The sequence below is a fragment of the Lepeophtheirus salmonis genome, chromosome 6, assembly GCF_016086655.4.
Source record: "Lepeophtheirus salmonis chromosome 6, UVic_Lsal_1.4, whole genome shotgun sequence".
Taxonomy (NCBI): domain Eukaryota; kingdom Metazoa; phylum Arthropoda; class Copepoda; order Siphonostomatoida; family Caligidae; genus Lepeophtheirus; species Lepeophtheirus salmonis.
This window is the reverse complement of record NC_052136.2, coordinates 18,572,525-18,644,613: the sequence shown is the minus strand read 5'-3', so window position 1 is coordinate 18,644,613 and position 72,089 is coordinate 18,572,525. Positions and strand designations below refer to the sequence as shown.

The 72,089-nt window shown below is 33.0% G+C and overlaps 6 protein-coding genes across 10 annotated transcripts; 4 read left to right on the top strand and 2 right to left on the bottom strand.

Annotated features, from left to right (window-relative positions):
* Window positions 1-25,987: 25,987 nt before the first annotated feature.
* Window positions 25,988-36,840, top strand: LOC121120770 (nostrin). The gene is made up of 5 exons (XM_040715628.2): window positions 25,988-26,434; window positions 26,616-27,378; window positions 33,768-33,975; window positions 34,035-34,433; window positions 35,507-36,840. The coding sequence occupies exons 1-5, from the start codon at window positions 26,311-26,313 to the stop codon at window positions 36,089-36,091; spliced, it is 2,079 nt and encodes a 692-aa protein (XP_040571562.1). The 5' UTR covers window positions 25,988-26,310; the 3' UTR covers window positions 36,092-36,840.
* Window positions 36,841-36,864: 24 nt separating this feature from the next.
* On the top strand, window positions 36,865-41,135 carry LOC121120769 (SET and MYND domain-containing protein 4). Its single transcript, XM_040715627.2, has one exon. It carries the CDS (start codon window positions 38,541-38,543, stop codon window positions 40,914-40,916), a length of 2,376 nt encoding a protein of 791 aa, XP_040571561.1. The 5' UTR covers window positions 36,865-38,540; the 3' UTR covers window positions 40,917-41,135.
* A 1,713-nt stretch (window positions 41,136-42,848) lies between these two features.
* Window positions 42,849-44,375, bottom strand: LOC121119683 (uncharacterized). The gene is made up of 2 exons (XM_040714417.2): window positions 43,784-44,375; window positions 42,849-43,666 (listed from the first exon to the last, which is right to left on the bottom strand). Exons 1-2 carry the CDS (start codon window positions 44,174-44,176, stop codon window positions 43,115-43,117), a joined length of 945 nt encoding a protein of 314 aa, XP_040570351.1. The 5' UTR covers window positions 44,177-44,375; the 3' UTR covers window positions 42,849-43,114.
* Window positions 44,376-44,654: 279 nt separating this feature from the next.
* LOC121119684 (longitudinals lacking protein-like) lies at window positions 44,655-46,097 on the top strand. Of its 2 annotated transcripts, none has more exons than XM_040714419.2 (2): window positions 44,655-44,826; window positions 45,147-46,097. In XM_040714419.2, exon 2 carries the CDS (start codon window positions 45,188-45,190, stop codon window positions 45,572-45,574), a length of 387 nt encoding a protein of 128 aa, XP_040570353.1. In that variant the 5' UTR covers window positions 44,655-44,826; window positions 45,147-45,187; the 3' UTR covers window positions 45,575-46,097. The 2 variants fall into 2 exon arrangements, with proteins under 2 accessions (XP_040570353.1, XP_040570354.1); XM_040714420.2 differs by lacking the exon at window positions 44,655-44,826 and adding an exon at window positions 45,021-45,039.
* A 2,185-nt stretch (window positions 46,098-48,282) lies between these two features.
* LOC121119984 (uncharacterized transporter YutK) lies at window positions 48,283-50,771 on the bottom strand. Of its 4 annotated transcripts, none has more exons than XM_071889281.1 (4): window positions 50,652-50,771; window positions 49,795-50,580; window positions 49,483-49,740; window positions 48,283-49,419 (listed from the first exon to the last, which is right to left on the bottom strand). In XM_071889281.1, exons 2-4 carry the CDS (start codon window positions 50,539-50,541, stop codon window positions 48,490-48,492), a joined length of 1,935 nt encoding a protein of 644 aa, XP_071745382.1. In that variant the 5' UTR covers window positions 50,542-50,580; window positions 50,652-50,771; the 3' UTR covers window positions 48,283-48,489. The 4 variants fall into 4 exon arrangements, with proteins under 4 accessions (XP_071745382.1, XP_040570774.1, XP_040570773.1 ...); XM_040714840.2 differs by lacking the exon at window positions 50,652-50,771 and having other exon boundaries at window positions 48,283-48,780; window positions 48,834-49,419; window positions 49,795-50,644; XM_040714839.2 differs by lacking the exon at window positions 50,652-50,771 and having other exon boundaries at window positions 48,283-48,780; window positions 48,868-49,419; window positions 49,795-50,643.
* Window positions 50,772-67,265: 16,494 nt separating this feature from the next.
* LOC121120762 (chymotrypsinogen A-like) lies at window positions 67,266-68,572 on the top strand. Its single transcript, XM_040715621.2, has 4 exons — window positions 67,266-67,378; window positions 67,472-67,740; window positions 67,791-68,016; window positions 68,087-68,572. Exons 1-4 carry the CDS (start codon window positions 67,306-67,308, stop codon window positions 68,461-68,463), a joined length of 945 nt encoding a protein of 314 aa, XP_040571555.1. The 5' UTR covers window positions 67,266-67,305; the 3' UTR covers window positions 68,464-68,572.
* The last annotated feature ends 3,517 nt before the right edge of the window (window positions 68,573-72,089 follow it).

Sequence of the window (72,089 nt, the reverse complement as noted above, 5' to 3'; positions counted from 1 at the left end):
TCATGTTGACAGTCCTTCACCAAGGATTCAGCAATTTTGGACTTGCAGTAGTTATGTAGCAAAGGTTTGAGTGAGCTAATGCAAGTGTTTTAGTGAAAATAGACAAAATCGAGTGTCAAGCTGACATTATTTTATTTTAAAAAGTAACCTTTCAATAGATTCAAACAATAGCAGACACATAGAGGCTTAATGTGTTAAAATTTGAGATGGGACATGGGAGAAGTGTGTCGAGTGAGATGGAGACTATATTGATAAACATAATAAAACATTCTCAAAAACTCTTTGAGGAGTCAGAAACTTTTCAGACCACTCTCGTACTAGCTTAAATGAAGGTTACTAAGATAAAATTCGCTGAAATTAATGTTGCGTATATATTTTGGTAGAATACATATAATTGTGAGCCTCCCAGGGTGAAGTTCAAGATCATCTCTAAGTTATTTTCTCTGTATAATAATAATATCCATGTACTTTGTATATTAGGGTGTACCATAAAATCAAAAATAATTTTTCAAAAAGACCCAGTCCCATTTATTTTTTCTATTTGATGTTAGCTACTCAAACATTTAAAAAAAATCTCTAAGACAACGATAACAGGTGCCATCAAGAGCTTAAAGGTAAAACACCGTATAATGATTTATGCTTGTTAAAATCATCGAAAGCTAACGGAAACAAATACAAAACAATATCAAAAGCTGCCTTAAAGAAACTGAGTCCTAATTTATGGCATTTAAATTATTTGCCCATGACACAACATTCTTCTAATTTAAAATGTAATACGTAGTACCTCACTCTCTTCAAAATATACTCAGACTTATTGGAATACTTTTATGATGAATAAAAACCTATTATTCATCCATTCTGAAAGATAAACCCAACATCATCACTTTATACAGAGAAATGGGAACCGTGGAAATATGTAACACATTTTACGGAATTACTTGGAGATACTTTAAGTTAGGTAAATCAAAGTTTTACACAACAGAAATACATCTACTTACACGATTATAATCATTACTTTAATTGTAATCTCCATTTGAATGTAAGTTTTCCGGTTCACCTTGCAATCAAGCACAATCGAATTGACTTGAAGGTCTCGTCCCTCGCCCCTGTTATCGTTGTTTTAGAGATGTTTTATTAAATATATGAGTAGTGGAGATGAAATAGGAAAAAAAATTGGGAGTTTGCATTTCAATGTATGTGGGGGGGAATTATATTATATTATAATTCTTGGGACACCCTAGTGTATATATTATCTTCAAAAATTTGTAATTAAATATATAATTCCAGAGTATTATGAACGAGTCTTCACATTCCAATTTCTAAATACAAAGGTTATATAAAAAATGTGCCGGAAGGGAAAATTATGATTATTCACTCCAGTTGTTGTCCCATTCAAATATTATTAACGTGATATGTATATAGTCATTAATTGATTGATTAACATGGCTCACTTTTTTAAAGATGTAGTGTATTTTCCTATAGGCTATTTTTATTAATTTTCATAAGTTGACTCTTGCATGACTAAAAGCAGCTGACTCTACGTACTATGAACTCAAAAGACGAATTACATAGGATTTGAATTGTTATATTAATTTATATCAATCAAGGGACTACGTTATCATTTGTGTCATTTTATACTCTGTCATTGATACTTATTTTGATAAAATGATCTATTCAATGTGTGTAATATTTAATAACTATTCTCTTAATAATCATTTACAGTTGGCAACAGGTAAAGTACAGAAAACTAGCTACCACATGTTTCTTCAAATTTTTCCTTAATCAACGTTCTGAAGACTGATTACAAAATGATTTATTTACACACCTGCAATATTTAATTAATACGACCACATTGTTAATTCTTAAATAAAAATAAGTGTATATGATTTATATCATAAAGTGCTATATACAGTGCACCCATGAGTTGTTGTCATATATTTATGCAGACAAAACTTTAAGCTCTCCATCATTGATATTGATCTCTTGACCATCTTCTTCATACCTCGTGACATTGTATTTTTATAATTTCTTGCTGCTTACATGACTGACCGTATTTTGCTAACAATGCTTCTATTATGAACCTTTCTGGTTGACTTGATGCCGTTGACACTAACCAATCATCCTACGTAATTGTGCAGTTCCATTGTTTATGTACAATCTTCAACCGCTCTGTTAATTATTGGCCATATAGACAGACATAGGTAGAAGCAGTGCTCTGAATTTTCAATTACCAAGGCACATAAAGTGGATTATTTATTTTCTACTGCTGATTTTTTTAGTGTAGAGCAATGATTCCCAACCTGTGGATCGCGACACCAATGCAAAGGGCTTGGTAATTGATTTAGAACCAAATTTGAATCTTAGATATAACACGGTGAAAAACATATTAAGACAATTTTATAAATTTATACTATGAAACTAAACATAACTTAAAAGTAATTCTATGTAAAATCAATAAAAAAAAAAGATTTTTCACAGCACCATCTTCATTTTTTTTTAAATTTGGCATATATTTTAATATTATGTACTTAAAAACTTTTCAAAATTTCAACTTTTTTTTGTTCTCCGATTCAGGATTTAGAGGCTTTTAAAGTTTTGGCCTCGACGCTACCTACCCTATTTTTAAATCGCTGTATTTGAATGTTTTTGAAGATCTACGTTTAAAACCATTAATTCGATGATTATTTTATCTATTTGCTGTTTTTATTTTATAAAGCAACAAAATGAGTTTTTACAAATAAGGTCGTGATGTTAATATTTTGATCTAAAAAAAAATAAACATGTCCATTTTCAATTTCATACAAATTTGTATATGTTAATTTCTAATAAATCATAAACATATAGGGGAAGTTTTTAGAGATGCATTTGATGAAACTTAATTACTACATGGTAAGAACCAAGCCTATATATCAAAAATACTCGCGAATAACAATTTTCAACACATTTTTATCGGTAGTAATAACCAAATTTTAAAAAAATCAAAGTTGTTGCGATTTTTTCGAGTGATTGATCTGGCTTGGAATATCCCTTAAGTGACTCAACACAATTTTTAAGCCAGTGTTGAACATATTTGGTTTCTGATTTGTTTTGTTAGCGCCACTGTTTTTGTTCCTCTCATCAATATTGCCTAATTTATCAATTTTGGACTGTATTAGAGAAATTTGAGAGCATTTGGTCGATTTTATTTAACTTGTTGTCTAGATTTTTGCGAGTGAAGTAAGAATATGGGGTCAATCTGGTACGAAGTCAAAAAGGTTCTCTTTAGAGGGCATTATTGACTCAAAAGCATCAATAATTCTGTATTATGTTTTATAGGAGTCTTATGAATTCATTCTCAAACATCATGGCGACAGTGTAATTTTCTTCTCCGCTGAAAAGCTTATGAAATTTATAGTTACTTCACGAATAAATCATCCATAATTACAATATATGGCAGTTTTTTGTACATAAAAATGGCATATAACATATTTTAAGAATGGGTATCGTTTCCTGATTATTTGTTCTAAAATGGCTTGCTATATTTGAAAGGTTAGGAACTACTTGTTTCGAGTGAGGATATACCCATTTTATATCAAAACCATTTCTTTCCATAAGAAGTAAATGGGTTTCTCAGTATTGTTTTAGAATCCCTGGTAAAATCTTAGATCCCCTATCTATTGCAGCGCCCCCTACCAATTGATGAACCGCCGTCCAACTTCTGAGCTTTTATCATCTTCAATGTGCCCCTTATTGTTTTTGAGGTCATTGACCCAGGTAAATAAAAAGAATGGAGTTGGTGGGAGATACCCTCCCATTTGTTCCGTCTCACATTCAAATCGAGAATAATAATTTTCATGGGACTATTCCTAGAACCCAAATGATATTCCTCCATTTTTGTACACCCCATCTCACTAAAAAAAATCACTTTACCATTTGAGTTGGCCATTAAAAGTCAAAGGCTCGTTCCAGCCCATGTGCTGTAAGAGGGGAACTATGGTTCTTTTCCACGAGTCCGACATTGGAAGCTCTGAATCATATCTTTTTTCGATGAGAAGCCCTTGATACATGAGTCCCTTCACTTTTGTCTTTTCATATGGAATCTATGTAAGTAATTAAGGATTTTTCTCATCCCAAAAAAAAAAAACCATACACACGCATTCGTATCATTAAATGCTTAAATAATTACTTTCTTTGGACCTTATATTTTTTTCCCACAATGTCTTACAACTTTTTTTCGTCTTATAATAAAACAAGTATATAGGAACAAAAGACTAGAGGAAATAAATTAACACAAATCTCACTCTGAGCCTAGTAAAGATATATATATAAGAAGAAATTACTTCGATGTTGATCTGTGTGCATTAAGGACTTACAATTATAACTCCCAAACAGCTTCTTTGTGTTCCTCTCCGTCATTCATGAGGACAGACAGCCACATGATCACAGATGAAAATTATGAGTATTTCGAGCATGTTAAAAGAAAATACGAAAATCAACATGGTAACCCTGGCAATTTGAAGAATGTTTTGGAGGCTACAATCGGCTGTGACTAGGGAGGAAAGGAGAAGGAAATGAACAAGGAAATTTGGGGGAATTACTTTGATGTCGATCCTCAATTCTACTCTGACTTGTACATGGATATACAATTGTAACTCCGGTAAAAATCCTCAAGGTTACTCTACGTCTTTTATGAGCACACAAAAATGTTACATCAGATTTTGAATTTAATTGAATGAAGTTCACTACTCAGGAGTCAAATAATAATGACAACAGCCAAGGGAAAGAAAATTCATTCTTCAGGTTACTAATTCCCCAAAAACAAACAGTTTACATGATTTACATCACTAGGAATTATATAATCTGCTACTAAGAAAAACATATAATAAATGATTTATTCTTATTTATTCTTTAGTATAGTGCGGTCCTTGGTCAGCTTAAACATGAGCCTCGTTGGATTTGTCTTAATAGACATCTTCAGACAGTCCGACGTGAGGAGAATCTAGTTTACCGGAACCATAAACGATGTACAAAATTAGGGTACACTGATAGGTTTGCCTGTACGGCATACTTTCTCTTTCTATCTCAAAATTAGATACAGCGAAAGCAGAAAGTTGAAATTCAATTATCGAAGCCTTTTAATAATATAGATATAACTTTGCTAAATGAAGCGACACTAAAACTATATTACTGAGAAGGAGTCGATCCATGAACTGAGGATGAGACCGGAGGATATCACATCTCATTATGTAAAGTACTACGGCTCCGACAGTGCAAGATCCCATGGGAATGGTGCTGGGAGAGGAGTGAAGGGAGGGTGCACAGCGCGCCGTAGTTTAATAAATATATTTGCAGTTGAATAGATAACGTCTGTTATTATATATGACCAGGAGTAATAAGCTACAGACTATTTCAACGATGTGATCTCCTCCTAGTCCCTCTTTTCCCTCCGGTGTATACACGATAAGAGAAAAACTCATAACCAGTGGCTCCATCTTAGATGTATAAGGTGTAGAAAAAAGAAATCTATTATTATGAATGGATTTTTTCCCCATTAAAATCTCCTTGCCAAGCAAAACATTGCTTACATGACGTTCATACTCGACGATTCCTTTTATTTTATCCACATTTTCGACCATTTTCCACATTATTTGACATCAAAAATGCAGGATAAGAATGCTACAAAAGCAAAACTGCTTGTGATTGCTTATTACAGTATCAGGATCATAAACACTTTTCACACTGACATACGTGTTTGCCTTTATGGACGAAAAAAAATGTCTCTTTGCTGGTGCCCATCTTTGACCTGTGCTCAAAGCATAACGAAACTGTTAAAAAAAAATTTTTTTAATATAAATGATTGTCGTTCTAACAACATCGAGCTTAAACCAATCAAACTTATACAATGTGAGATATACATTACTAAAGCCATATATTGGAAAAATAATGGATTTATTTTTACTACACCTATTATTAGGTTGGAGAAAAAGTAATTTCGTATTTCTGCCCCTTTTTTTTAACTAAGTATATCTTTTTCAACATTGGTCACATTGAATGCTACGATATAGTCTTGTAAAAGTGTGACTATATACTGCAAACACTTTTCTGAAGTATTGTACTTGGTCTGTTCAGTCAGGAATTATCGTTTGTCGAGTAGGGAGGTCCCAAAGGAAGAAGTTCACCATATTTTACATTTTTACTACCTGTAAGGAAAACAAAGGTCGAAAGCGACCAAGAATATTTGCAATGTATACGAAGCCGATACTCATTCGGTTCGTGTAACACAACAGGGGTTTGATTGATTTTTATTGTTGCTCAATTATGTCGTCTACTGTGAACAACTCGACTGTTTGAAGCAGGAGATCGAACAGAAGCGACCAGTATTGCTGAATAGGAGACAACAAGACATCATGAAGAGAACGCAAGGCTGCACATATTTTATTACCCACCAGAAGCTCCAGAAGCTTGGATGGAAAGTTGTTATGATTCCACCCTACAGTCTAGACCTTGCACCAAGTGACTACCGCCTGTTTCTCTCTATGGCCCACACGCTTGGTGTAGAATTTTGGTCTCAAAAGTAGCCTGTGAAAATTGGTTGTCCAAGTTTTTTGACAATAGGGACAAGGGATTCTACGAGAAGGGTATTAGGAAGTTGAATTTTCGTTGGCAACCAGTTATCAAACAGAACGGGGCTTATATCTTCCAATAAAACATATAAATAAAGTGGTAAATACGAAATTACATTTTCTCTAACCTACACCAACAGGGCTAGCAAAACCACTGTTTAGATGCTCTATTATCAATAATTAAAGAATGAGGATAACAGCTTTGGAAAATAAAAAACACTCTAAAAAATCTCTCACGCGTCATAGTAATATTTTATACAGCTCTGGACATATAATAATACTAATAGAGTAACTTTCATCGAGAGCTGACTAAAAAGTGGGGTTTTCTTCTCCCTTATTCACTCTGCTTAATCACTCCAACTTATTACCTATAGTTACGACTATTAAGAATTTTCACCCTTCCTTTTTTTCCATCTATTTTTGCTTCATTAAAAAAAATGAATTCTTTGGATTTTCTTTACTTTTATTTTTAACAGACAAACAATTTATTTTTACCTTCATACTCTATTTTCATTTGAGGGTAGGTATAGCTTGCCTTGAATATTAATTTTGGAAGGTAACGACAGAAGAAGAAGAAGCATGGAACAGGAAGTAAAAACGAAAAAGTGGATGCACACATTTCTTGATTTTCCCCCTCTCCATCTGTGTCTTTTATTTAGTACGTAATACATGTTAGGTACAATTTTTAAAAACGATGATCTAATGTATGCGTTGCGTCAACATAAAAAACCATGAACAAAAGTTAAGTAATGGAGAAAATCCCAATACCTATTTTTTTACACCATATAAATCATAAATAAGGTAGAAACAACAAAACCAAGGGTTCATTGATTGATTTAGTGGTGAATTCATATAGAAGTAAGAAGTTCTGAGGGTTTTCCCCTTTATTTTGAAAATAAAATTAACACTTAGTTAGGTTTTTTAGATTTAGAGGGATCCAAACAGTTTTTCGGCTAATCTTCAGTTCCCTGGCAATGAAATAAGTGCTCACATGCCGATTCAACTTGACAACTTCCATGATTTTGTCCACAATTTCGACGTCCATATTACCGGAACGGAAGCATTTGAACTACTACTTTGCTGTTGCATTCGAAAATTGTATTGGGTCCATAAACAGGACAATTTTTTGCCCGCCTGCTCCGCCTTTTCACCTTGGCCGTAGTGAAACAGAAGGATGTATCGATTTTTTTTATTTTCATTTTGAAACGCTGTAACTCACAACTGATTTCATCAAACACAAAACTGCAGATGATCTTTTTTAAGTGTACGCTTAACCTTTAAGCATACTTTAAGCTTTTTTTATGCAATGTATTAATCGTGAAATATATATCACTAAAAACATCTATCAAAAAACTTCATAATATCATAAAAAACACAGTGAAAAGACATCTAGCGAAAAACGTTCAGAACTTTTTACTTAATCTAATATTATATAAAACACGGTAAAGACATATTAAGATGGTTGTATAAATTCATACTATGAATAACCTAAGTCACACAACACAAAATATGAGCTGGTATTGAATATGCTTGGTTGCACAACTGCTGTTTTTCACCATAGCAGTACTGAAAAATTAGCTGTTTTTGTATTAGATTAGCCAAATTTGACAGCATCTGTTAGATTTTTCTTATATATTTTTTTAATAAAGTAAGAACATCGTGTCAATAGTGGTCAAGGATCCTGGTAAGAAGTCAAACAGGTTTACATTAAAGGCCATTCTTGAATCAAAAGATTCAACAATTCAGTATGAATTGAACTTGAAACATCATGGCGACTGGGCGAATTTCTTCTCTGATGAAGAATTTACGGAATGTATATTTACTTAACGAATAAGTAATCTATCATTCATAATCACAATATAAGGCAGTTTTTTTAACAAAAAAAAAAGGCAGTCTATATATATAGATATAAGACATTTCAATAATTGGTGTCGTTTCTTGATTACTTCTTTTAAATTGCGTTACTATATTTGAAAGGTGGGAAATCACTGATCTAAACATTTGTAAGACGAGAAAAAAAGTAAAACGGTGTGTTGATTTTATTTCTTACCCAACTTTATTAAAATGTTCACAAAAATCAAATATATAACATAACTTTGGTGTTCACCTTCAGTCCCTACTTGAAATTGGAGGGTAGCATAGGGTGACCCTCACTGCTAACAACGCCAAACACAATAACCTGCTGTGGGTACTTTATATTCATAATCCTAAGGAGTTTGTAAGTGTTTTTTGACAACCACCTATTGTTCTATTGTATATACAACATTTTTCATAGGTATATTGGAGACATATTCGATGCTTTATATTCAAATTTGTGTAGGATTAAAGCTACCCAATAATGCTATCTATAGAGCATTTTTGCATACGTCATAAATTGCATCATAATTGAAGGAAACGCCGTTTTGAGGCCTCAATGTCTATATTTTTACTGCATAAATTTGGGCAAATTTCCAATTAATCTTGAGTAAACTTGATTAAATGGCTTTAAGAATAATAAAGACTTAACACCTGCGTTGAATAATACTTGACACCAATGTTAAACAGTGATATAATCAAAGTAATACGTATAAAATGCCAAGATTTGTACACTTAATAATTATTTTTGAATCGATTAAGAATACAAAAAGTTGGATAATTAGAGAAAAATAGCTTATTATTTCATTAAGGTAGTGAATAGTTATCAACAATACGGAAATAAGATAGTAATAAGATGTACTAACATATTTTTAATACATTAAAGGGTCAAATATGTAATAAAACTGAGCAACACAAAGAAAAACTTTTTTACTAAGTACGGTTTAAATCCTTTTATTTACCAATCCCATTTATAGAGTAACTAGATCAATAGTTTGGGTAATTTCAATAAAAAAGGGGATTCATTGTTATAAAACTTTGTTATTTAGACCTCCCAAAATGGGCGATATCAACAATGCTGACGTCCCGTGAAAATGTTCTATAGTATGACATGTAGTTTGATTTGAAAGACCTATATTGGGCCGAATATGGCCCTTAAAATTAAATCAACTTCTGATTATTTTATTGTGAGGTTAAATTCTAGCTAATTTACCGAGTGGCCCATTGAAATCTGAACACTTACTAGTCCAATAATAAATAAAGGTTGAATGACTAAAATTAATTCATATTTTGAAATATTAAATCAGAACAATTAGTTTTTTTTTAAGCTTGAGCTCTCCAGCTTACGTACAAGTCGAGAAAATGACACTGAACGTGATAGAATAATTCCATTCGCGCACTCCAATCAGTTGGGCGTCTCCAGTACCACCGTCTACGACGTCATCAAGTCCGAAACGTGAGAGAGGAAGAAGTGCTCTATCAAAGAGGCCAAACTAGACCCGGAGGAGTTATAGAAAAAAGCCAAGGGTAATCCCGTCAAGTCCATGAGAGCCAATGCAAGAGATTTCAGGGTTTCACACCAGTCTGTCCAGAGAGCCTTCAAAAAAGTGGGTGGTAAAAGCCTTGTGAGTGTGGAGATGCCACTTTTGACACTAGCAATTAGAGAAACCAATCTCTTCCGTTGCAAGATTCTTTTGAATGAGTATTTTGAGTTATTTTGAACTCTTTTTTCACACTTTTGGCCCCTACAGCCCTGATGCTAACCCCTTTGACATACATCTTTTAAGTACATGTCAAATGGAAGGCCTGTTGTGTACATCATCTAAATACCTAGGGTCTGAAACCCATTGCCTCCAGCACTGGGACACCATGATAGAGGACTACATCTGTAGCGGGTGACAGGCCTTTTGCCACCGCTGGAAGCCATCATTGCCAGTAAAGGCGGCTGCATTAACGATTAAGAGAGCTCAGATTTTAATGTACCACTCGGTAAGTAGAATTTACTACACATACAAAGAGTGAATTAGAATCCTTTGTTGATGGAAATTGATGATAATTCGTACATAAATACAAATTTTATTCATACTCAATATTGAGAAAAATATTTGTAGCTTGTTTTTGTCTTGATGGAGTACATATGATTTGCCTACTCTAAAAATAACTTTGGTCACTTAGAAAAAGAGAACGCGTTAAATATAATTTACTATATGAACTCCATTTCCTCAAAAACAGAAGCAATAATAAGAACGCTTCAGGTCCAAAATGTACATTGTACACACTTGAGGATCTCTCTCAGAATCCCGTTTTCGGAGGATTTATCTTCGTTTTAAACCTACAGAAAATTCCGGGGTATTCCTGTATTTAATTATTTCATAATATAGGCTACATTTAATTAAATATAATTAATTAAATTAAACGTTAAATACATAGTGAAGAATCTAGTTCGGTTTGACTGCTGAAAAATATAAATATCTACAAGAAATCAACCCAAAAAGACTCGCACATTATTAGGGTTGTGAATCCTAAGCATATTTAGTGTGCAACTTTTCTTGTTGTTATTGGGAATATATGCAGAGTTTTTCATTTGTTTTTAATTTTTTTAAGTTGTTATGAATATTCATATTTTTTTCTTGAGGGGCAAACATTTAAATATAAAGTAAAAACTAATGGGTGTGTTCATAAAAGACTAAGAGTAAAACAAAGGATTTGTTGGAGAGTTACAAGTCGAAGTCCCTGTTGGGATATAATTGAGGATATACATTTGAATAATTCCCGCGTATATCTGAGTGGGAACACAAGACGTGCAGTCAAATGACCAAATTACAAAAAAACGTGATATTTATGGAGTCAAGGGAAGACAACTCAATGTGTAATATGCTAAAATACTATATTCAGCTAATTTGTTATTTAATATGTCATCCGTTTCCAGCGTTCCAGGCGTTTAACAGCCTCAAACCCCGGTGAACAGATTGGCAGCTCTTGACGATGAAGGGTGTGTACATGGTGTATCATGCTGTCATGATGGCAGCTCAGAGTGAATCCGGATTTGGATGAGAAGTGCGGCAGACATTCTTCTCCAAGACACCCCAAACTAGAAGATCCAAGGGGTTAAGGTCATGGCTGGAGGAGGTTTATATGGAGGCAGTCTGGAAGTCAGTCATATTGTTGCTGCTTAACTTTTGGTTCTTCATGGACCTTTCAACACAATTCCCATCCTAAATGAACTTCTTAATGTTGTAGGCAGTCTGAATATAGATCCCAACGATCTTTGCAGCCATCTTGGCACCGGCATGGAGGACATCACAAACGCGTTGTCATTTTTTTCGTTGCTTCTACATTTTTACACAAAGAGATATGTGATGATTTTTTTTTTTCAATTTTTTTTTTTTCAGCTTTCGTTAGGCTTGCATAATGAAACTTTGTTATTAAAAGTAACGAGGATAAATTCGTAATTAATTGTTTCTTCAGGTTTTGGGCCCCATCTCTGTATGTCTTTGCGAGATACGGAGAGAGATTTGTGTCTATTCATATCCTTTTAAAGCTGTTCACAACTAATCCAATCAAACATCATGACAAGCATGTTGCTTTTCTCCAAAAAATAAAATTCATTTTTTTTTGTAATTACCATATCATTTTTTGGTTTCTTTAACTTTTACATAAAATTTCTCTTTGAGGATTTTTGTACCTAAGGAAATCCCCGAATTTAATTATTTCTTAATATAAACTTCATTTCATTTCTTATAATTGAAGAATCATTAAGTTTAATACTGGTAAAAATAAAATATGGACAAAGAATCAACTAAAAACTTACGCTTTATCTATGCACCCCATAAATGATGTTCAAACTGTTCCATAATGGCACAAACGGTCCATGGTTGGAATATTAAAGGTATTAGCCAAAATTAGCTTACTAATTAGTTTGTTTTTGAAGCAGTTTGAGAAGTGACATTTCAGATTTCTTATATTTTTATACAATGAGTTACATGATTTCTAGTGATGTGCAAATTAACTTTTAGTTGCCAGGTCAGGTTGTGTATTTTACAACTATACAGACACTACAGTGTACATGAGAAAAATGCATCATACATTAAAACTTCAATAACTTCCAATCAAATTAACAAAGGGCTACGAAAAAAAACATTGTTTGAAAGAGCAGTCCTGAGTCCTTCTTTTTTATGTCATACAACTTCTTGTAAACAAAGTCAGTTTTGTGATGTCGTCAAAGAAACCTAGATTGCTTGATTTGCTCCACGGAGGAGTTCCTCTTTGTGAGGTGGTCAAGATGTTTGTTGTCAACATATCCTCTGTTTTGATGATCAGAAAGGCGTTTGAGGCTGATAGTAGCTATGTACATAAACCTGGGAGTGGGGGCCACTACATTAAGCGATTGGAGGAGTTTATGAGATTCTTGAGAGACGGTATTGAGGCAAATCCTCAAACCTCGATGCACAAGCTTCCAAAAAGGACAACGTTAATGAAGGGGCAAGGAGGAATGCCGTGAAAGACATGAGCCTCAAGAGCTACGTCCACCAAAAACGCCAGCTCATAACAGCAACGGTAAAGCCCACCAGATTGACCAAGGGCAAAAAAAAATAATAAATTGTAGGAAGGACAACAATTCTAGAATTGGACATTGTGGTCTCCTTCCTCACCAGATTTGAACCCACTTGACCATGGTATTTAGGGCGCCATTGAGGCCAAGGCCTGTGTATCCCCCACAGATATACTGTTGAGCTGAAGTGGGAGTGGATTGATATGTCTGATGAATATTTCATCAGAGTGTGCAAGGCCTTCCAACAGAGGCTGCAATTGAAGCTAAAGGGGGACATTTTTGATTGTATAGAACAAAGATGTTTTTTTATAGTTAATAAAGTTCAAGGCTCTAACCTCAATAAATTCTGAACTTTGATGATTTTGTTAATATTTTCCACTCTAATTCATCTTTTCTTTCGCAGGGTGTAGTTCTGCCAAATATAATCTCGTTCGTTACATACGATTTCAGTTTCTTTTTTTGCGAGTATGATTGAATTACAGAATTCAAAAAGTGGGAACTCTGGGCTCTAAAAAACAAAGCCCCTCACTATTAATTGAGAATTATAAAATGAAAATTTTAGAGTATTTTATTATTTATTCATGGGATCCCGTTATTTAGATGATTTGTTTCCCAGGATCCGGCACAAAAAAATGTCCAAAAAAGAGAAACTCTAGTTGACACATCACTCAATCATCAGAGTGCATCTTTCTTTCTTTTCTTCTTCAAGGTGCCAATCTGAAAATAAAAACCTGATTTACAATAACAAAAGTAACCTTATCTGACACCCACAAACTTGTTTCCCCCTCTTTGTATATGAAATAATCCAGAAGTAGCAACATCTAATGTTGTGATGGTCCAAATAGGAGATGAATTAATTAACAATCATTCATACTTAGCCTCAAGATGGTGCAAAGATTATGCTCCTATTAAACAAACTACATTAAGAGAACATTAAATAAACAAACTAACCAAATACCGGATGGAACTTACACAATTAGAAAGAAAAACAAAAGTAGCTTACATTTAACACAACTCTTTATTTCTATTTTTCTGATACATAGCCAATGTCAAGTTGATTTATTCTTTTCAGCCACTACACCACACAGATGGCGAAAATCCTCCGCAAAAAGAGTTGCAAGTATTGCAAATGAGATTCGGGTTCATGGCAGCCCACTCCTCGTCGACAGCGGTCTTCATGGTTTCTGTTAGAATTGGAGTATCTTACATATCTGGCCATATAATCACCTATTGGCAACCCTGATTATATATATGTGTTTTACCTCCAAAAAGGAAGGTGGGTTTTTTTCCGTTCTTAATTATTATATTATTCATTCGTCTTTTATTATTGTCCAGTGTTTCATTATAGAGAAAGTAATACAATCCATTAATTTCATTATCCTTGGTTAATGGGAGAGGCCTAATCCTCACAGCTTCAAGGTTTGGGTGAAGGTTGCTAAAGGCCCTCCTTTCAATTGTCAGCCAGCAAGAAAAGTCGAAGAGATTGACATCCAGACTGTATGGTGGCCACATTCTTTTGTCCCAGAAAGCAATGTTGTTAATTAAGGAGGTCCAAGTAATTTTTGCAGGATGGGGGGGGCATCTTGCTGAAAGACGACAATGCTGTCAGGGAACTTCGCCTGGGTCCGGGGGAGTAGGTTGGCCTTGAAAATGTCGATGTACATGGCTGCCGTAAGACTGTAACCCTCCGAGAACCAGATCAGAGGCGCCACAGTCCCGTTGAAGGCAACAATGCTTAGTGCTATGACTTATGCTGGGTCTTTGGGGGGGTGGGTGTCACCGTTCAAAGGTCCTAATTGATTTCCTTGAAGCTGACATAACGGTCATTACATTGATTGTAGAAGGAATCAACGTCGAAAGTATTCTCGTCTGAGAAGAGGATAACTCTGCCTGGCTCCCCACTTTACATATATGTAGAATCGAGCGTGTCTAGCTAAGGGTTAGCCAGATAGTGCTCAAGAGATTTAAATACTCCTTGCCTCATCAGTCATAACGTCATATAAGTAGTTTTTTTTTATAATAAAGCTGTTATTATTATTATTGAAAAGAGAACATCTATGTATTGAGTAACTACATGTGAGTATGCTCATGAAAACGGTGAGTAACACTGATGACTTCTTGGGTCAGAGGCGTTCGCAGGATTATATATTGGGAAGGGCTTGGTTTTTGGAATTTTATAGAAAAAAATCCAAAAATTAAAATTTCTGCAAAAACTTTCAAAAATCTATGACTATTAACAAAAAATTGAGTTTTTTGAAAAAAAAAAAATTTAAAAATCCAAAGTTATTAACAGAATATTAAATTTTTTGAAATTTTTTTCGAAAAATCCACAACTATTCACTAAAAATTAAAATATTAATTTTTTGGGAATAAAAGCTCAATATTTTCATAGAAGTAATTGAGTCAGTTAAAGGCATTGTATTTAAATTCTTGGGATATGTGAAGAAAACAAATATGTTTAAAATCTTTATTTGGTTTAAGAAGCTTATATTGTCCCCAATATGACCTCTTTCAATACAGTCTATTAATTTATCATTATTTTGTTTTGAGGGTCAACTTTGTAGCACCTATAAAGGGCTCAAAAGATTAATTTGTTGATACAAATTGACAATTAATCGTCGCAGAATACTAATGTTATCCATGATCATTCTAGAGAAAAAATATTATAGCCTGCATTTGTGCTGACGGGCCATTAAGAAAATCTTATTGTTCAAGGAGTTGTTTTATTTTACTCAAGAGTGGCGCGCCACTGTCGATTGTTTTGTAAACAAACTAATACAAGCAAACAACGCTCATTTGTGTTGTGTCAGTACTTTTTTATTCGGTTCAGTCCAGTCTTAAGACCGGTCTTTCGAACTGTCCGAACTAGAACTGACTAAGAAAAAGAGTGACGTCAATAAGGAGAAAACTTCATCACTTTACGGATTTATATAGAGGACTGAATTGGACGGAAATGAAGTATTCAGTCTTAAATAAAGACTGACATCAATAACACGCAAAATGGCGGAGAAATCCGGAGCCTATTACACAAGCAACTAAAAAAAAATGTTCATAATAGTATATTCAAAAGTTCAATAATTTATCAGATAAACCGATTATTTTCTATGATTAGGCTATTTTTTAACTGATTTTTAATATTGTACCGATATTCTGGACAATAATTTTGGATATGGAACATTGTAAGTCATTGGACAACGCGCCCAGAAGGAATTGTTATCTTGAACTCAGTGTAGGTAGGTTGGATACTCGGTCGTGCCTTCATGGACGTGTTTTGATTTGAAAATCTGTAAAATGTTGAAAAAAATAAAATTTTGATGTTGTTTCATTAAAATTTACGATTTGAATCCAGTTACAGGATTTTTATATTATTCCATAATATAGATATAACATATATTTTGCAACAATATTTTTACAATATTTCTTTAAATTGTCTCAAGGTATGAGTATTTTAGTTCCAAACATAAATAAATATTATCTTTTGGTACCGTGTATTGCGCGCATTTATGTTTCTCTTCATTTTTACTACTCAAATCTCGTTTTTTAATACTAAGTTTCTAATATATTGTTATCAAATACATTTTCGTTGTTGTTTCATGCCAAATAAGACACCTTATTTTACCTATTTATTATTTTGGACTACGAAAACTGTCTATTAAACTCATAAAAATACGACGTTTTATTTATCATTCCTTAATGTCTAGTTTTGACTTGTTTTTATTTAATCATATTTTATAGGTTTGATATTTTTCATTTCTTTATGAATATTTCATTTCTATTTTTTGATAACCTTTCCAAAAGAAACTATAAATGAATAGTTGCAACTAATTATGAAATGCAATTTCAATTCTGCTCTGATATAGTCTCGCTTGTCTACAAATTTGAGTTGAAGAATTGGTTACTTCTTTTACTGCACGTTCACAACTTTGAATGTGGCAGGTTATTTTGATTAGACAAAGCAGTGAAGAGACAAAACTAAACACTCGACTTTGAGGAATGACACCCGTGATAAAAGACTTAGTGGCTTTGTTCCAATCTTGTATATTAATCATTGAAGTAGTATCCCAATTGAGATTAAATGAACAGTATGGCCGTATGCTCATATCTTCCTTCATACATATTCTATTAGATCACAGCTTAATAAGTTAAAATTTCAGTTGAATAAATTAATGTTCAAAAAGTCAAGAAAATAAACTCAGCTCTCAGATCCAATACTTCATGGTCATGAATTTATATCTTTAATATTTATAAAAAAACATCGTAAAAGAATAATATCATTATTTGACTAAACCTCAATTATTAGTTCATACAACACTTGACTTATATTTATTTTACGCTACATGCTAGGCATTTGCAAGGATTAGGGGAATTTATGGACCCATGTTGAACAAAAAGTAATCCTAAGCATATATTTTTAGAATAAGATGAGCTTATTGTATTTTGAAATTTAGGATTTAAATGATCCTAAATTTTAATGGGCATTTACTTATCACATGCATGAATGATAGAGCCGTAGTATTAAAGTTCGGATGTTGAATCGAGTCCTTTTTTCATTTACTCGGTCTCGTTTCCGACTAGGAACCATGTGGACTTGGATTTGCCTTGTACTCAGAACCATAAGAACTCAGAATTACAATCATTTGGCCTTTGGGTTCAGAGTTGTTTTAAAACTGATATTTTGTACAAAATGTATGCTTGCCTTTTCATAATAAAATAAAAATATAATTATTTTATTATCTTAAATATTACATTCATGACACTGATAGCTTAGTAGTAAGTTATACGATATAACTATTAATACTATAAAATAACTTTTTAGTAATTATTTCTAATTCCTACGGAATTCACTCTCTTGGGCTCTGCACGAATTATTTGGAATGGAGGAATAATGATTGGTTTTTGGATTTCTTAAAAAAAAAAAAAACCAAAAACTTAAAATTTCTGAAAAAAATTACCAATGTCCACATTTGTTCTACAAAAATAAAGATTTTAGGGAAAAAATTTAATTTTTTGGAAAGAAATTTGAACTTTTAAATTTTTCCTAAGTACTTTCAAAAATCTACAAAAATTTCAAAAATCCATTCCTGTTTACAACCCTGGATCAGGAGTGCTAACCATTAACGATAAATGATTGACTTCGTTTACAGTATGTATGAATTTTTAAAAGACTGAATTAATTTGAGCCTTTAAAGAAGTTCAGTTCGTTCCTGTCACATAGACAACTTCGGCATGGATAGGTTCCAAAGAGGAAAAAAACTCTAATCGGTCTTGCAAAAAATACAATCTCTTTTAAAATTTGATCATGACCGATTTTATAGATGAATGTGCATTTTATGTGGGTTTTCAAATTGTCGATAGCAGTACAATGACGTCACATGATGTTATAAATGTACATTGTATTTTTATTTTTTTACCAGTTATGGACGGGTTTTTTTTTTTTTCCGCCATTCTCGGTGTTCTGAATGTTGATTGGCTGAATTCAAATCATATCTTTTCATTAAGCTTTTCACAGTTTCAAATAGTAAATCATTATTCAATCATTTTTCCCATAGTTGGAAAGCATTGGGATTATTCTCTATTTCTTTTTGGAAGTAAGATTGAGAGATAAAATGATAGTAACAATGAGTAGTCTCGAAAAAATATCTTAAGATCGAACTGGGTTAGAAAAAATCGGTCTCAGACCGATTCTCAACACTAAAATTCCCCGAATCATCATCATGCTCAGATATGTGAAAATTGTCTAAATCCTAATGATTGTAAATAAAAAAGAAAAGTATATGTTGGCTACTTTGAAAGACGACATGTTTACTGACAAAGATGACTATGATATAATATTGCTCCTTACTTGCTTTTTAGTTTTCAATGTAGGAAAAAATCTATATTAATAAAGCAAGTTTTGTCTGCATGTATGTATGGTTTGCGTATAGTGATTTTTGAGTATATTTTAGGACTGTGTCAAATACTTGATCTAAGAAAAATGTAGGAGTTGAGAACTCATTTTTAAGAACGAGCATGTCTAGATAAATCTCATATTAAAAAAGAAAAAAAAAGGAAGTATATTATAAAAAGGAAAAAAATTGAATGTACCTTTAGATGAGGTTTATCTCGTACAATTTTAATTCATTTCGTAAGCCGTAATTAGTTTTCTTGAGAAGAAAATATGAAATAATCGATCTACAACGTGTGAATATACTCCCATATATTCCGAACCTGATTGAATATTCCTGTGTTCTTTAAAGACAGCGAGTAACCATGAAGATTTGTTGCAAAGTTATAATTGTAAGTACTTTTGGGACTCAAAGTAGAATGGGGGATCGAAATCGGAGTAATTCTTGACAATATGTATGTTTATTTCCTTCTCCCCTCTTCCCTTGTAAAAGCTGATTGTAGCTGATCTCATCAAGAACATGAGCTGAAATTGTCCGAGTTATTATGTTGATTTGCGGTTTCTTTTTTTTTTAACATGCCAATCATACAACCCCCCATACCCCCGCCCCAACCAAGTCTCCTCTACATTTAAAATAGCATTAGTGCGGGAACGTTATATAATTTTAATATTTAAATTAAAATATATGTAAATAACTATAGCTTTTTTAATTTTTTGGAAAAAAATCTCAAACATCCTTCGTCATTCACAAAAAAAATATATTTTTTTTTTTAAATTTAAATTTCAAAAAAATAAAAAATTTAAATAACAAATGTTTGGAACAAAATTAAAAAAAAAGCTATAGTTATTCACCTAAAATTAAATTTTTTGAAAAAAAATTATAAAATTAAATTTCAAATATTAAATGCTTTGGAAAAAAATTTCAAATATGAAATATCAATTTTTTAAACTGCTGCATTATTTGCCTGAATGATGAAAAAGCGAAAATTTCTTAAATTGGGGGGGTGCCGCCCTACAGACGTACCTGACCTCCTCAAAAAAGAAAAACTTCGTTGCTTCATATATTTTCCATGCAGGTTGCTAAAATATACTTAATTTTATCCTCACGAAGATTTCAACAATTTTCATATCCCTAATCATGGCTTTATTTATGTGCCTTGAAGATAACATTTTTAAAGATCAAAGTTGATATTAATTATCATGTGGATTGATCTTTTCAAAAATGATTATTTTGGCGTTAAAAAAACCTGGCAATGCACGCAAAAGTATGTAGTAAGTTTAGATGATCTTCATTGCAATCATGGAAATAAAGGAAATGTCAGTTGACTTTGAAAGGTAGGCTGCATTAAAACACTACTTTTATATATACAGGGTGAGGAATCAAAAATTAGAAAAAAATTATAAGCCGTTTTCACTTCTCCATGTTTTTATATTTTGCCATTTTTTTGGCAAACTTTTGAAGCAAAAGTTGGTAATTCAACATATTCGATACGTCCCCCTCAATTCTGAATGGTGGCTTCAATACGGGTACGAACAGAAGCACAGCAGGCCTTGATGAAGTCCGAGGACAAGGTCACTCCTCCGTGATCACGGCCTTCAGGGCATCGACATTTGCTTGAGAAGTCTTGTCTACCTTGCCCTTCAAGACACTCCAAACAATGAAGTCCAGGGGGCTTATATCGGGTGAGGACGAATTCCAGAAATCTGGAGGCCAGAAGGCAGCCATGCTCTCCCTCCAGAAATGCTCCACCTTTTTGAACGTAAGTGCCAGGCGCCGTCTTGGGTAAACACATAATTATGTCTGGGGAACGTGCTCTTAAACCATGGGAAGGCATAGTATCTGAGGACCTTGTAGTAGACGTCTGTGTTGACTTTCTCGTCGTTAGCCTTGAAGAAGTTGTTAGGTATCTTGCTGCCGTCGGACGCCACGACGCCTAGGACCATGATCTGAGCTGGATGTTTCGTCCTGAAGGGTCCCTTGAACTGAGGTCTTGATTCAGCCAAAAAGCGATCATTTCTCCTGTTGAGAGCAGCGTCCACTTGTCGACTTGTTTACCCTCTGCTGTTTTAATTGTTGCTTGGATATTTTTGATCTCACAAAAACAAAACAAACATCAAATTGTCGCTTTTGGTTAGTTCTTTTATATGCCGTCCAGTACAAAATTGTCAAACTTTTATAACTGAGCCTAGGAGGTCTCAAAGAGGATTCTGATTTTTGAGTCCTCACCCTGTACATAGGTATGACATTTTGACCACAATCTATGTCTTCTGAAATATACAATAGAATAAAAGTAATTTAAGTATCCATTACAGGATTCCCATGATATTTAACAATGGAAAAAACGAGGTCTTGGTAATTAATGTACATATTTATTTGTGTTGAAATGCAGTCCAAGATCGATTTTTTTTTTCAGTTCGGTCTTAAGCGATTTTTTTGCTAAATCTAAATCTATTGAACAGAATTTCAAATATTAATTTTCTTGGAAGATAATTTAAAAAAATTTCAATTCAAAAATTCATGTCTATTTACAAAAATAATTTTTTTGCTTTTCTACATAATTTGCCCGAACTAACTTCTTTTTTTTTTAATAAATCTTCACAAAAAAAAAACTATTTTCGGCTAGAAATTTCTCATCCTGACGAAAAAAAATCTAGTAAAATGCAAAAATTCATGAATGGAGGGGGTACAGCCCCTCCAGCCCACCACTTGTGGACACTTCTGCATTGATTGTATGTTGCAGGCCTACTTCAAAAAAAGAAACAGAAAATAGAAGGCCAAAATCAATTATTTTCAACTATGGAAATAATTATTCATTAATGATTTATTATTGTTCACAGCTTGATAACAAGACATCATCTGAATTAAAGTAGTCAAGCTCAAAACATATATGATTGGGCAGCAAAACTTGGAAGGTAAATTAATGTTAGTTTTATCATCAATATAGGAAGGTTTAGTGATTATTCTTTGACATTATGGTTTAGCCATCTTTTGTGCATAAACAAACTATAATAAACATTATAAAAATCCTAACGGTCCAAGACCGGTCTAGGATTTTCAGACCGAAGTCCAACACTAATATTTATATTTTACGGAAAAAAATAATATTTTATCGCATTCTTATAGATTTCCAACCAAACATTGCCTTTAATAAATGTACTTTTATTCTAGGAAAAACATCTGTTGTTTGGGATTTAAAACGTCCGTCCATTGCCATTTAATGTGTGTTTCGTTCAAGAAAGAGAAAATGTTGTTGATATCGCCCTGTTGCTGTTTCTTAATGTTCATCGTGACAAAGTTTTATTTTTTATGTGTTGTTTTTAAAGCATTATTTTAAAGCTACAGTTTGGGAAATTACCGTACACTCTAATTAATCATTATTGTTCTATAATAGACGAACATAACACGTCACATTCTACACGGTGTTACCTATATTGTATCTTGCAGCCTTTCCTACAAAAAGGAAATCAATTGATAGTACAAATTATTATGACCTATATTGTATCTGACAACCTTTCCTACAAAAAACAGGGAGCAAAGACTCCAAAACAGTTCTTAACAGTTGACCGATTAAATTACATTATTATTCGTTTAATAGCACAGAACTATTCACAGCGTAACAAGAACTAATCATATTTCAACCAATCAAACACGTTCAGAACACAAGTAAGGGAATTAAGTAGATTAACCCAGGTATTTGGCCATTTTTTAACAATATAAGCATTGAAATGATATGCTCCATCTTGAAACTGAAGCTGGCCCATATATTTTTGCTGAGAGCAAGATCCAGCCTCTTCAGCTCACTCATGACGCTGGCCTTTAAGGCCTTTGCAAAATGGGGGCACAGGCCTTGCCTTCTAATTCCCCCTAGTATTAAATGTTCAAGTTGTTCATGTAGAGGGAGTTAAGGGGAGCCAAGTCTAGAGATCCAAAAGTGATAGGACAGCAAATCTTGGACAATTTTGGGGTTGTACACTGGCACAGAGCTCGGTAAGAACAACGACAGGCGCATGTATGTATCCTTGTTAATCTACGGACAACAGTGTTCTTGAGGAGGTTCCAAGACAATATCAAGCAATAACCCATGTTAAAGTCACCTAGGTAAACCTCAGGGCAGCATATACAGCTGCTGCATAGTGTAAATATTTTTTGGCTTTTAGACTAGTCCTCCTTGGTCAACCTTTGCATTGGCTGGAAGAAGCAGGGCGGTATGAAGTCCCTCTCACTCGAGGTGACACCCAGGACCAGGATAGACGGTAAAAACTTTTCTGTCAGAGAAACATCTCAGAGGAGGAATTTGGATTACTTTCAAATGCCAGAAGATCTTAGTACAACACACCAGGCGTTTCGCTTTATCACTAGCTGAGAGGAGATGAGCCTAGTTCTAGACATAGGAGGTGAGGCCCATGTCCTTTAACAGACCTATTCATCGTCATTTTCCTCAATGAGTATTGCTTAGCCAGCTTCAACGTGGGCATTCGCCTGAATTTATCTCTTTAGGATTGTCAGGAATATCGAAATGCTCCTCTCAGACACTGAAGTGTCTTGCCCCCTTTAAAAAAAAAAAAAAAAAAAAAAAGGCTGACAAAAAAAGGGCCAAAATCCGGTGGTATTAGGATAATTATTCCCGACCATGGAATTGTTCTTTAGACATTCGTTTACACATCGCAAAGCATGTTATCTGTACAAAAGTCTGAATTGAGATATTTAACTCTCAATGTTGGGGCTCTTCACCAGTATTGAAGCAAGAAGATTCAATTTTTGCTTTCATTATTAAAATATTTTACCCACTATATTGTAAGTTTTATAATTAATAACAAATTTATAAAATCCATTTACCAGCATTCAAAATATCTTAAATTTAACTCTAAGCTCTGATATTTGGTTTGGATTGTATAATGAAGTGTGCATTTTCAGTATAGTTAACTATTTTATTCAACTAAGAGGTGATACAGTTTACTAAACATGTGTTCTTATACTCGTACATGTAGCTATTAAAGATAAATATCATGGGCGTCCAAAGGGGGTAGGCTGGAAGGCTGTAGCCCTCCCCAAATTATTGAATTTTTGGTTTTTACTAGAAAATGTAATATTTGATTTTTTTTTTTCTTTAATTTAATAAAAATACTATGAAGGATTTCAACTTTTTTAATATATACAAGGGTTGTTTTAAAAGTCCGTGCAAAGTCCGAGAGATGGCACTACTGGCGCTTATCGAGGTTAAGTGTAGTTAGGAGCATTTTTTTAGAAGAACAGAAACCAACTTTCAGCCAGATCGGTCTATTTATTTCTGTTTGGTATTCATTTGAATCGAGGAACGGTCTTCACCTTTCTTGGCAAAGATTTCCCCTTGATAACCCATTGTTGTTTGGTTTCAGGAGTGTAGCGATGTATCCATATTTTATCCACAAAGACGAAAAGACGCTTAAAGTCCTACGAATTATACTTGAATAGCTACAAACTGTCCTTGCAACCCTTAACATAATTTCGTTTCTGGTCAAGTATGAGTACCCATCTTGCTGATAGCTTTCTTATGTCCAAATATTGATGAAAATATTATGTACCCACAGATGCCCACAGCACTAGCGATCTCATACACCATAACTCTTCTGTCATCCATCACCATATTGTATCAATGATTTCTGGAGTAGTAACCTCAACAGGGCGTCCAGAACGTACAGAGCCACTTGAAACCACTTATAAACTCTTCTAATCGAAGGTGTAGAGTGTATCAAGCTTCTTTTTAGTCTCTTGAGGTGGTGTATTGCCTTTCATAAAGTAATGTTTAATCAACACACGAAAAAAAAATCCTCAATTTTTTGAAACTCACTCCACTTCTCGATTTAAACAGATGCCCAACAAACAAATTTTTTATATTTCTTTTGTATTAAAATAGACCGATCTGACTGAAAGTTGGTGTGTGTTCTTCCAAGAGAGAGATGCTAATAAATAAACATAACCTCGATACGTGGCAATAGTGCTATTTTTCGGACTTTGCACGGACATTTCAAACAACTCTCGTATTTGTCCAATTAATTATTAAAAATTGTGGAGATTAGTATGATAATTAAAGTCTAGTAGTAGTCAAGAGATAAATAATAGTTGATATGATTGACCATGGATTTCTCAACTAACTACGGGATGATTGTGGGCTTTTCTGATGCTGTTGTTTTTTTTTTCGGAGGAAAGTTTGCATGTGACAATAAAGTTAACGACGTACTAACGCTCTTAACGTTTAATTTGATCAACACCAATCAGCTGTGAAAAGAAAGGAGAGGAGAAGGAAATAAACAAGGCCATTTGCTGGAATTACTCCGATGTGGATCCCCCCTTCCACTGTGAGACCAACAAAGACTTACAATTATAACTCTGTATCAAAGCCTCAGGGGTACGCTCATCTTTTATAAGTATGGACGAATGTTCAATCAGGTTATGAATACAATCTATTTAGGAAGGGATATTCCCTAGTCAAGAATTAAATAATAATGACAACTACTGAGGAAATAAATAATTTATTCTTCAGCTAAATTACCAATTTCAAAATACGGGCCACTCACTGGATTTACATCAATGTTCATAAATCATAACACACATAAGGAGGGAAAATAAGTAGAAGAATTTGTTTACAAAATAACAACTTCTATCATGAACTATTACATAAATTACTCGTAATATTCTTTTCGCATTTTTTTTTAAATGAAGAGGAACAGAGTTCAAACATGACAGACGGTCATTTTAAACTATAATTAAAACGAGATCAGCGCCATCTGGCGATTGATACGGTATTATCAACAAAACATAATATAAATAAACATTAAAAGAAATGAGGACAATTACCAGTACCCGCCCGCCCCTCCGTCATTGCGCTCTCATTGATTACTTCTCTGTCTCATAAATATTCGTCAGACAATTAAAATATTTCCCCTTTTGTTTTTTATTATTTATCTTTTACTTATAGAAAGATGAGGGGTCGGATATGAAGTAAATATCCCTGAATGAGCCTCCTTAATGACGAATATTTATTGTAGCATTTCCTACTGTTCGGCGCGCCAAGGCAGTAAACGCATGAAATTAACCGAATAAAAATTTCTTTACGTTAGTAGTGAATATACTTCTCTGGGGAGAGACTACATTTATTGTTGAGTTGAATTTTTACTCACTATAATATCATTTGATAGCTTGAGGCTTTTATTTTGTATTTTTTATTTATATTTAAAAAATATGATCAAATAATAATAGTTGTGTGTATATTTTCGTAAAGTGTACTTTTATCCGTACTTGGAACAACTAAATGGAATTTTAAAAGAGAGAAGAATTATTTGACTGACTGACATAGAGTGGACCCACAGGAAGAAATAAAATATTTATTTCCATTTTTAGTTTTTCTGTACTTGGCATATATAAAGAAAAGAAAGACCCAATGTGGATGGACGGATCCAAGTACTATTTTAGTGATGAGAGCCATGTGTATGGGGGATCTCTAGGTAGCGGTGGACTCTCCATGCGTCGTAGTTTTTCACTCCCTAGATGGATGGATCAAATCGGTAACAGTCAGGATTAAAATATATTGGTTATTTGCATGTGTAGTTACTTGTTGTTGTTGTTGGGGTTACGGGTCGCACAATCCATTTCACTCACATGTCCAGTTCACACCTCTTCTATCTCAATTGATATCCTTAATGTTATAAAGTACTCGCTGACCACATTTGATTTTTAATTGTTCAGTACATGGAAGGATGACTTCTACACAGTTATCCAACATGGTCAATAAACCCCTTCGACGTTCCTCTCTTGCACTTCATCGTATGAACTCCAAGATAAAAAATGGAGGATCTTCTTCTTCATCATCAGGAGTATCCTCCTCCTCCGGCTCTTCCTCATATGCTTCACATCGTTCATCGAACAACGAAGCAGCCTTTGAAGAAATACGGACTTATATCAAGTCAGGAAGTGAATTTACAAAGGACTTACATCACATCCTTCAAGAACGTTCTGAGGCAGAGAATGCCTATGCTAAAAGCCTGAGTAAATTAAGTGCAAAACTACTCAAATCCACAAGGGATTTGGGCCATTCCTCATCAAGTGTGATCAATGCTTGGCATTTTATTGCAGAAGATATGGAATTTACTGCGGATATTCACAAATCCATTGCATCCATCCTAATTGAAGAGTGTGTGAAACCTCTCAAAACTTTTTCTGATATTCAACACAAGTCTCGAAAGTCCATTGAGAGCCTTGTAGACAAAAGAGCTAAACTGTACTCAGAGACTAGGACCTTAGAAACAAAATACAAAGTTAAAAGTTATAGTGCTTGTCGAGACAATGAACGTGTTCAAGATCAGGCACTTGACTGCAAATTAGGTCGTGGTAAGGCTCTCTCTGAAAAAGAACTATCTAAGTTGCATTTAAAACGGCAGAAAGCGGAGGAATCGGCACGGAAATGTGATGGAGATTACTATACGTCATGTTTGAAAGCTGAGCGTTCCAGGTAAGATAAAGCAGTCTAATTAGTGTCTTTTATAATGAGCTAGAATCATCAATATCTCCTTGAAAAGATCGATTAAGATGCATTGGGAATTACTTTCCAGTTTATTGATTCCTTACTTTGATAAAATATAATTAGAATTTTTAGTTAATGAATTTATTTTTAGGATGGCAAAGACTTAGAAAAATGATATTTTTTAAAATATTAGTATGAATACTCTTTTTGGAGTAATTAATACAAATGTGCATTAAACATCATTTTACCATGTGTGTACCTCCTGAATTACAATATTTATGAATGCATCTACTTCTATTGATTTTAATTATTTATGTTTTATACAAGTTGTAACTTGTATAAGCAGATTGTACAAACTTATTTCCATGTTTTAGATCAAAATTAACTATTACAATGGCAAAAATAAGATATTTTCCTTTAATTATTCACTTTTCTTGTCCATAATTGATCGAAAAAGAAAAAAAAATGTACAAATTTAGACATTAAATAGGGATTTTCAGTACATATTACTTTGATTTCATGCAAATATGACTGTTTATCACTTACATCAAGAAGTATTCAATGCAGATGTAAATTATTTTTTTATTCTTAAAACCTCATCAAGATTTTTTGAAATTTGTCGATTTTATATACTACAAAAATCATCTTTGAGTTCCCAAAATGGCGTCTTCTTCAATTATGATGCAATTTATAACGTCAGTGAGAATGTTTTATTGTTAAATCAGGGATTGACATTATAAAGCATCTAACCGGTTATACAATTAATCAAAGACCGAGAAAAAGTTCTTATACTTATTGAAATCCCAAGTTGAGCGTCACGTATTGCTCACAAGTTCTTGAATATTTCCATGGAGGACTCTTCAAGTTACCTCATATTCCTTTCAAGCCCATAATGATAATATATGATCCATAGTGTTAAAACTTTTTGAGTTCCGTATACGAGGGTTGTCGGAAAAGTTGTCAACCTCACAAAGATACAAAAAATGTATTCTTAATTTATATTTTTCAGCATAGCCTCATTTGTAACTCACCACACTTCTCCCAGTGATGCTAGATAGAGATGTGATTAGTCTTAATTTACGAGTGTTGCTATGATCACGTTGAGACTATATTCAGACCACCCTCGTATACCTACTGGCTTTTGAGTCTTTGATTGTGAGATCAAGCCGAGTCGCATGTCTCCAGTCCAAGGCCTAAACATTTGCTATTAATTTTTTTGGAGTAAGGGATCATTGAATCCAATGTATGTACGTAAATAATTGAATTGGATATAATTATATTTCATTGGCTGACTTTATAGTGATGATATTAGAATGATTTAATTACGCAGAACATCAGACACGGCTGATACGTACAACCAACCACTGTGGTTTTTTTTAGAAGAAAGTTTTATTATCCAGTAGGATGTGTAGTATAAGAGTAGTTTTTAAGAAATTAAAGTTAATTTCTCTCTTGTATGTTTACCTTCAATTGGGATTCTCGGTTTTTGTCTTTCAAAATATATAAAAACATGTAGGCACATTCAATCGAAAGAACAGACAAATATGATCATAATTCATTATATGATTATATCTTACGTTATTATTTAAATTCGTCTACTATTCCATTTTTTCTGAAGCTCTATAATTAGTGTTGGATTGGTCCTAGGACTGATTGTCTAATCAGTCTTTTTTTATTGGTCAGATCTTTTTTACCATTCAATGGTCCTAAGGGCCGATACCTCGTTCCTTCATTCCTAGAGTCCTAGCAATCATTATAGGTATTCTTCACTCATGGGGAGGATTGAAAAATATAAATACGAATAAAATAATGAAGGATACTTAAAACTAGTGTTGAGACTCGGTCCAGTAACGAATTTTTTCCCCGGTTCGGTCTAAATGGATTTTTCTAGACTGATTTTTCGGCCCAGACCGCGGTCTTAGACCGTGAAACGATTTGGTCCCACTTAATGGACCAATTTTTTTCACTTCCATATATTATGAGAGACCAGTTTTTTTTTCTAGATCAACTGTCATTCATTTTTTTTTTTTTAAATATCAAAAGTGCACAATAACTTCTATAACAAATACTGTATACATATAACGAGACAACGGGATCAAAATGAATCCAAGCTAACTCTGTTTAAACTTCGTATAACGTCATTCTACTTTTAAAAAACATATGATGTCATATATCTGTAAAATCGGTCTAGAATTTTTATATGAGAGTGGTCAAGACCGAGCTTTCTTGTTGGACCAAACTAATTCGGTCCAACAAAAAATATACGGGTCTCAGACCGGTCTAGGATTTGCAGACTGAAACCCAACACTAGTTAGAACGTATATTTATTAATTAGTGTTGGATTGGTCCTAGGACTGATTTCCCAACTAGTCTTCCGCCATTTCTGGTCTTTTTTTATCGGTCCTATCTTTTTTACAAAAAAACGGTCATAAAGACCGATACATCGCTCTTTCAGTCCTACGGTCCTAGTTATCTTTTTATTTTCTACACTCCTAGCTAGGATTGTAGAATATGAGACTTCAGAAAAATAATTAATGAAAGCTAGAACTTACGTTCTAGTCATACACCTCCTACCTTTAACTTCAGGTATCTTGTCTCTTTGAAGGAGGTTATGAAATATGATGAAACTTCAGCGACTCAAATGACGTAGTTATTAGTAAATTGGTGGAATGTTTAAATTTCAAAAATGAATTGCATTTTTTCCCCTTCAATTTATTTTTCATAAAAACCAAAAAATCCTTGATTTGGGGTGGGATGCTATAGTCCATCCACCCTCTACCCCTGCGAACGCCCCTGGTACTGTTGGATTGGTCTAAAAATTTAAAAGACCGCAGTCGTAATAAAAATTTTCAATCCTATGACTGGTCATTATTGGTATTTTATGGAACCACTACCGCTAAAATTTCATCATAATTCATAACCTCTTTGTAAGAGACAAGATACCTGAGTGCTGGATGTTTGTGACTAGAACGTATTATTATACTTTCCAGCTTTCTTTTATTAATTTCTTCGTTTTTATATTCTTCAATACTAGTTATGAGTGAAGAAAATAATAAGATAGCTAAAACATTAGGACTGAAGGACCGACTAATCGGTCCTTCGGACTTTTGATTATTAAAATGGATCCGAATATATATATATATATATATAAATACTTAAATGGGAGGAGAAGAATTATTAGAACATCAGTCCTAGGACCTATCCAATACTGTCAATGTTGCTACTTAAAGTGGCGCTATCTTGTGACAAAATAATATAAATCCCTAGCTGAAAGATAATATTATTATTTTTTAAATAAGATATACATATCTTTCTCACATAGAGGGCGTTGTCAACATTCTTCCGAGTATTCGCCATTTTTTTCAATAACAAGCTACAGACTGTCATATTAACTTGCGTATAATATATATATATATATATATTTACTTTTCTCATGGCCTATAGAATTAGTTTATTTGAACTTTAAGGATCTTAAAAACACGTCAGTATTTTGCCATTATTCTTCATTTAGCTATAATTTAAGACTAAATTGGACTTGTTAAAGTTATAGTAGATTAATTTATGATTGGTTGGGAATAGGTCAGAAATTAACAAGATCAATTTGGAATTCAACAGATCAACAACGTTCAGAATACTGTTAATGGAGAAAGTAACAAAAAAATCCTCAGCTGAAAACAAAATTCAATGTACATTTTTGTGTTAGGAAGGTGACACCATGTGCAAATTGCATTTGGGTTTTGTGAACTCATTAGAAAACACTGAAACGACTATAGAATGACATCTGTTTTTGGTCTGCTCTTATTTTGACTAAAGTGGAAAATAATTTTCTCATATTAATAAAGTAAATCGAACTTTTAAAAAAAATTATATCTACTTTCAAAGAAAGATGAATCATTTAACAATGATATGGAATGTGTAGTATATATATTTTTAATTTGACCCAATTTTTATAACGAAACACATTCATTACGTACACTGTGCCCTTAAAAACTGTAAATAAATGGAGTTTATTCACAATTCATTCAAACTTTTGAAAGAAAAAATTAGCAGCTGAATAATTTTTTGAAACACTTATTCTTTTTTATTTGCATGACATTTAGCGTAAATATTTAAGAATTTTGATGCAATGTGATCGAAAGAAGTATTGAGCATTATTACTTTAATGAGAAATTCATTTGCTATCACTTATTAACAGAAATTGGGTTGAATACAATTTGTGTATATTGTAACTATTAATGATTATAAGCTAAAATGAAAATAGCTAAATGGAAAATACATTGCTTCAAAAAGTTAGTCGTCAATATATATAACCAGTGATGTAAAAAGTCTGTATTTTTTAGCTATCCCGTTTTTTTTGGAATTGGTAATCTGAAGAATGCATTTTCTTTTCCTCATCTGTTATCATTATTATTTAACTCCTGAGTAATTCTCCTCCTAATACATTCACTTACAGTCAAACCTTGATTGAGCATTTGGGAGCTGCGCTCATCTCAAATTGTTAGGATTACCATTATTATTTTTGGGGTTTTTTTTAAAGCATACCAACACATCATAAATTTTCACAATTTCTAGTCCTATGTAAGGATCCTCACGACACTAATTATAATCCATTATCTCTTTTACTTTGGAGAAGGTTAAATCATCAATCTGACAAGTGCTAATTACATAACTATTTAATTGCTTCTATTTCTAAAAGAGAGGGGTTTTAAGAGTAAAATTCATGTAATCGTTTATGGACCTGATTACCCAATATCTTAATTTTAATTCATTATTATTATGTTAGTGTAGTTGCAGAAGTTTAAAAATTTGCTATATACATTGTAGGTATAACCCCACTCATTTGATCTATGCATGGGTCTTTGGAAAAGTACACTTTCTTGAGTCTACCTTCTCTCTTACACAATTTATTTGTAATGCGTGTCATTCGGTATTTTAATTGTCATTATATTCGGTCATTTTTTTCTTTATAAACCTTAGGAATATATTATAAATTGTTAAAACATATATATTTTTTTCAAAATTGAATCCAGCAAAAATATATTATCATTGATACTAACACATGGGCTGAAAAGGCTAGGGCTTAACTAAGAAAACACGTTGTATTTTTTTTTGGTTCAAATTTGGCATTTTTTTAAATTATTATTATATTATTCGCTTTATTGAGTGGAGTCAAACACTTTTCAATCCATTGCTTAGCTTAAACAGTATATTTTTTACATCAAGAAGCAGTCTAAAATTAAAACACGAAATTGTTTTTGATCCATTGTTTTGGAAACAACAAAAATAGCGTCACGCGTAGGTAAATAACTCACAAATTGGAGAACATATTATCAAGAAATTGTTAGAGCTGTCTTTTAGGAGGTTGATAAAAAAAAATAGCGCCGTCTCTTTGTGAAGCCCAGGGCTTTTCAGCCCATGTAGTACTACATTATTTTAACCGAATCTCATTTTTCAACTTTGATTGGTTGAAATAAATATTTTCTAGACTTTACGAAGACTACTCAATAGCTAGATGTGTTTTTAAAATGTTGTTTTTTGTCAAATGAGGAGGTAAACAACTAAGCCAGGGAATGGAATATTGAATAGTTAGTTATGAAAATCGTGTGTACTTTATGTATTTCAGGAAATGAAAATTAACATAGTAACCCTGCCAATTTGTAGAATATTTTGTAGGAGATAAGCTTAGCTGTTCTATTATCGTTTTATTTGATTAGCCACAATCAGCTGTGGCAAGGGAGGAGGGGAGAAAGAAATACACTAGGACATTGGCGGAACAACTAAACATTACACACAATTTACATCACTATGAATAATTACTCACTAGTGATGAAAATCAGGTTTATTTTTTAGCTTCCCCGTTTTTTTTTGTAATAATAATCTGAAGAATGAATTTCCTTTTGTTCAGCTGTTGTCATTATTATTTAACTTATCTTACTGAACTCATTTTTGACTACATTCAAAACCTGATAGGACATTCATGTATTTTTATACAAGACGGAGATAATCTTGAGGATTTGTTGCAAAGTTATAATTGTAAGTCCTTTTTGGAATGGAATTTGGAATGTAGAATGGAAGATAGACAATTCTTGGCAACGTCATTGTTAATTTCCTTCTCCCCTCCTCCTTTGTCACAGCTGATGTAATGTAACTGATCTAATCAAACGTCATAACAGCGAAGCTGTTCTCCTCCCAAACAGTTTTCAAATTATCAGGGTTACCATGTTGATTTTCGTTTTTTTTAACATGCCCAATATACACAGGATTTTTATCATTATTACTTACTATTTGCTTATATAATTAACAGAATTACTCTTAATATCCCTCCCTCCAATTAAATTTATATAAAATGGATTATAATTTTAATTTTTATTATGCAGGTTAGATTGGGAATCTGGAATTATTCGAGGTTGCTCCATTTTTCGCCAAATGGAAGAGAACCGCCTTGTTCAATTACAAGCTCTATCTGAAACTTATCAATCTGCTCTTAGTGAAAACCTTCCAAAACTTGTTTCTGCATCAAAACGCCTTCAAGAGCCGATCCGAAGCAGTGACGTCGAGAGAGATATGGATGCCTCAAAAGCTAAAGTGAGTTCTCTATAAAAAATACTTCAACTTAGTATGATTTGTAATTTCTTTTGTTACAGTTTGAACTTGACGGAAATGTGCGCTGTGGTGACTCCATACTCCCTGATACCTATGCTGAAGATGCAACAAATGCCATGAATCAAGAACGTCGACGTCAGGCAATAAATGAAATTTTAAAACGAGTTGATATGGATATTGAAAAAGAAAAAAAAGGTCGATCTGGTGTTGAGAATTTGGCTAAAGCGCTCACGGAAACACCAAAGTTTGGAGGAGAGGACTCATTAGTAGATATTCAAGAGAAAATTTCCCATATGTCTTCTATGATTTCCTACTTGGAAGCATGTAAATTTAAGACGACTAATTCATTGAACTACGTTGATGGAAAGACAATGATTGTTCATCCATATATTGATAATTCCAGGAAAGACAAATCGGGAATGAAACTCACTCTTCTTAAGGTAGTGTTAAGACTCAAGGGTAGTACGGGGGCAATGGGTATATTTCAATGTTCCATTCATATCCCTTCACTTTCAAAAATTATTTTTTTAAAAATCACTTAAATGAAGCCCATACTATGGACCAGTGATTCTCAACCTTCTCATCATTAAAGAGCCCCTAGAAATAAGACTTGGGTTAAGGATGCTTTGTTTTAAAATTTGATGACTTTTATAACCTCGTGGAGCTCTTGACGATTCACAGAGGAGCTCCGGTCGAGAACAACTCTTATGGCCTATCAATTGTATAAGTTTCATGAAATGATTCTATATTTTGGGGACAATATTTTATAGTTAAATATATATTAACAGGAAAATAATCCAAATTAAAATTTCTGAAACTCAAAGAAAAAAAGGGGGAACTTTTTATGTAGGGTCATTTATTGGAGTTAATCATATAGTTTCAGTAGCTATAAGGATTTTTTTTCCTTTTTCTATTTAAATCAGGTTACCCATAAAATTACTTTTTCAGATCATAAGGAAAATTATATTAGTATATATATTAAAAAATCATTTTTTTAGTGGTTTACAAAAAAGAGTCCCACGCTTTTTTCTTTAATTGAAATTTTCAGAGTTTTGTTTCTATTCAAATTAATTATGTCTACGTTTAATTAATGAAAGCTTAAGCCACTACCTATGGCCCAAAACTTCCATTAGTGCTGCATTTCATATAAAAAAATTAAATATATTTTTAAAAAAAATAAGATTTGAAACTTACTTCAAATTTTTAAGAAGGAATGAAAGAACAGAGCCTTGTTCATTTATCTTTTCCCGAGGCCCTACTCACGATTAAAGTGGGACTGGCCACAATTTGTCCTTTCCTAAATTTGGATTAGGGCCAGCCAATTTGTTTTGCATAGATCTAACAAAATTTAAGCCCGGAATTGATAGCGTAGACATGTAATACACACAAGCATTTAAAAACTTCACCCAATTTTTTGGGACAAGGCTCAAAAGGGTAAAATATACAAACGTTGGACCCATCCCTATAAATATGAACGATCAATATCATAAATAAGTATTTTCCTTTCTTTTAGTTGCCTTCTAACGCAAGAGGTTTCGGTTCCTTAGACACTATTCCAGACTCGTTTTTAACTTCTGTTCAATTTTGTGATAGAGAAGGATCATCGAGTGGTGTGAGTGAAGTGGGCTCTTCTCCCACGGCTCCTCATAAAACAACGGATGAATTAGTGAATGATCGACATCACCATCACCGACACCATTTCCACAATCATCACCACCACGACATCGGTGATGACGATATCGACGATGAAGAAGATGTTGATGACGACTTTGACAGTGACGAAGATGATGACTATATTCTTAGTAGAAGTCATCACCCTCTGGACATGAGTGGCGGCGTCAATGGGAGTAGTGTCATTCCCAGTGACTCCCAAGAAAATGAAATATCCGAGTTTTATTATCAAGAGAAGCAAGTCTCGTCATCCACAATGGGCCAATGCTCAGCAATTTATGACTACCAAGCCAATCTTCATGATGAGCTAACGATATTCGCTGGAGATATAATTACTATTCATGATAAGCAAAATGACGATTGGTGGTTGGGAGAGGTTCGAGGAGCTGTTGGACTCTTTCCATCAACATATGTTGAAATTAAATAATGAAGATAGTTGAATCAAAAAAGAAATATATATGGAATTAGTTACGTATTCATGTCGTTTTATGTTACTTATTGTGTCTAACAACCTTTAATTAGAAAAGATCAAGGTTAATAGAAATACAAGGTTATACCATAATGTGTTTACAACTGATGTTTGACTTCCATCAAGCTTTTATTTGTGTCGTTATAGTGTAATTGTAGTCGATACGATAAGTTAAATTGAAAATTCTAGCAATAATAACGTCATATCCTATGAGTGGTTGCGTGTTTTGTCAATATCTCCCTATTTTGCACAGCAGTCGGTACGATACATCAAATTGAAAATTCTAGCAAACCCGATTACATTATGGTCTAACCATGTATTTTTATTAAACTTGGAAGAGATACAGATTTTGAGCCATTGTTTCTGTCTCTTTTCGAGCGATAGGTTGCGACATACTATAGAAATAACGACGTGTTGGATAACGTCGTGTAAAATGTCTTATTTTGTATCATTTACATATAATACTCATATTGATGATTAATGAATAATGATTATACTCGCAAGGATGCCATAGACTATATTATTTATAAACAATATTATAAATATAATCAAATTCGTACATGGATTATAATTTTATAGAAGTTTTCATGTATGTATTTCTAATTTATAACTCTTTATCAAGTGGACTCCATTTTGTTGCTATTTATAAATGTCTTCTTGCTGTCTACTAGTATTAAATATAAAAATGGATATATATACAAAAAAAATCCTGGACATATTTGTGTGTGAATCTCATAATTAAACTTTTTATTCAAATTTTATTGTAAAAAGAGGCTTAATGGAAAGCTTAGCACACGGTGTTACTTCACTTACAAAAACATACCATATATTTTCTTGTCAGCTCTAGACTTTTCTGTTTCTCTCCCTTTTTATTAGTCTTCTGAACGTTGATTGGTTGAATTTGAATTAATCTTGTTATGTAGTGAATAATAGATAGGGATGAAAATCCTGTGTGCAATGGACATGTTAAAAAAAAATCAAATGAGCATGGTAACTCAGTTAGAATCAGCTGTAACAAGGGAGGGAGGAGAAAAAGAAATAAACAAGAATATTTTCTAGAATCACTCCGATGTCGATCTTCAATTCGACTCTGAGTCAAACAAATACTTATAACTCTACAACAAATCCTCAGGGTTACGCTCTGTCTTTTATGAGCACACAAGAATGTTTTACCAGGTTTTGAATATAATTGAATTTAGGGGGAAAATAAGTTCACTACTCATGAATGAAATAATGACAACCCCATGTAAAAGAAAATTCCTCCGTCAGATTACCAATTACAAAAAAATGAGGCACCTAAAAAATTCACCGGATTTACATCTCTGATTATAGACTATGATTCAAAGCCCATAACTAGATTTAAAAAACAAAAAAAAACTTAAAAATTTAAAAAAATATAATTTTGGATTTACAAGTAATATTATGATTTTTTTGCGTGTGGGGAGGGGTGCTTGGTTTTTTCAATTTTTTTTTTTGAAAAAAGATTTCAAAAATCCATACCTATTAATAAAAATTTCAAATATTAAGATTTTTGGGGAAAAAAACCATAGCCATTCACAGAAAATTTAATTTTTTGAAAAAAAAATCCAAAAATTAAATTTTTCGGAAAAAAATTCCAAAAATTAAATTAAGTATCAAATTTTTACAACAAAAATTTCGAAAAATCAGATATTGACAAAAAATTAAATTTAAAAAAAAATCTCAAATATTAAATTTTTTGTTTAGCTGCATCAGTTGATGGAATGGCGAAACAACTATGAAATTGTTATTCGATAGTTGTTAATTGGGTCAGGCAATAAGCTTTATTAATATACTTATTAGTTGGTACTGCGTTTAGAGGCCTTTTTCTGTTCCTTTTTTGTAAAGGAAATGTAATGACGTTCTAGAAACTGCATTTTGATATATTTTTTAATATAAACAGAGTATATATAATAGGATTTCCGTTTGCGGTTTCGATCCTTCCTTCCACATATTTTTTACACCATAAAATACCATTGGTTATATATGGATTTTCATCCCTTTCTATATTTTATTATCATAGTATATTATCGAATTACTGCGCATCAAATAGTAATTCCATTGTGTATTTTAATTATAAAGCAGAGTTGGACCTTGAAAGGGATAGTGACAAATTGATAGTTATGAATTATGATGTCGCATATAATTTTGTACATCATCTTCCTTCGCGTTTCAGTGTTGCAAGGGTTTCTGGAATGATGAAATGGAAAGGTTTTGAGGTTGTGTATGAGAAAAGAGAGTACGTTTCGCGAGAGTAAACACGCACTTAGCTGCAGTTCTATGAACTAGGGAGTGCTACTCAAGTGAAAATTGAATGTATGACGTCATGAAGTAAGGGACCTGAGGTAAAATAAATTGGGAGGGAATCAGCGTGTGTTATTCGTTGGAGATGTCAAAGGAGACACAGGGAGGAAGCTGGCAAGGAATCCTGGATTCCTTGACAGAAAAGGCACTAAAGGATGGTCTAGTTCTTGCCTTATCTAGAGCGGATACCTTTGAGGGCAAAATATCTCGTGTCCAATATTCCATTGGTATTCGGAACAAGATTGCAAGTTGGATCAGCCATTGTGCTGAGAATAGATACACTAAATCTGGAGCTGTAGCTTCTAAATTGCGAGACGAGGGCAATATTAAGTTTCCTCAAAAAGAAAATGTGGGAGTTTGCCTACGCCTCTATTCAGAGTCTGTTATTTCCGCTGGAGAATATGGCCCTGAACTGGGTCTTGCTTATGGTAATCGTTCCGCTACGCTCTATCAACTGAATCACTATGAGGCAGCGCTTGAAGACATTCATCTGGCTTTTAAACATCATTATCCTCTAAATCTCAGATATAAACTTCATCAAAGACAAGGATCCTGTCTTGCTCAATTGGGAAGGTTCTCGGAGGCCATTCAAGCCTTTGAAAGAGGTCTCACCTCTCTTAAAGATGCCCTTAAACTTAGGCCCGAAAAGAAAGATGCTCTGGCCAAGGATATTAATGCTCTAAAGGTGGAAGTAATGAATTCAAAAGACACCAAAATTGAGTCTTCTACGGCAACATTGCCTCCTTCCGAGCCGTCCAATGGAAACAATCCGGATTTCCCTTCTGCATCTTCCAAATTAACTCTTCAAAGGTATAATGGTGAGAGACGGGTTGTAGCTCATGAGAAAGTAGATCTTGGTGAAACGCTGTTTATAGAATCTCCCTATGCCATGGTTTTATTGCCTGGATTTTATTCTACTCTATGTCATCATTGCACAAAAGCCTTTGTTGCTCCAATTCCTTGCCTTAAATGCACACAGCCTCGCTTTTGCTCCGAAAAATGCAGATCCATTGCTTGGGACGTCTATCATCAATTTGAGTGCACAGGCCTTGACTTGGCACACTCTGTTGGTATTGCACACTTAGCCCTAAGGATCATTCTGAATGCTGGATTTCCTTTAATAAAGTCTTTGATGAAGGATATTCATAAGGTTTGGAAATATAAGGGCTCTTTAAATTTTGAGGAAATCGATTTTGTGGACAATGACATCTGTAATGAAAAGAAGAATAGTTACATTAAGGTATTTAATCTTATGGATCACGTTGATGATTTATCACCCGAGGATCTGTTTCAATATACTGTAACTGCCATTCTGCTCACTACGTACCTGCAAAAAAGAACCAAGTTCTTTAAACAAGCACCTTCCTCCCTTGAGTCCAATATGGAAAACCTTGGATTGAATGAAAGTGATGATCCTGAAATGTTTCTATTCATTGCTGGGTTGATGTTAAAGCATATTTGCCAACTTGTTTGCAATGGTAGTGCAATTTATGAAGTTCTTCCTGAGACTGTATCTGACTGTGATATGGATGTTTCAAATAATAATCCTATTGTTTATTCTACGAGTCAACAAAGAGTGGCCACAGCTATTTATTCATCCGTCTCCATGTTGAATCATTCCTGTAACCCTAATGTGATAAATTCCTTTCACGAGGGAAAAATAATCGTTCGGGCCATAAGGCCTATTTCTAGTAAATCCGAAGTGTTCAACTGTTATGGACCTCATTTTAGAAGGCATTCTCTCTCAGAACGAAGAGAAATGCTTCAATTCCAGTATCACTTCCACTGCACCTGTGAAGTATGTTCAGATGAGTCCAAGTTTAATTTCCAGGATCGCTTTCTCGCTCTCAAATGTCACTTTTGCGCTGGTCCAGTTTTTGATTCTGGTAAGGAAGGTGGTGGATCCCCCTCCTCTGCTCCAGGAATATGTGGGGATTGCGGAAGAGAGCAAGAAAATTCAGATCACGTACGAGAAGTTCTTGTTGCTTACAATTTGTATAAGAATGGTATAGATGCACTAGACCGAGGTCTAGTATGCGATGCCTTGCCTTTACTTCAGAGTTGCTATCAAATGCGCGTCGAAGCATTATATGCTAATCATCGTGAAGTCACTGAGGTTGCTAATCAATTAGCCAAAGCTTATTGTACCATGGGATCCTTTGAAGAAAGTGCTCAATATCTTCAAGTGACACTCCCTGCCATTTTAGAGCGTTTTGGTGAATACAGTCTGGAATATGCGTATGAATTACTCAATTACGCAGACGTCATGATTTGTGATTTTCAAGATGGATCTAAAAGAATATCTCGATTTCTAGAAAAAATAGAAGATACTAGGAATTGTCTTATAAAAGCTGCCACTGTTTTTGATCTTCATTATGGGAAATGGAATAAAACCTACCGTGAAACTATGGTCAAATTTAAAAAGTTAGATTTCTTCTCAGAAAGTTACTCGGACAGTTGAATGAATCCATATGTTGACCTATTCATTTATTATTGTATTTCACTTAATCATTTATACATAACGCACGCAAATCATTTTTTTTTTTTTGTTTTGTTTAATTTTGTTGAACCAGTTTTACTCAAGTAGAATTGACAATATTTATATTATATAATTACATAAATACATAATATATTTACTTATAAATACACTTTTTGCGAGTGAATAAATATATTAAACTTACTATATGGGGTGAGTTAGTACAAAGACGAACAAAAATCAAGACAAAGCAGGGGGTGGGCCGTAGGGGCTGTAATTTTTTTCGTCATTCGTGCAAACTACGCAGCAGAGCAAAAAAAATAATTTTCTGTAAATAGCTATGAATTTTTGAAAATTTTTTCTGAAAAGCTGATTATTTTTGAAGTTCTTTACAATAAAAAAAATGTATTTATTTTCAAAAAAATTCAAAAAACAAGCCCTCATTAAAATATTTTAGTCAATTATTAAGGTTTTGTATTCAAATTTCAAGAAAAGTGATATGTTGAAATACTCATAACAATTTAAATTATAGTTAAAACCCTTAATTTAATTATAAGATTTTTCAAATAGAATCTATCAACTTATATTTATTTCCTTGTGTCAATGAATTTTTGCAATTTCAAGTAGTGAAACTAATTGAGCCTTCAAAGGAACTCTCAGAATGATTTGTGGTTAGAAATTAACGATAATGATCATTCGAAAAATACAAATGTAAAATTTGAATTGTAAATATTTAAGAGGGCGGGATTGGTTGTCACAAATGCCTTTAATGAGTTGTTTATAGGACTTATTCCATAAAATAAAGCTTATACTTATCCAGACTATTCATAGAAAGTTGCATGCCCTAATTCTGCCTTTGCAATCTCAAAAAAAGACATTTTTCTTTAAATAAAGTATATTTTCACTTGTCTTCTTGTAATTAACACTGTTAACGTGGGGGAAAAGTTCTTCAAATGAAAATTGAGTCTCAATTCTTTGAATATCTTCATCGATTCCTCAAGAAATATAAGATACTATATATCCAGTGAAAATTGAAATGACATTTCAGTCTAAGTCAAGTCTTGATTGTGTGCTCAAGTTGAGTTCCATCTCTAATACACAGATTTACAACAAAAATTCATGATTTTATATCTTTCTAATGTCATAAATTAATTGCCGATTAATCTTTCGTTCTGTCGAATTCTTTTTCGTTTAAAATGTTGCAAATCATTATGAGAAGTTCAAATTTGTAAGATTGTTAAATGTTATGTTCTTCTTTACGGAGTAGGACTATCCCAGAGTAGGAATACAATTCAACTTTTTATCATTTGTCATCAAAATTAATGTCAAGTTACTTAAGTAATGATATATGAATTCATCGTATAATCAGAAATCATTCCCAGGATTAACTCAATGGCATAGTTAATTAACAATAGACTAAAACCCATGATTGGGGAAGGTTCTAACATTTGAAAAAATATTTTTTGAAATTAAAATCAATGCTCCAGGATGAATATACATTTATAAAAGTCAAAGAATTTGTAGACCAGACTTTGAAGGATCACTGTGTTATATTTCAGGTCAAAACAAGGCCATCAATCATCATAATTAATATTACATATATGCGACAATGAATTCTGTCCTTCACTATTATCTCACCAATACGCAGTATTTTTCTAATGTGTCATCATTTCACTTCTAATGAGGCCAATTACTTTTATTGTTTTGCCTTCAAATGGAGAGCCCCTCCTTCAGTTAACTATAGTTCTCTTCATGAGTAAATTAAGTTATCAAGAGGAAGACTATGGTTGACTAGTCTAAGAATGTAAGGGATACCCTAGCAACATCTCTACCAGAAATTACTAGACCCTAAAAAAATAATTCACCAACAAACCATCGAGACACATTTAAATCTTTAAAAAAATGCATAATTAAAAATAAATATAATCAAGTATATATTTTGGAAGGGATGCAAATTATAATCCATTTTTGAGTACTACATTCATCGAACTCATCAAAAAGGCAATTAAATATATATTTAATAACTTCTTAACCTAATTTAAAATTGCAGAAGAAATAACCCAAGGTACTATACATAATCACCTTGGTATATACAATGTTAGAACTCTCAATGTGCGCTTGTTTATCCCCCTGGCGGAGAAAAATAGTAACATACGATGAACTTTAGCAATAATACTTAATATCTAAGTATTCATTGACTGTTGATGATTCTGATTGTCGTTGTGTTTCTTCAAAAGGTGTACCATTTTTTTGGAAGTATTTGTGTCCTTGCTAACTTCCTGAAGCATTGTAGAAAAAATTATTGAAACGGTTATCCTATGAATGTTAAACATAGTTCCCAAGAATGTAAATGACATGTTATGCTTCAGTTTAACAAGGAAGAGAAGGAGGCGATCAACTAATGGCAAACCTTGCACTTTTTTGAATTTTGACTCAAATTGAAGCAGTAAAAAATCGAAAAACCACTTTTCTACTCCACAGCATGCTTTAAAGTCTTCGTTTGTAACTACATTCTTTATTGAGAAACGATTTTTAAATTCTTCGTCTGTTTTAATATCCACTGAAGTTCCCTTATTTTTGTAGTGAACCTTGGGCATAGCGGTTCCCATTTCGGAAGTGCTGGGCGGGGCGTTGAACTGGCACGATAAATCTTTACCATCAAAGTGTGAGAAAAAAATGGGTAAATGAGACAGAGATTGAAATTCGCCATCGGTTTGCGTAGTTCTTGATGATCTCTGAAAATGTAAAAATACACATTATTGAAACACGAAATAAGAAATAACTTTTTCTAAAATATCAAATACACCAATGTTAAATAATCTTTAAATTTGTAACTTGTCAAATATACATACACTTGAGTCAACTTTGCTCGTTGGTACTTCCAGTCTCTTCTTTATTTCTCTTCGTTTAAAGAAACGGCCGTGACGCTCTATATCACTAAAGGTTCTGGGATGGACATGGGACGTTGGAAATAAAGTCGGAAAATAGTCAGGATGACCGCGAGTGGGATTGTATTTGCCAGTAATAAAATGTTTGGAGCATATGCGACTCCAATAACGAGGCTTCCACATAGTCCCATCCTCATTCACTCTCTTAATAGCCTTGATCCAGAGTTCTCTTTGTTCCATATTACGAAGTGGGAAACAAAACATTTTTACGTTTTCAAGCCCTTTTCCATAAGCACTATCGCATCCCACGACAGAACAGTAAGAATAGGGCTTCTTTTTACGATTTTGAACACTCATATTGAACAGCCAGTTGGCTGTTATTACTGATTAATAATAAATAAATAAGTAATTGAATACAGAATATTCAGTTAAAAACAATCATCAAATCATCGTATATTACTATTTTTCACCACTAGGGTGATAAACAAACGCACATTGAGAGTTCTAACATTGTCTAATTTTTAACATAATAGGACCACAAAGAAAATAAACTGATGATCAAATAAAGAAAATGATAAGCTGAGAAAACGCCGCAAACTATGCCAAACTCACATCACTACATAAAAAAGGAGAGAGAGAGAGATGTAAAAAAGAAGAAAATGAAGAAGAAGAAAAGAGATGAAGGAGTGCTACTAGTCCGGGAGTGTGTTAAAATAGATGTATAAAACGCGTTCGGCAACCCGATCAAAGGATGTATACCGAGAATATGTAAAAGGTAGCAACAGCGTCACGGCGTCTCTCTTTTATTTTCGGCTCAAAAAAAGAAAAAAAAAGAGTGAGTGGAGAGAAAGAAAGAAATATAGAAGGAAAGGAGGCGAATAAATCCCTGAGAGCTTGAGACGCTTCTTCCACAACTCCAATAAGCTGATCATAATCGCCGGTTTGCAGTTTACACACCTTAATTTCAAGTACAAAGAGGAAACTGACATATTCGTCAATTTTTTAGAGTAAGTTAGTACTGTTATGTATTTTTGGAGGGGTTTGATGGAAGTAAGAGACGAAACCGTGTAGTCCTGGGGATTTTGTTTTATCTTCTCCATTATTTTGGTTTTATTAACTGGATTGCTGATTCATATATCACTTTTAGATCATTTATTTACGGGATGTGTGGGATTCACTTGGATATCTGCGTATCCTTCTTTAGACTGAATTTACTAATTGTATGAGAATCTATTTATTATTTATTTAGTACCTGTTGTGTTTTAACAATTATTAAATTGATATTATCAATACAATAAGATAAAATATTTTTTCTCTGTCAATTTAGGTGAGGATTCCTAGAATAATATTATACACCAACTCATAACAATGGCTCAAGGAGGAGATCAACAACAATTCTGTCTAAGATGGAACGACTTCCAAACCAACATGGTATCATCTTTCAAACATCTTCGCGATGAAAAATCCTTTACCGATGTCACACTTGCATGCGATGGTCAAACATGTAAAGCCCATAAAATGGTATTATCTGCCTGTTCTCCATATTTTAAAGCACTCCTTGAAGAAAACCCTGCCAAGCACCCGATCATTATCCTTAAGGACGTTCCATTCCAGCATTTAACAGCGATATTGGAGTTCATGTATGCTGGTGAAGTGAATGTGGCTCAGGATCAACTTCCCGCTTTCTTAAAAACGGCTGAGAGGCTCAAAGTCAAAGGACTAGCAGAAGCACCTCAAACTATTAAGCAAGAATAAAAAAACAAAACCTATCAATTTCACGTAACGAAATATATTTTTTAAAATGTGGATATTTGAATAATTATTTTTTGATTGAAAGAAAAAGAAAAAATGTTTCTTATTAGGCGTTTCTTTCTTATATGAATAAATATATTATATATTATAGAGGTATATAATCTTTCCTCTCTTTCTTTTTATTTGTTTGTAATTAATTATTCGCTATGTCACAGCGAATAGTAACAGAAATGTTTGAAAGCACCAATTATAAAACATATACTCTTCTTTATTAGGGTTATCATACAAAATTTTACTTAAAGGACTTTGATCTCCCTTAAGAGACATTTGGAATGTGAAAAAAAATAATAAAATTATTAAAAGCTCAATTGCACATTTTATTTTTGCTCTGCGTAATGGCGTAATTACTCTTATAATTATTATATGTCCTTAAGATCTATATTATATCAATGAAATATACGTTATGCTGCCCAATTGTACTTTGATACAAGTGAAATTGGATTCGTAGCTCTTTTTTTCTTGCTAACTAAGTTTATTAACGTCTTTGATTCCTTTTTTGAATTAATGATATTACTTTTTTGTTTAAATAGATTTGAGAAAATGGGACGGATAGAATTGTGGTGAGTTAATTAAAAAAGCCAGTTAATTTTATCAACTATGACTAGACGAAATGTAATTGAACAGTGGTGATAAATGACACGAAACATAACAATTATTTTAAATGTTTCGTCTTGATGAATTATAATTGTGGCTAAATGTGGGAAATTAACACTGAATAAAAATCAAGGAAGGGAGAAAGTTCTAACTATTCATTTTAAATCACACAGCTCAATATTTGTTCAATTTCTTGGGATGAGTTCGGATAAATGGTTTTAGAGCTTTCATTTTATATATGAGACTTAATTTGGCCCCGATATGACATAAAATTGATACAAACAATTTCTAATTTTTTCTTAGGGGACGATGAATTTTTGCTAAACATTAAGTAGAATAATGTGTTAATAGAAATTGACAATAATGATTCGTGGAAGAAAACCAATGTAATCCAAGCTCAATTTTTATTTCAATAAAGTCTGTTTAAGAAATTCAATATCTTTAACTGACTTTATATTTATTGACATCCAAATTTTAATGAATTACAAATATTTTCTTCATAGCTGGGCACAATTATTTACGACATATAACTAACAACTAGCGAAAGCTACAAATTAGATATATATTTATAGTCTCTATACTCAAATGACTATAGTACTTATATAGACTATAAAATATATTGTTAAAAGTTGTGTGTTGGAGTCGGGCATTTTATATACAGATTCCGCAGTCCTGATTTTCAGGACAAAACATTTCCTATCTATCCATATTCGTTAAATTAAAAAGTTTCATTTAAAAATCTTAAAAAAATATTTTTCGGTGACTTACTGGATTAATTTGACTCCCCATAAACATGGATATTACATTGTGGTAAATTCTGTTGGCGTACATATTCATTGTCAGGGATTACCTAGAAAATATGTCTCATTTTAAAGGCACAACTTTTAATATTACTCCGAATGAAATGCAAATTCAGTCGGGTCTGGTTTAATGGCCATATGTGCTAGGATGTTACTGCAGCCATATCCAGTTTTCAAATTTAGAATTGATACAAAATAAGAAACCTGCACTGAGAGATTGTTTTTTCAATTTCCCTTGGCTGACTGCTTAATACAGGTTTGACTGAATATTCCTGTTCTGTATATCATTTTGTTATCTCATAGAAATTACCAATTGATATTTTGCTCAAATCCCAGCGCTGGTAATACATTAGGGTAGGCCGTTTGAGGGTCTCCAGTTATTTTTTTTTAAATTTGGGTATAGAGCGTTTTTACGTTGCGTCACAATTTTAATGTTGTCCATTTTGGGGGCCTAAACAAGAACGTTATATAATTTTGGAATATGTTTTGAAAAACTTATATAAAAATGAATTTGATAACTTAATGAAATATGATCAAAGAGTGACAATTCATCTGAAAGGAACATTTTCATCCTCTGGAGTCTTCTTTGTATTATTTATAAGATATGAGATCGTCAAAATAAGTTAATATTATATGCTCTGACTCTGTCAATTCTGTTCTTTTAAAGCAATCCCCAAATGAAGGTATAGATCTCTGGGTTGTGGTTGGAGTTGTCAATCTTACTCCATCTAGAGATAGACCAAGTAATTGGAACAAAAAAGTAACTAACGAAATAACTGGAAAATCAAATAAAGTCCCTTATCATAAGGGTCATGATATGGAAATCGAATTTGATCCCATGGATGATATAGAATATATATATATATAAGTTTTATAAGAATGAAAACCCTTTTCCCCTTAATATTAAGGAAACTATTGGATGTCAAAACGGGACCAACAAATAGAAATGAATTATAAATAAATAATTACGTCGTTATACAATCATACTTCCCTGTTGTAGATATAAATTAACTAGAATAATGGAAAGAATAAGATATTTTTCTTCAAACATCCTGCTTTTCTTGTCCCTAATCAATAAAACAAACTGTACAAACCAAACCATTTTTTCTTCCGTATACTCAATTTGAAGGTTTTTCAAGAAATTAGACTGAAAAAGGGATTAAAATGAACCTTGAAGAAAATTGAAATGGTATTGTTTCGCTTTTGATGGATTAAAACCTATAAAATTACAGAATATTCAACAGAAACTACATCATGTGGTTTGTGAGACATAATTTTTTTTATAAAACGGACAAAACTTGAATCATTTGATTATTATCATAGATTAATAATACAGTTAAAATTTATACAGGAATGAAATTTCTGACCATAATTAGTAATTATGGTGATCATATTTTTAAAAAATCCTCTAAATATGTATAAATAAATATTCATTTGGCGTTATGATATTGCAGTTATAATGAATTAAGCGATGAGTGAACCAGCAACACAGGCAGTTAGGAAACAAGCTAGAGATCCTGAAAAATATGCTCTTATGGCTACATTAGTTATTGTTCGGCGTCTAGTTGGAGCCATTGTTGATAAACAGGCAACTTGAATACCCATCGAAGCTGGGTTTGCAAATCCACATAGCGCATAAGTTGCAATAATTCGAGACCGTCTTGATAGTGTATGTGATATTCCTAGTTTTTGAAATGCTACAAATTCCGTTAAAAAAGATTTTATTCCAATTAATTCTCCGACTTCGTGTAGATCCTGTAAATACAATGTAGAATATAAAAATGTGTTTTGCACTAGGCTCTGCTCACGGTAAAACCGGCCCTGATTGTATATTATATTAACCTTATTGTCGCAGCCAAGGATCCACGCTAGAGGAATAAAAAGTTTACCCAGTAGGAATTCAAATGTTATATCAGAGTATCCAACTAGATTTCCACCCCAGGATAACAAAGAATTTAATAAGCCTATAAAAGCTAAAAATGCAATCAAGCAAGCACAAATGTTCATTACTAATTGCACTGCAGTAATAGCCCCTTGAGTTGCGGCATCCAGTAGATTAGTTGCTTCACCCTTCACTTTGAAATTATCCATTAAACTATTCGCTTCAGTTTTTGATTTCTTACTTTCTGGATATAGTAGTTTAGCTGATGCCAGGGCAGCTGGCGCAGACATGATTGAAGCAGAGAGTAAATGGGTAGCATCAACTCCGAAAATTATGAAGGCTGCCAAGACGGATCCCGCAATTGTGGCGAATCCTCCAGCCATCACTGCATGGATCTCTGATTTAGTCATCATGTGTAAATAAGGTTTTATAATTAGTGGTGCTTCGGATTGACCCAAGAATATATTGGCTGCTGCATTCATGGATTCACACGCAGTTGTTCCCATGGAAATCTGTAAGACATCAATTATTATATAAGGAGTCGTAATATTTATGTTAATAAGGTCATAAATTACTTGAAGAACCCATCCGATTTGAGAGACTATTTTTTGCATGACTCCAACATAAAATAGCATTGATACAAAAAATGAAAAAAAATATATTACGGATAGAGCTTTAAATAAAAGAACTGGGCCGAATCTATCATTGATTCTATTCAATTCCTCCAAAAATGTTTCATTTTTAATTCCATCTGTATTCAAAGGCTTCCCGCTCACCAAATATCCATAAACAAATGAAGATCCTTGATCTGTGAAATCCAAAAACTGCTTCACCTATTTTTAAAAAATGTTTAATATTTTATATTAACTCAAAATCTCTAGGCTTACTTTTTTACTACTGCAATCAAAGACATTTCTTCCAAAATCCCATCTCAAAATTAAGAGACCCAAAAGAAATTGAATAATTAATCCCATAATAACCTGTCTCCACTCCACTCTTCCAGGATGTTTTGAGAATATAAATCCCAAAAATACAAGTACAAAAATTCCGAAAAAGGAAATAAGTCTTCCTTGATCTTCCCATGAGTCAACAACGACAAAAATTAATAGGCAAATAATGACAATTGCATTCACTACAGCAGGAAGCCATTTAATTTCTGAATACCATGCATAAACCTCATTAAAACTTTTTTGTACAAATGTATTTAAAATAATATAGGGTTTGATGAATTTATAGTATCCTAAACCGGAATAGATCCCTATCAGAATCAAAATGAGTAGTCCAACACCATTGCACCAATCTATCCCATTTTCCTCTTGAGTAAAATAGGTGGCTAAAGTCCATATGAAAAAAGCATTCACAACCAACGCGAGAACGATCATTAATGAATTTTTATGTGTGGTCTTCTTATTCTGTCCTTTACATCGGGATGTGAGACTTTGTCTGATATATTCAATTTTGTAAGGTATTCCGGAGAGTGGCTCCAGGTTTTCAAAGATGTCATCCTCCTCATCTTCTTCATCATTTTCATCACGGGATTTTACTTGATTATTATATTCTTCTTCCGTATCAAATGGTCCAATTTCAAAGGATGGATTGTCTTTACCTGTTGTGTCCTGTATGGTAGGCTCCATGTTCTAGAAGCACTATCAGTTAAATTAAGTTCTCCATGACTAGGATTATAGTTGAATAACATGTATGCCGTTTAGTAGTACTGTGTGTGCATGTGTAGAAATATCGTTACCTGTCAATTCTAATGCGTGTCTGTGCACAGGTGCTTTTATTAATTAGAATTTTTGTTCGTATTTAAGGACAATATTAACATTTGCTGGATAAAGATTATTTCTATGGAAACCTTTCCCTCCTTTTTTACAGAATAATAAATAATATATCAATGAGTGATTGGGATCTGGTAATATATCACAAGGAATACGAACGTAGCTCTAATATTCCTTGTATACATTGTCATGAATGAGTCTCAGGTATGAAGAACAACCTTGAAAAATTATACGCATCAATGTTATTGCCTGTTCCCCCGAAAAAGAAGAATGACGAAGAGGAAATACCACTAAATTTGACCTATAATTAGTTAATTAAATAGGTTAATAATTAATTTATAAAAATGTAAAAACCCAAAAGAGCTTAAATTTATTTCTTTAAACGAAATAATGTCAAACATAAGATTGATATCACAACATAGGTTGGGAGGGGGCTGTGGGAAAGTAATTTCGTATTTCCCGCCTTTTTAAACTAAGTATATCTTGTTCATTATTGCTCGATGAAGCGTTGTAAAAGTATGAGTGTATACTACAAACCCTTCTTGGACAGTATTGCACTTAGCCGGTTTCGTCCTGAATTATTGTGCGTCGGTTATGGAGGTCTGAAAAGAAGAAATTTGCTATATTTTACATTTTTACTTTCTGAAAGGAAAAAACGCGTCGAAAGAGGCCAAGAAAATTTGTGTTGTATACGGTGCCAATACTCTTTTGGTTCGTGTTGCACAACAGTAGTACTAGCGATTTCGTTCTGGTGTAATGGAAGTGAGTAATGCACCACAGATTGGCAAGTCTGTTGTCCAAAATGTCGATAACATCATGGAAAATATCAAGATAGATATGTTAGCAGTTGTGGTATCATTCAAGAGCTAAACATTGATCATAAAACTGTTTTAAACCATTTCCAGAAGGCTGAATACAAAAAAGAATTTTTAAAAAAATCGAACAGGAGAGGAATTGTGTTTATTCAAGAAAATGGTAGGTCAGAAGCTCCGGGAGCTTGGATGGGAAGTTATTATGCATCTTACCTACATTCCGGACCTGGCACCAATTGACTACCATCTTTTCCTGTTCATGATCAACGCACTTAAGTTACAAATTTGGTCTCAAAAGAGACATGTTAAAATTGGTTGTCTGAGTTTTTTTCCAATTGTCACAAAGGCTTCTACGAGAAGAGAATTATGAAGTTGGATTCGCGTTGGCAACAAGTTATCGAACAGAACGTTGTATACTTGAAACGAAGCAAAAATACGAAATTCCTTTTTCCCGAACCTAATATACTGATTGGGCAGTTATAAATTGAATTTGTATTGTAGTTTAATAGCAGACTTGATAAATGAGCATTTTTCATGTTCTCCGTTCATTTTGAGCACCTCAATTGACTGAATTATATATATATATATATCATGATCGAATAACAGAAAAAAAATCGTTAAACCCTTCGGTTTCCCTAGTTTTGTTTCTACCTTTTTTTTAAACAAGAGCTTCGTGCTAGCAGGAAGATATTTGTCAACTATTATTATTATTACATTTTTATAATCGAGTGCAGGGCTTGTGGGAATACTTCCAATACCCAGTGATGTTAATCGGCAGAGATTCATATAAAAGGAAAGCGGATATATTAATAAAAAAATAAACTGAAAAATCAGGTGGTTACCATTACAATTTAAAGAATGTTGGGGATATTGCTGTAAGAATGTTCTAGTAACACTGGTTTTGGAGGAGATCTAGCATCCATCGATAATAATCGAATATTTCATAGAGTCAAGTGCATTACCTGTGTTAGTAAAATTTAGGACCTTAACCAAACCGAAATACAAGCAATCCCAAAACCCAATATTGGCTGCCCAATAGGAGACACCATAAAATTACGACGGACAGGGTTAGAACCATTTAACGTAAGAATAAAGATACAAGCTGAAAGTGCCCACAGTCTTGATTTTTCCACCACCAAAGACCTGTACCAGATATTTAGGTAAAATATAAATGTTTCACCCATGGTAAAGTACAAATTTAATTCTTCTCACATTTATCCTGAAGAAGACATAGACTCTAACCCTTAATCCATCATTGATCTGGAATGAGATTGACGAACTTGAAAGGGCAGATGACGGACAATACATCATAAAATGGACTAGTTTCCAACACCAAAAACACTTCTAGCCAAACGCAGGTCATTTTGGTCTGTGGAATACGTGAAAACTTGCATTTATGTCTCTCAACCTTTGGATTAGTCTTGGAGGAAAGCGACTCCCCCCATGGGACGAAACAGACTTTTAGGATCCTATTACATGGGCACCATAACAGATTCCTTTGATTCAATTTCCTTAGCATAACTGATGAAGGTTTCCAAAAATCTTGCTATGAGCCCATGTCTATTAGTTTTGGGCTACCTCTTTCAAACACAGTTTGACAGAACCGTGGGGATGAAGTGTTCTTCCTCGAACGACACATTGCAACTTGCACATGAAAATTGACCAAACTTTGCCTGACCGAGTTACATAGTCATCCACAGGCTCTCCGGCTCCCTGTTTCATGTCGGATAGCCGGAAACGTTAGAATATAACACTTTTTCTTAGAAAGAAAGCATCTTGAATCGTCCTTACCATCGAAGCAATGAAGTCCTCCTTAGACAAAACAACAACTTTTACTGTATTGAACCATTTCCAGACTTCTATCCCAGGACAGTGAAGTACTTTTTATATTCCTGATACAATTCCACAAACAAGGGCACATCAAATTTCAATTCGTCCCGCCAAGACGACCATCTATTACCCTTCTAGTCACTATTCATCACGAATGCGGAGGTTTCCGTTCCCCCAGCTGTACCGTCGTGTTTGACGAAACATTTCCAGAGGGTTGAGTAAAATTATTAAAATGGAAAGACTTTAATAAACATTGAAAAAAAATTGAACATCCTCGCAGTCAGCAACCTAGGTTTGGAAACGACTTAAAGCTGGAGATTACATTGAAGACAAACCTCGAAGTGGTCAACCAAACAAACTAACTACAGAAGCTGCCGAGGGGCCTTAGAAGCCAATCAAAGAATCAAAATGACTGAACAGACCATTTCCAAGTCGACAGTCTCCATTGCCGTTGAAATTGTTGATGGTAGGTCTCTAAGGCTTCACAAACGACCTTTACTTAGTCAGATCAAAAAACAAAACAAAAAAAAACAACAACAATGGTCTCCAGTGCTGTAAACGTATCTTGAAGGATCTTAAACATAATGGAAAGAGGTGTATTTTCTTCAGTGATGAAAAATCCTACACTCTTGATCATGATGTTAAAAGGCAAAATGATAGGGTTGTGAGCTTTGAAAATAATCACTTGGACCTTCAGTACATATCTACTACCAATCATCCTGCATCTGCCACAACCCTCCGGACCGTCTGGTTGCTGACTGAGAGCTTTTTCTTATGTTGGTGTGACCGGCGGCTGGACTAGAACAGCTGTTGTCCTTCTTTTACCACTTAAAAGTATTTAATTTGACAAAAAAAAACTAACCTCACATCTAAAACTAATGTGCTAAAAAAATCGAACTATACGTTTACAAAAAAACAACCCATGAAGCCTATTAAATTTTCATTTAAAAAACAATCAAACACTTTTCGAACACACCGTAATACGGTGTACGCACGCTGCTATAGATTCTACTTATAAATTGTTAAATTGGAAATAAAGATATATTACGTCCTATTTAGTTTATGCTTCATTTATTAATCTGTATAGTTTATATGAATATGGAATATATATCCTGTATCCACCTATGTAAGTGATTCCTAATTCATTTCATGTCATGGATCAATTATTTCTTTGTTAAATAATCAACGTTATCCTTACAATTCAAAAGTGTTAATGTTTCCAGATAACTGTATTAACACGATAATGTTTTTTTACTATATAGGTACATGGGCCACCCAAAAGATTACCATTGACCAACAGATGGAAATAACATCCTTCCAAAATATTATTAAAATTCAGTAAAAAAGTCGTCGAACAGTGGTATTGCTATCACCGTTTTTTTGGGAAGAGGGGAGGCGCTTGAGCCACCCTAATAGTTTTTGAAGTCTCTCCTCCAAAAATTTTTTGCATATCCTATATATATTTATAAGTATGTTCTTTGGTATTATAACTTACGAGGGATCTGTATATAGAAAAAACTAAGACTACAAATTATAAAAGAAAAAACGGTTCATGCGTGTGCTCTTTTTTTCTTTCTTTTTTCATTATTTAATAAGTCAGGGAGGTGTTAACATCTCCCTCTAAAGGAAGAATTATTTTCCATCTTTGTTGTAAATTGATTTAAAATTGCATAAAAAAAATATACATGAATTTAAATATAATTATAATATTTTCCCTGCACTAATGTTATTTCAAAAGTACAAGGGTCTTCTCTTTATAGCACTAATTCATATTCTTCCTCTTCAAGCATAAAACAAGCAGGTTTTATTAACCAAAGTCTTAGTTTATGTATACCATATGCCCCACTTCCGTCTTATCCTCGCGTTCTGACAAAAACCCATCTACATAGTTATCACACATGGAATCCAAAAGGGTTGAACAGATAAGTCTGATATTTACCAAGTAGACATCTAAAATGGTACTTGGAAAACTACCCTGGGAAAATTGCCTGTTAAGGATTGCCCTGGAGAAAATTGCCAGTTAGGAAAATTGTCCGTATTTTTTCAAACTTCATGATGAATTATAACACATTATAAATTCACTTAATATTAATTTTGACAAATATCTAAATATATTTGTTTGTTCCATCCCCCAAGGGAGTACCTTCAAGTGTAAATAATATTATTGCAATACAATTTCCGTGCAAATTTTTAAGTTGATCGAATCTTCTAAGAAATGGATCGAAAAAATTGGTAATAAGGAGAGGGGGGGGGGATAAATAGTTTAGGGTCTCTTAAAATATGGGTGAATACCCTCCACCCTCAGATTGACCAGGGATAGTCTGGGATTGCTAGAACCATCTCCAGTACATCCAACGAATTCCTTTAATACTAAAAAATAGTTCAGAGCCTTCGGGTTATGAGAGGTACTTTGGAGTACCCCTGAATCCTTAAAAACCACCACTAATTCATCGAATACATCCAAGGAACCCATCTTATACAAAAAAAAAAAATAGTTCGGAGCCCTCGGATTGTGCAAGGTACTTGGAGTACGCCTGAATCCTTAAAAACCACTGCTAATTCATCCAATACATCCAAGGAAACTTTTTAATGACAAAACATAGTTAATATCCCTCGGGTTGCGCGTAGTACTTGTGGATACTCCTGGATCCTTAAAAATCACCGCCAATGCATCACATACATCCAAATAACCCCTCTAATACCAAAAAATAGTTGCAAGCCCTTGGATTGGGCGTGTAACTATTTTTTGGTATTAGAGGGGTTTGTGTTGATGGATGGAGATGTGGTGGTGAAGTTGTGACTAACTGTTCTTTACATGATCAATGTGGAGGTATCTAAGCATCAGGAGTGTTTAATTATAATCATTAATTTATATCTTGTTGAATTTTAAAATTCAAAAGTGTTCAGATTTTAATGGACGACTCGGTATTTATAATTAATAAACCTATTTACTGGGTTGACTATAAGTTTGAAACTTTTTTAAATTTTATATATTGAGTGATAAATTGATCCTAGAAAAAAAACACGCAACTTAATATTTTAGAAAATTTATTGAAATTGATTTCATATTTTATCAATTTTTCAGTATAACTGCCTCCTTTATCAACTACCTCCGTTAGACATGACAAAATACTTCATATGTTGCACGCAATATAGATTTGGGAAGTTTCACCCATTCCATCTAAATTTAGGCACGGAGATCTTCCAAAGTAGTAGAGGGGGTTAAGAGCTGGACTGGAAGAGGCAAGGTTTCCAAAAATCCTAGCTAAAACATATTTAACCCAACTCAGCGGGTAAATCCTGTGTTTAAACTATTTTCCTCACGTTTTCCCCTCTATAAAACGGATTAAACTGTGTAAAACTCGTACTTCTTAGAAAACCCAGTTAATAAAGGAAAAGTCCTTTTAAATTTTCGTAAAACAAACTTGAAATTAGACATTAAAGAAATATGCATAAGGGAGGGAGACCAAAAAAAGTATTGTGTGGGAACATTTTATTGCAAAAGAGGGCAAAAAAGCACAGTGCTAAAAATGTTTTCACGTGCTTTCTGCTTGAAACTGCTTGAAAACTCATAGGGCTGGCTTCAAAGCAAAATGAAGGAGGAACTTAATGGCAAATCCGTCTCCATACAGGAAGATGGATGACCTAATATTAAAAATGATCCCGTATTTGCTGCATGTCTAATAAATAAAGGGAACGGTTATTTTCACGATGCTATTGACCCTGGTTCGAAAATAAAATCTGCTGATTCGTTTGGCATCATCTTGCGTACCTCAGGGTCAGTGGCTGGATCAATTTATTTACTTAGGAGTATTCAGTACTTATGGTGTCACGGTGCCATATGTTATCCGATCCTATCACGGATATAATCTGGGATAAATCCGAGATACTTCTACATAGGTACGCGTGTATCACACATAGATTTCTATATCCAAACTGGTGAGGCACATCTTAAATAATAATAATAAACACATACATTTATATTACATAAGGTGAAGAACATTACTTGACAGTCTGCAGCTGAATACTTATGTAAACAACTGATTGCCATTGTCATTGAGAAATGCCAGAGTGACACTTGCATGATTACGGATGCTACACAATGTAAAATCCCTTGCGCCTTACAAAACAGCCATCGACAACGACGATGACGTAACACAGCCTTGTCAGCTTGATGCATATCAACTACACCCTAAATATCAAGGTCAGTTTTTAAATAGCAACTACGTATAAACTTCTAAGACTTGGCTAAAAGAGATAAATTTGTCATTTATTGGTGTCGTAATTTCATTCGAGGTACAAGGTGCACCACTGACATCATCCTTTTTTGGCGCTAATGCCATAAAAACTCATACTATAAGCTGTTGGAAAACTCTTACTAAAAGATTTTCCTTGCCTAACTGTTTCATTGAACTAATGGAACAATTGTACTCTGTTGTTGCTTCCTCCAGTTCCATTGAAAGAGTATTCAGTAGTTATGGACTGGAACATAACAAACTCTGCAACCGATTATATAATGTTAAAGCAGGCAAACTTGTCTATTGCTATCGAATGCTGCGAGGACCACAAGAAATAGATTATGGATAGTTAATTTTTGTAACTTTAAATATATAATAGAAAATAAATTGTGTTGTAAATAGCTTCATATAAAATGTATTTGATTTAATGAGTGAAAATATATTCACCTATAGATGGAAAAATCTTGGGCAAAATGTATTTTATAGTACACGGGTTAAACCCAGATATAACCCGAGTCATGGGTAAAATTTATTAATTAATCTGTTGGGGTTTATGTATACTTTAAATTTAACTTTCTTGACGCTATTTGGATTCTAAGCGGACTTTGGGCGTCCACTTCTTAATTTATCATCAGCATTTCCAGTCTTTCGAATCTTTTAATGTTATGTCTAACGGAACTGAGACTGATTGAATGTTTCAAAATCTGACAAATTTGAAGGGATGATTTCCCAGCACAATGAATACTCTCTTCTGCTTTTCTTAGATGATGCATCTTCACTAATAAAAATATCTTTAATGGTCCTCTTTTTATATCAGAAGAGAGGGATTGAACTCATATTGCATAACAACCAATCATATTGCAGGTTACTTTACCATCAAAATTTTGCCCGCCAAATCTAAGAGGTTCATGACTTTTGGTCACCCCTGTATATAAGTAATTATACAACGATGTTGAGAATTTTTGGGCTAAGCCCCCCATATGACGAATAATAGCAACCTCCCTGTTATCCAATAAAAAATAATATTTAAGTACATTTCTATTTATTTTATAAGGAGCTTTTCCTCCTAAGATCAAATATGAAATCCACAAATTTTAAAAGATAAAGTTTGAAATTGAAAAAAGAAACCCGAAATTATAATTGTATCAGTATAGTTAAATAATTTATTTATTTAAATGCTGATATATAAATATATAACTTTTTCGGCCCTATTTAATGATTACATAAGTGTAATTTTTATCACTATAATAAAATTTCGTATTGTCATCTTCAATCTCAGTGATATGGGTAATAAAATTGCGAAATTTTGACACAATTTACAAATGATTAAGATGATTCATACCCTTATAGTTCATTGGAGTGTCTTTTGAATAAGGATAAATCCAATTTAACAATAATAATTTACTTCATTCATCTGATAACTCGGTCAGAAAGCTCTATGATACAAATCATGAAAACTAAAGATCCTCTTTTTTAATATAAACAAAAGTCCTACTTTCCATCTATCTGCTTAGGAATGGCTTTGAGAGTCTAACGTTGTCTTAAGCTGTTTTTTAATGACCAAAGAGACTCACAAATCAAAGTAATAACTTTTTGGGAATTGGAAGTGATGATTGAAGTGCACTGGATGTATAATTGTCCATAAGAGCTGTATAACATTATATTCAGCCTTACAATTGGAATCAATATCCCTTATCAGTGTGTTAGAGATAGTTAATTTGCTTGCTATGTATATCAAGGGCACTAAAATGAACGATTAAATATATAGAAAATCTTAGGGTAGAATACGAAGTCCAGATGAATTGAGGAGGAATATATTTATAACTTACAATGAAGCAGCTGTGGATAGAGAATGATAACTCCCTATGTTCCTGATTGTATCATTCATTTAATTATTTTTGCTCTATATCGAATTCATCATTCCTCAGTTCTCATAGGAGTATGCGAAGATTCTATAAAAGATTTGGACAACCAATCATATTCTTAAACTGTTTATTACGAGATTATAAGTCATTATCACGCGCCTTTATGTTAAAATGTAAATTCACAATGAATTATCCTTTGATTAATAGAGATGAGCGCCAAGGAGTGAGACAAAAATCATACTCCAAAGGGACGAAAACATCAAGTAATGGGTAAGAGGAGTGCTTCTCAGATATTCAAAGGAAAATATATGAATTCCTTGGAACAATTGGCGGATGCAGATCTGTAAAACCGAAAAGATCCATCGAAGTCACAGATAACCCAGAAATACAAAGGCACTCGATTCCAATTATCATAAAGTATTTTTATCCGACGAGGTTTCGTTGGGATTAATTTTCATAGTTGTTAATATATCATTGGTAGAAACCATTTTGCTTTCGTAAATTATAGATTACCTTTATTATCCTCTCTGAACCTCTCTCAAATGGGAAAGGAAAAATTTGAAAAAAAACATAGTTTTCTGTATATTTCTTGTTTCCAACTGTTAATTAGTAATTAGAGAATATATATTAATTATAACATACACTCAATTGATAATCCTATCAATGACTGAGTATGGAATGACTTTCAGCTGTTTTCATTATTTTTTATTACTTGACTCTTGTATTATTTAAAGCAGATGATTAAGTATTATGAACTCAAAAAAGGTAATATATAGGGTTTTTATTCTTATTTTAATCTATATCAATCTAGGGCCTTCGCTTAGAATATGTGTCATTTATTACTCTATCATTGATAATTTAGAGCTCCGTATAGGAGCAAGATTACAAATATTTCCATAATTGTTGGGCAAAATAAAACAGTTCTTGGAGAAAAGGAACAAAATGTTAACTTTGTACAGAATGATTGAATGATTTTTCCTTCTTAGGCGGCATAAGTGGCGTTGCTAGATCCCTTTTTGAAGGCTTGAGTTCTCTTAAAAGTAATTGATATCTGATATATATTTAAAAGTCTGTTTTTGGAGAAACATGGAATCCAAAACAGTTAACATATTAGTCTAAAATTTAGCAATTAGACATATAAAATAAACAAGCATGTTCCTGTAATATTTATTTGGGCCTCCGAGGTACTTAAACCTCTTTTCCCTATTCCTTTTCTCTGTCTCTTTTCTAATGCCTTTATTTTAGTATATATATAAAATAAACCTATCTATTTAAGTATGAAGTAATAATATACCAATGTTGATTATTTTTGGGGCTAAGCAAGGAAGTACCTAAGGTTCTTGCTGAACTTCATCTGAAGTTACATTCTTTTATTTAAATTTTATAAAAAGTACTTTCCATTTTTTTTTCTTTTTTAATATAAGTTGAACTACACACCTTTGAGATTTAATTCATTTTATACGGTGCTCCCATTTTTTCTTTATACTGTCATCAAATAATATTAAGAAAATTTATTCAAGGTGTTTTTATTATTCTTTTATTCTGGAGGAGAGAACTCCTAAATATTAAGTGAGTAGCAACGTGTGAATGTTGTAAATGATATACATCAGGGATTCCTTTATACAGTGTACCCTGTAACTATTATTCATACAAACATATCGATAAACTTTACTTTATAAGTAAAGATTATTCGTTAATATGTAAAGTTATTTTATTATTCGAAAATTAAAAAAAAAAAGAAAAGATCTTTTTAAACATTTCCGTTACTGAGCTTCTGAGCTTAAAAATAGGTAGTTTTTTTATAGCCTGTTGGAAGGCAATTACATAAAATGACATAGAAAAGGGGTAGAAGGGTGAAACAATTCTTGATTTAGCTTCGGAGCTAATAATTTTGTCTTATATAAGATGCTATGGTTCTTTATTGAGAAAGATTATGCTATTTCCCCAAAAAAATTATTTAGCACTCCTTAGGAAGTTAACCAACTGAACCGAATCGTGGGATACATCTCAGTCAATAATTATGTACTTCTTTTATGCTCAAATGAGTTATGTGGGGTTCTTCATGAATTATCTTTCGAAATTTTACACATCTGAAACAAAACAGTCTCATATCCCAGACGTCATGTTATGCCTCTCCTCTTTTTGTTGTCTAGGGTTTTTTAGAGAACAATTTTATTGCATACTGCGGAGGGTAGCCTTGACTTCATGCCCAAATCACAGATGTGGATGTTTGTTTTTTTCACTTACCACCAAGGACTTTATATACATATATTTGTTATATATATATAAATATAAATACTTAGTTAAAAATTATGTTTTTATAAAAAAATATTTTGAATATTTAAAAGAGGTTAAAAATTGTACGTTAATTTTTTTTTCTTTATTACAATCTAATTAAGATTTCAAGTTTTTAAACAATTAAAATCCATACTAATCTAAGGTTTACCAGGTATGTGCTTATGAACTGAGAATTTAAAAAAAACGTTTCAACGTTTATTGTGAAAAAAGGGTTAGAATTTAATTTTCAAAATAAGTGCCTTCGCTTGCCACATTTTCTCCCCATCTTTCAGGGCATTTATGGATGCCATTCCAAAAAAAAATTGCTCGTCTTTGGCTGCAAACTAGCCATCGATTCGTTTTTTGGTTTCAGCGTGAGAATCGAAGCGTTAATCATTAAATCGATGCAAACAAGTAATCATCGGAAGGTGCCAGGTCTGGTGAGTAAGCTGCATGAGCAAGAGGTTTCCAGTTTACAAGCTGGCGGCTATAGAGCGATACGGTAGTGCGTTGTCATCAAGGAAAATTTAAAAAAATTCCCATTACTTTTAAACGTTCTCCAAAGGTCCGACGGTCAACAACCAATTGTTCTTCGAGCTCTTCTTACGTTTGGTCATTCTCTTCATCGAGCAATGTTTGTAATTCGGCGTCTTCAAACTTTTTGTTGGCCAGCCGCGCCCTTTATTTCTCACGTAAAAATCACCACTTTGGAATTTTTCAAACCACTTGAAGCACTGTGTTCTCCTAAGAGCATACCCACCGTAAGTTTCCACAAGCATTTTACGGTCTTGAGAAGCGTTTTTCTTCAATTGGCAACAGAAAATCAATAATATCCGCAAATCTTAGTTTGTAGGCACAAAATTAGACATTTTTACGAGCGAAAAAAGTGCGTTGTTGAATGAAACTATACAAACAATGAATTAAATATTGTTGACACATGTCGAAATAAGAATTTATTTTTTTGGACTGGTTTATAATGTCTGGCTGGCGACACTTAGGGACCAATAGCCAAAAGTTTCATATCATAGGCGCATACCTAGTAAGTATATTATTGACTTACGTTAACTTTTTTATGACTTTTAATGTCAGTACGAAGGAGATAATCCCTAGTACGAGTACGAGTCCCTACTCCCTCCATACTTCTTTTATTTTTCTCCGTTTCATACACATCCTCATTCAGTGTGCACGTATTGGTTTTTGGGAGAACAAACCAACACTAACTAGGGTAACATAGCAGCCTTTAGGTGGATGGAAGAAAAAAAATGAAGGGAGACTACCGTGCTAGCCAATTCCTCGTGGTGAGGATAATTCGTACTAAAACATTAAACCAATTAGCACATCGAAGGCTTACGGCATTATTAGCGAGAAAAAAAATATCTTGATCAAAATTTTCTTTCTTTGTCCGCTAGAGGTATTATTATTTCAAGTATTTAGGAGAATCATATCATATCCTGTTCTCTCGTGAATGAGTCAAGTACTGTACTGTTTCTACTCTTATTTACTTCATTATTCATATACTTTTTGTGTGAACAATTATGAAGAAGGAATTATGATTCAAAATGGTTTTCACATACAGAATGGTCAGCAGGTTTCCAATTAGGAAGATATTTAAGAACTGATATCCATTTTTTTCTTTTTGCAATTTCTTTTGGATTTTTGCTAATGGGAAATTTAAAAAGGCAAACGTTTCCTTGAAGCGTTTGGAAATTTGACTCAGTTCTATTTTTGCATCGTCGGACAGTACAATGACCTATTATTTTGGAGTAATTGGTTTCAAATTTGATTTCTTATAATAAGTAAATATAAAATATTTTAGACTAGAATAAATTACATATGTATTATTACCTAGTCAAACTTAGTAATACTACCTAGTACGTACAATCAATAAATGAGTGACGTCATAGAAAAGTGACATCTTGTGAAGATATTTTGAAAAGTATTGACCATACTATTTCCTCAGGCTAACGGTGCTCAATGCGCTACTTAATTTATACTTTAAATCTTACTCACACAGCTTAATGTACATAATACATATAAAAATAAGCACAAACACTATATAAGAGGTGGGTTACAAACCTAGATGGTGCCACGTTCAAATGGTCATACTTACTTTTAGAGGTTGTTCTTATTTTTTGAAAAGAAATTAAATATATGCATTTCTAAATTAATAATAATTAATTAATAAATTACTCTGCCAAATTTAATTATTTTTCTTTCATTTTTTTCAGCTAACTATTTTTCATGAACTGAGCTACAAATCTGTGTAAAATATTTTTTTTTCCAAAAGCTCTAACACATTCAAAATCGACTTTTTAAAATTCATTTTTTATAAATTTAATTTTCGTCATCTTCCAGATATCTCCAGTAAAATACGGATATGATCCACTATACTTTATGTATTTCACTATCAACAGGCAAACTTTCATAAAATTATTTCAGCTGTCACAGCTTTAGAAGGCTTCAATACATAGAAAAAATATATTTTTATATAAAGCTTCGAATTATGTCAGCTACAACCCTGTATATATAAAAAAAAAGTCAAAATAGCTAAAATACATTCAAAATTACCTTTTTTAAATTTGTCATTAAATAAAAGTTATTTTTCGTCACTTTTCTGACATCTCCAGTAAATTACAAGTATGATCCGGAAAACTTTAGGGTTTTATAAAAAATTTCAGCCAACGTCGACGTTATAGGACTTGCAAAAATTTGATTTTGAATATCGTTTCAGTTTGATGGCTACAAGAATTTGAAAATACAATTGTTCATGGCTACTAAGAAATTGTTATTTCATCTACCGAGGTTAATAGAAATATTATTTATTTTAACCTTGTCATCTACAACTTTTTTTATAGAAATATTTTATTGAAAATAGCTCCAATACATTCCAAATTGAAAATTCACTTTTTTAGTTTGTGTTTTAAAAAAGATTAATTTTCGTCAACTTGTAGACAGTTCCGGTCAATTACGGGTAGAATTCGGTAAACTTTAGAATTTTATGTATCAAATGGCATAATTTTATAAAATTATATCCACTGATACAGCCATTATTGGCCTGGTAAAATTTTGTATCCTAAGCACAATGACTGATAAATAAAATATGAAATATGAAGGAAACGTTCTGACGTCATATATATAAAAAAACATTCAATCGAAATTGTGATGTCATACTATAAGGAAGTGTGTTCTTATGTTGTATTTTTTAAAATTATAAAATAAAAATTGTAATTACCAACTATATTTATTAATTTATTATCTCTTTAGTTTAATGAAAGGTTGCGTTGGAATATAAACGTCATCAGATGGCCCTGATTTTAGCATGTGGCATCTACAATGATAAATATAAGATTCCAAAGAACAAGTGACCTCCTTTTTTGGGAAGGTATCTAAAGAAAATATAATTTTCTGCTTACAAAAAGTGCAATAACTCAGTACTTATCCAACAATACAAGTAATTTTGGTATGAACAAAAATCTACACTCTATATACATTGTAGGAATCTATTTCATGTCCTTGATTAAGTTATTTTTGATTTTTCGTACCCTACCTATATATAACGTCAAAAAATAATGAATAAAAAATTCAACAATCCTGATCGTCGAGAGCCACCTCCGCTATTCTTGGTAAAGGACAGTAACCTCTGAAACGGGTGGCAGAGATAAGAGTCCGAAGCTTGCATATCACCTTAGAAGCCAAACGTAGTCTCTCGTTGGTTCTTTCGAAGTCGTACAAAAGCTGGAACAGGGTTTCCGAATATTTTATATCCTACACCCTTCCCGACGTTCTTTATGATGTTCCCACAAAGTCCCACAGTCCCAGAATATGTGAGAGATTGTCTTTACTTGATTGCAACCCAGACATTGCACACGAGCGTCATTAAAATTTATCCCAGTAAAAAAAGACCTCAGACGATATCTGATATTTCAGATACATTTCCGTTGGATTGTAGACTGAATCCCAAATTGTCTTGAGATATTGATCTACATAAAAAAAATATATAAATACATAAATATTAAATATGAAAAGATGTAAAAATAAAAAAATAGTAAAAATTTTGGTATCAGACATCCCTAAAATAATACATTGTTGCTTTTGAAATACTGATTAAAGGATGTTCTCTTCTGAAATGGAGCTTTTTCCTCCTCAAAAATTTATAAACATAGTAAAGCCACAACATTTAAATATTTTTATGATATTTTTTTATAAAACCAAAATAATTTTGGGTTTTTTTTTTTAGTGTCGGATAAAATAATGAATTTGACAACGAGAGCATTCAATATTATTTATGCTATTGTATTTAAGTTAAGTCAAACAACTATTTATAATAATTAAAAACTTTGGCTAAACCTTTTCTAAAAACGAAAGAACACTTTATATAAAAATTAGAGTTGTGCAGGTGTAATGTGAAATATAACATTAGGGGCAATTCATGTTACGTGTTAATACTTTTTAGAAATATATGACGTAGTCATCAACGATTTTGATAATATTTGGCCAGGATGTTGATTCTATAGATATCAAATTCAGTTTGTGTGTGTTCTTTATGGGTGCCCATACTGTTGGCCCTAGGTGCCATAAACTTAATAAGGCAAAAAAAAAAAAAAAAAAAAAATATTTATTAGTTTTTATTTCATATTTATTCTAGAACTAGAACTAGAAATAGTTAATATTATTTTTTAAATAAGATCCTTCATTTTACTGTAAATATTTTTATGAATTGCTGTTATATTAAAGTAATATATACGAGGGTCGTTTGAAAAGTACGTACAAAGTCCGAGAAATGGCACTTCTGGTGCGTATTGAGGTAATTTTTAGTTAGTACATTTCAGCCAGATTAAAAAGGATAACGCCATTTAATATTTTTTGAATCTCTGCTCGTTGCCAACGGATTTATTAAAGAATTATTGGATGCAACGGCTGCGGTAGTGTCTGATCCTTTGCATTTTATTTTTAATCCGGTTAATATTTCAACAAATGTAACTGTTGTAACAAAATCGTGACAACTGCCCAATAAATAGATTAGAAAGAGAAAGTAGATATAAATAAATAGAATGATTTAAATTTAATAAAAAAAAGTTGATGTATAATCTTTTTTAGGCCTAATGCGTTGGATCTACTATGTACAAGGTCAAATCCTACTAGATACTTATCTATCCGAATTATTAGTCACCAGGATTACACCAAAAGTATTGAATCGATTTTGATCAAACTGGATACGAAGATTATATATGGTCACAGTAAGAGGTGAAGGTAAAACAAAACGTAAATTATGCGTATTCGGCCATAAATTTGGAACAAATTGAGATACATAACTATATTTGATTTTAGGCAGAGGTTATGCGCTTTACCGAGTACCCATTACAGTTAACAAGAGTAGTCTAGTAGCATGAATCATCACTCAATATATCTATATTTTTTTTTCAGTGACGTGCCCTAGAACCGAATCTAACTTTTGCAAAGTGGGTATAGGAGATTAATTTCTCCGAAGTGCGTTGTGTGCCGAGCCACGTCGATACATATACAAAACACTTGTAACTATAGATTAAAGTTTTCTTATGTTTCAATTGGATATTCTTTTTTTTAGTTTGAAACTATAGAATGAAAGACATGGACGTAAAAAGACTCTTCCTCATCTCCTTTTTAATAGGCTCACTTATTTTTGAGGCTATGGGTAATATATAGATTTTTTTTGTAAATTTTTTATCTTAGATTTCGTAAAATTGAATATAAACTATTATAACAAGTGCAATTCCATTATTTATAGGTGAAGCAAATTTGCCAAAAGAGTGTGGCATTTCAAAGACGCATGGACTACAAGGATGTACTCCGAAGACTAGTCGAATTATTGAAAGAGTTGAGGCTGTAAATGGAGAAATTCCTTGGCAAGCCTCTCTTGATGTAAGTAATGGATGGCAGTATTTCACTACATGTGGAGCAGTTGTGGTTAGTAGTCAATATCTTTTGACAGCAGCTCATTGTTTAAAATACAAGGATGAGGGAGTTATGTGGGAGGCAATCGCAAAATTTTCAACGGTATTGAACCTTTATTTTTTATACGATTTTAATTAATCCAATATATTTAGATCAAAGTAGGCGACACCCACATGTTTATAGGAAATGAGATATATAATATAAGTTCATTTTTTATTCATCCAAATTACACTATATTAGAAGATGAAAATAAAACTATCTACAAAAATGACATTGCCCTGGTACAACTTACGAGTAATATTTCTTTCAATGATAATGTTACGGCGATTTGCCTTCCGGAATCAAAGTTCACAGTCTGTGGGAGTGAAAATGTCGTGAGTAAGTATACTATACCTAATATATTTAATTATAGTATACGGAATGAGTAAATCAAAAAATATTTTCACAGTTAGTGGATGGGGATTAACAGAAGAACATAATGAAACTGATGACCATTACATAAGTTTTCCATTTAACTTACAAAGAGCTAATATCCAAACTATTGCTAAAAATGATTCTCGCTGTATAAAAAGCAATAATGGAACCGAAATTGATGACACAGTATTTTGTACTGACAGTCGACCTAAGGGATCCTACCCAGGGGATATGGGAGGACCAGTCTCAATTGAACATTCGGGTAAATGTGTATTGGCTGGGCTGATTTCGAATGAGGAATATCGTGAGAAAGATTTTCAAAGTGGTTTAAATGTGAATATTGTTCATTTCCTGGAATGGATTTATGAAACAATAAGGACTACAGCTCGTGATGGTGTCTCACCTTCTTAATAAAAAACAATCTATGGAAGTTGTTCAATTATTATTTTTAAATAAAATAAACATAATAAATAAGAATCAATCTTAAAAATAAATTTAAAATAATGCATATAACAACAAAGTCGTCAGGCTCAGCTTTTATCTATTATTTTTCGTCTAGTTATATTAGTGGTAGTAACCGGGATTACCCAAAATTTTTAGGGGTCGACGAACCTACATACATATATTCCTTTAATAATATAGAAATAACTCCCCAACAAATCCTTTGTGTTACTCTACGATTTTTATAAGCACACTCACACGGAGCTACTCACTCAATACTTAGACTTTCTCTCCTCAATACTAAAGAAATAATAATAAGGCACTGAATAAATTTAATCATATAATTTGATAAGTCAGGAAGTACTGTAAAGTACCCTTTATTTATTTAAATTTTATATAAGGTACTTTCATTTTTTCTCTTTTTTAATATGAGTTGAACGTTATAACGTGCTCCCGTTTGTTCTTTATACTGTATTGGTATAGGATATACATCAGGGATCACTGCATACCATCCCCCCTGTGACTGTTTTTCATATAGACAAATTTTGCTCCATATATAGATTATTGTTTAACTTGTGGAGTTATTATTGTACTAATATTTAAAGTAAAATAGAACATATCTTTTTTTTAACCGTTCACCTTGCTCAGCTGATGAGTTTTTGAAAAGTTAGTTTTTATCTGAGCCAGTTATAAGGCAATGACATAAAATGACTTAGAAAAGGGGTTGAAAGGATAAACTATTCATGATTTAGCTTCAGAGTTAAAATTATGTCGAATATAATATGATATGGTTCTGCATTGAGAAAGAGTTGTGTCATTTCCAAAAAGAACTGATTTAACATTCTTTAAGAAATAGAACAACCTAACCGAATTGTGTGTTACATTTCAGTGTTTATCTACTTTTTTTTTTTTCTTTCAGTCTCATTATCTAGACACCATGTGACTTCTTTAAACATTTTAAGATTGAAAAACTAAATCTTCCTTTATAGCGACTCAGTATCTCTAGAAATAAGAACGAAGTTTGTTTCTTTTTTTAATAACCACATGAGAATATATTTGTTTATTATTCTATTTTTAAGGAACCCATGAGAGTTTTAATTGTGTTATTTACCTTTTTCACTAATAATAAATGGATGAAAAGCTGATTACCCATAGAAGAATAAGGATTTTCAGGAAAACAAAACTTTTCTTTCCTAATAACTTCCAAATAGTTCAGGTCAGTTCACTGATGGGCTCAAAAAAGTCATGACTCTCTTCTTATTGTTGTGTAGGGTTTTTAACAGAACAGCTTCATTGTATATTGCCGAGAGTAGCCATTACTTCATGCCCAGATTACTCCTGACAAACTTGAAAAGAGATGGCTCCTGAGCAGGTGTGGACGTTTGTTTTTTCGCTTAACAGCAAGGACTTTATTTACAGATATTTAGTATATATGTTATGGGCAATGTGTAAAATCGGGGATTTGCAAAATTGCCGTCTATAAAATTTCTAACAGAGTGGTCATTTTACGTTCATTTACATCGTTCGGTACAAAATGATTGTAGCTATTTTGATTATGAAATGATTCAGTGATGGTAGTTTCATCATTAAGGACTTGGTTATGATAAAATATGATAAACTTGTGTACTTTGATTGAAATTTATATTGTATTTAGACAATTAAACTATTATATGATAAATTATTACGAGAGATACCATTTTATTTTGCAAAATATACCTCGACCAACAGGTTGCGCAGGTGAAAAGCTGCTCCCTCAGGATGAATCAAAACTTACCGCCACCACTACCATGAGTATCAAGGACCCCTTCTAATATAACCCTGTCCAAGGGCTACGTAAGTTAACCTCTTGTCTCCAAGGTGATCAAAATCTATCCCTACCTCTATCCTGAGTATCCCCTTCTAATATCCTATGATATCACAGATTGTGCAAGTGAACCAATCTTCCAAAAGGTGGATCATTATCCACCCCTAACCAGTGTTCTCTTTATAAACTCCATTTTGGGCCTTTCCTGGTCTATATTTTCATGCAGATCTAATAACTGTTACTCCATGGTCATATCCCACTCATTGGATAAATGTAAGCCCTCATGTCCGACCTGTATATTGACCATATTTACTTGGTATGAAGTTCGCCCAATACCAGAGTGAAAGTGGCGATTCTCAGCATACAGAAAGAAATCACGGTCCATCAGCCAGCTTATTTGTCTTGTTATCACGCTGCCACTTCATTAGAATATCCTGAATGTCTGTTTTGTCTCTCTCATATGATTCCTGATATTGTGAGTAATGGGGCTTTCCATTCACAACCCATGGGCTAAGGTATATTATAAATTATTAGAAGTGGTCCTTAATGCTCAATGAAGCGGTGGCTAGTTACCCACCTTTTCGACCAGCGTCTCACTTGCACAACCCATGGACAGGAGTGAATTGTAGATATTAAAAAGGGTCCGTGATTCTCAAGAAAGTGATGGGGGTAGGTTCTGACCTCTCTTTTGAACCTGCAGTTCTTTTGCAAAACCCATCTTTGGGTGTATTATAGGATATTAAAGGGGTCCTTGATGCTTTGGAAAGCGCTGTAGGTGGGTAATAATCGACCTCTTTGGACCAGTGGATCACTTCCACAACCCGTGGGCTGAAGTGTATTATAGGATATTAGAAGGGGTTCGTGATACTCAGGATAGCGGCGACGATAGTGTTTGATCCCCTTTAGAGACCAGTTAATTGCAATATAACATACCTGTCAATATCTTATAATAAAATAGTTTGACTGTCTGAATACAGTATAAATTTCAATGAAAATGCACTCAACCAAGTATGTCCAACCTTTTCATATAATGAGCGGTATTACAACCTCAAATTTTTTAATGTTACAAATAACTTATTTAGTTAAATTTTATGAAAATGGCTACATAAAACAAAACTATTAAATACAAATTTATTTCAATTGTAGGCCAAATATATTTTTAAAAAAATTTCAAAGGCCAATATGGCAACCCAGTTAGAGTTCAGAAAAACGAGATGATGTCAAATATTTTTCAATGTTTGTACATATTATGAGGGATCTAGGAAGGCTAGCCTACAGACAATTTGTATAGGGATAGTTTGTACTGTGATAAGTTGCATTGGGAAATTTCGTATAATATAAAGCTCGCCTTCTTTTATTTAATATAAATAATAATCATTTATGTAATTTAATGAATGAGTAATGTGTTCGAACCAGAGAAAATTAATAATTATATAATTAAAGAAAAATAAACAAACACGACAGTAATTCGAATGGAGGAAGCTGACATTAACAATGAACTTAATTCAATAATACTATATGTCTAGCACAGAGAGTCTCCTTGTAACCTAACACACTAATTTTATCCCATGTTATTATATTGTTATACAACCTGATTTTCATATTGTAGACAAAAAATCAAATACAATTAACAAGTTTTATAGGCAAAAGAACAGTTGTTTTACGCAATTCCATAAAATTGTATAAACTCAATTCCCTTAATGGAACATCCTTTAGCATAAAATTGAAGGATGCAAGTATTAATGTTATTTCATATACCCAGGAGTGCAAATTTATTTTATTTTTAAAGAAG

What these genes read in the sequence shown, in the direction of transcription:
- LOC121120762 (XM_040715621.2), top strand. Translation starts at nt 67,306, where the DNA reads ATGAAAGACATGGACGTAAAAAGACTCTTCCTCATCTCCTTTTTAATA. An exon ending in ACTTATTTTTGAGGCTATGG is followed by an intron (nt 67,379 to 67,471) that starts GTAATATATAGA and finishes CATTATTTATAG; the next exon opens with GTGAAGCAAATTTGCCAAAA. An exon ending in CAATCGCAAAATTTTCAACG is followed by an intron (nt 67,741 to 67,790) that starts GTATTGAACCTT and finishes CAATATATTTAG; the next exon opens with ATCAAAGTAGGCGACACCCA.
- LOC121119984 (XM_071889281.1), bottom strand. Translation starts at nt 50,541, where the DNA reads ATGGAGCCTACCATACAGGACACAACAGGTAAAGACAATCCATCCTTT. An exon ending in TTGATTGCAGTAGTAAAAAA is followed by an intron (nt 49,741 to 49,794) that starts GTAAGCCTAGAG and finishes TTTTAAAAATAG; the next exon opens with GTGAAGCAGTTTTTGGATTT. An exon ending in AAATCGGATGGGTTCTTCAA is followed by an intron (nt 49,420 to 49,482) that starts GTAATTTATGAC and finishes GATGTCTTACAG; the next exon opens with ATTTCCATGGGAACAACTGC.
- LOC121119684 (XM_040714419.2), top strand. Translation starts at nt 45,188, where the DNA reads ATGGCTCAAGGAGGAGATCAACAACAATTCTGTCTAAGATGGAACGAC.
- LOC121120769 (XM_040715627.2), top strand. Translation starts at nt 38,541, where the DNA reads ATGTCAAAGGAGACACAGGGAGGAAGCTGGCAAGGAATCCTGGATTCC.
- LOC121119683 (XM_040714417.2), bottom strand. Translation starts at nt 44,176, where the DNA reads ATGAGTGTTCAAAATCGTAAAAAGAAGCCCTATTCTTACTGTTCTGTC. An exon ending in CGAGCAAAGTTGACTCAAGT is followed by an intron (nt 43,667 to 43,783) that starts GTATGTATATTT and finishes TTACATTTTCAG; the next exon opens with AGATCATCAAGAACTACGCA.
- LOC121120770 (XM_040715628.2), top strand. Translation starts at nt 26,311, where the DNA reads ATGTGGATGGACGGATCCAAGTACTATTTTAGTGATGAGAGCCATGTG. An exon ending in TAGATGGATGGATCAAATCG is followed by an intron (nt 26,435 to 26,615) that starts GTAACAGTCAGG and finishes TTAATTGTTCAG; the next exon opens with TACATGGAAGGATGACTTCT. An exon ending in TGAAACTCACTCTTCTTAAG is followed by an intron (nt 34,434 to 35,506) that starts GTAGTGTTAAGA and finishes CCTTTCTTTTAG; the next exon opens with TTGCCTTCTAACGCAAGAGG.